General features: G+C 40.5%; 1 protein-coding gene and 1 long non-coding RNA gene across 2 annotated transcripts; one reads left to right on the top strand and one right to left on the bottom strand.

Annotated features, from left to right (window-relative positions):
- Positions 1-2,909: 2,909 nt before the first annotated feature.
- Positions 2,910-24,472, top strand: soul4 (heme-binding protein soul4). The gene is made up of 6 exons (XM_039738848.1): positions 2,910-3,050; positions 8,808-8,961; positions 11,030-11,115; positions 16,061-16,202; positions 18,381-18,564; positions 23,945-24,472. The coding sequence occupies exons 2-6, from the start codon at positions 8,811-8,813 to the stop codon at positions 24,117-24,119; spliced, it is 738 nt and encodes a 245-aa protein (XP_039594782.1). The 5' UTR covers positions 2,910-3,050; positions 8,808-8,810; the 3' UTR covers positions 24,120-24,472.
- Positions 24,473-30,559: 6,087 nt separating this feature from the next.
- On the bottom strand, positions 30,560-48,509 carry LOC120516733. The gene is made up of 3 exons (XR_005630901.1): positions 48,493-48,509; positions 46,483-46,484; positions 30,560-30,846 (listed from the first exon to the last, which is right to left on the bottom strand). It is a non-coding gene; the product is annotated as an uncharacterized LOC120516733 (long non-coding RNA).
- Between the last annotated feature and the right edge of the window lie 23,580 nt (positions 48,510-72,089).

Raw genomic sequence — 72,089 nt, 5'->3', positions numbered from 1 at the left:
AAGCAGTGACCTAATCCTGAGTCCACCAAACCGGACACCCTCAACACCCAGGCTGTGCCTAGAAATTCTTTCCATTGTGACAAATAGAGGGCGCTCTTGTCCTCTTGAACCCTCAGATCAGACACCAGGTAAAAGTCCAATAAGTTGACTTTTTATTAATAAACAGTGCACAAAGCACCCTCCTTTCCACAATACTCATAAATACAATACACAATACTCAATAATCACAATACTCCTACTCCCAGATGCATTGCCACCCTTCCACCCAACTCAGCTCAATTCTGGGATCTCCCAGAGTCCTTTATATAGTCCATGACTAGGTAAGTGCTTCTGAACCCGCAGTCCATGTAACTTCCTAGCACTTCCGGGTCAGATAAAAACTCCTCTTCTTCAACCCGGAAGCACGTCATCCCCTTTGTTCATGCAGCACCTTCTAGCGGCCCCTGTGGTATCCAGCAAGGCTGTGGATAAAACTCCATTGTCCATAATTCCCTGCTAGCATTTGGGGCACCTCCATGCTGTAGGGAGGGCTCCACCTGGCGGCCTGGGGGTATTGACCGGGATGACTAGCTGGCCATATTCCACACCATAAAAGTTAAGAACAGAATTAGTGACAAAGGGCAGCCCTGGCGGAGTCCAACTCTCACTGGTTCAACTTACTGCCGGCAATGTGGACCAAGCTCTGACACCGGTTGTAAAGGGACTGAACAGCCCTTATCAGGGGGTCCAGTACCACATACTCCCGGAGCACCCCCCACAGGATTCCCCGAGGGACACGGTCGAATGCCTTTTCCAAGTCCACAAAACACATGTAGACTGGTTGGGCAAACTCCCATGCACCCTCTAGGACCCTGATAAGGGTGTAGAGCTGGTCCACTGTTCCGCGACCAGGACAAAAACCACACTGTTCTTCCTGAATCCGAGGTTTGACTATCCGATGGATCCTCCTCTCCAGGACCCACGAATAGACTTTTTCAGGAAAGGCTGAGGAGTTTGATCCCTCTGTAGTTGGAACACACCCTCCGGTTCCTCTTCTTAAAGAGGGGGACCACCACCCCGGTCTGCCAATCCAGAGGCACTGTCCCCGATGTCCATGTGATGTTGCAGAGACGTGTCAACCAAGACAGTCCTACAACATGCAAAGCCTTGAGGAACTCCGGGCGTATCTCATCCACCCCCAGGGCCCTGCCACCAAGGAGTTTTTTGACCACCTCGATGACCTCAGTCCCAGAGATGGGGGAGCCCACCTCCGAGTCCCCAGGCTCTGCTTCCTCATAGGAAGGCATGTTACTAGGATTGAGGAGGTCTTCAAAGTACTCCCCCCACCAACCCACAACATCTCGAGTCGAGGTCAGAAACGCACCATCCCCACCGTATAGGGTGTTGACACTGCACAGCTTCCCCTTCCTGAGACGCCGGATGCTGGACCAGAATCTCCTCAAAGCCATCCGAAAGTCGTTCTCCATGGCCTCCCCAAACTCCTCCCATGCCCGAGTTTTTGCCTCAGCAACCACCGAAGCCGCATTCCGCGTGGCCTTATTAGCTCCCTCCAGAGTCCCACAGGACAAAAGGGTCCTGTAGGACTCCTTCTTCAGCTTCATAGCATCCCTCAGCGCTGGTCTCCACCAACAGGTTCGGGGATTGCCGCCACGACAGGCACCGACCACCTTACGGCCACAGCTCCAGTCAGCTGCCTCAACAATAGAGACACGGAACATTCGGACTCAATTTCTCCCACCTCCCTTGGGACGTGGTCGAAGTTCTGCCAGAGGTGGCAGTTGAAGCTACTTCTGACAGGGGACTTTGCCAGACGTTCCCAGCAGACCCTCACAACACGTTTGGGCCTACCAGGCCTGACCGGCATCCTCCCCACCATCGAAGCCTACTCACCACCAGGTGGTGATCAGTTGACAGCTCTGCCCCTCTCTTTACCCGAGTGTCCAAGACATGTGGCCGCAAGTCCGACGACACAACCACAAAGTCGATCATCGAACTGAGGCCTAGGGTGTCCTGGTGCCAAGTGCACATATGAACACCCCTATGCTTGAACATGGTGTTTGTTATGGACAATCCGTGACTAGCACAGAAGTCCAATAACAAAACACCGCTTGGGTTCAGATTTGGGGGGGGGGCATTCCTCCCAATCACGCCCTTGCAGGTCTTACTGTCATTGCCCACGTGAGCATTGAAGTTTCCCAGCAGAACAAGGGAGTCCCCAGAAGGTATACCCTCTAGCATCCCCTCCAGGGACTCCAAAAAGGGTGGATACTCCAAACTGCTGTTCGGTGCATACGCACAAACAACAGTTAGGACCTGCCCCACCCGAAGGCGGAGGGAGGCTACCCTCTCGTCCACCGGGGTAAACCCCAATGAACAGGCTCCAAGTCGGGGGGCAATAAGTATGCCCACACCCGCTCGGCGCCTCTCACCGGGGGCAACTCCAGAGTGGTAGAGAGTCCAGCCTCTCTCAAGGAGATTGGTTCCAGAGTCCAAGCTGTGCGTTTTGCGCTATATCTAGCCGAAACCTCTCAATTCAATCAATAGATCTTATTCGATCTATTCATTATTTATTCAGATAATCAATAAGTGTAGTATAGTGTGGTATAACTTTAGTATAGTACAGTTTCTTACTTGTCCTGCTGTTATCCTGTTTTTTTATGTTATACTGCATGTGTTCTATTTCGTTGGGGATATGTTGCACCGAGGTCCTGGGGAACGTCATTTCGTGCCCCTGTATGCTGTAATACTGTGTGAATGGATTGTTATGACAATCAAGTCCCTCCTACTCGACACTGTAGTCCCTCCTACCCGACATACAGCTTCTGGCTGCAGCAAGTGCATCCCCGGCGAGACCACGTCACGTGACGCACGCGATAACCCCGCCTTCTCACTTGTCCCAGCTGGTCGCTGCAGCGCTCCTTTGGTCGGCCATTGACTCGCAGTCGTCTGTCAATCCGACTCGCCTGTCAGTTTGAGGAGACGACAGCTTTAGCGAGTGGTTTCTGGTTCTGCTTCCTTGTGTGTAATCGAGAGCAGTATCACGAAAACAGGTAAGGGAGGTGGAGAGAACCTTGTGTTCTTAATTGCATGCAGCCTCGGCGAGAGAGTGGGACGGCGCAGCACAGACAAATAAACAAATAATAATAGTAAGCAAAAAAAAATAATAGTAATAAACTTGGACAGTGTTTGCAGGCGAGCGTGTGGAGTCTATTGGCTTTTCAAGGAGGCGACAGGCATGCATTTTACTTCAGACACGCGGTGTTCTTCGATTGCTTGTATCGATACCGTACAGCGTTGCTTGTTTTTAAACAAACCCAAGTCGAGGTACTGGGACGGCGGTCGTAAACATTAGAGTTCGGAGTCGAGCTGTGGCAGGTTCTGCACACCTTCAGTTATTGTTCGTATGTAGGCACCTTTAAAAACGTGACTGATACATTTAGAAGCCTGCTTGCTTAGCTGTTTGTCCCCTAAGATGGAAATCGTGCCTGTCTCCTCTCGTTAGTCGCCGGTGCTCATTGACCTACTTTCTCGAGCTGTGCAAACAAGGCGGCTTTGCGGAATGCAACTTGCACTGGCGCAGTTGGGGCCATCCAGCTTTCAGCCTTGTCAGTTTTCATCCGATGCCCCAACTGTTATTAGACTTAACTTTCATGATGTCAAATTGAATCACACATTCTTTATTTTATACAGCATGCACCATCACACCAGATTTACTGGGCTAATAAGATTACAGTGGAGTATCAGTGCTTACTTTTTGCAGTAAAAGACACAAGAAGTGCACCACAGACAGAGAGCGGAACAACCTTGTATATTTGGCAGATTATAAACCGCCACTGTCAAACAGGGGAATGTAAATCAATGACACCAATAAATTGGGTACATCACAATAGATAGATAGATAGATAGATACTTTATTAATCCCAAGGGGAAATTCAATAGTGGTACAGAAAGTAACAGTAGATAATAGAGATATGTATTAAGACCAAACACGACCAGAATGGAACACAACCATCAGGGCTGTAATGTAACAAAACAGGATAAATTCATTTATTTGCAGCATTTCGACAAGCTAACATTCCCAAACCTGCTTAAAGGAATGCTCTACCCAAAAAGGTACTTAATGTAAGACATTTGACGAATGAGAGCAGACCATTTCATCCATCACGCTTGTTTGTTTAGTTAATAGTTAAGCTGTTCAAAATATCTCATCTAGATAATTTTTGAAGGTTGTCTAGGTTTCTTCTTTAACTATGTGAGTTGGTAGTTTGTTCCAATTTCCCCGCATCTCTTTGTGTAAACAAGTGTTTCCTGGCTTCAGTCGTAACGCCCTTACCCTCAATGTCCACGGGCATCCTTGAGTTTGTAATTCACCCAAGAGAAAACCCTATGCAGATACAGGGGGAATGACAAACTTCACACAGACAACTGCTGCTCAGGGGATTCAAACCCAGGATGCAGGATCTGTAGGTAGTGCTACTGTGCCAAAAGTTTAAAGACAAACTAGTATGCTTGGTGTGTGGGTGTGTTTGTGTGCGTCCTGTGGTGGGTTGGCACCCTGCCCGGGATTGGTTCCTACCTTGTGCCCTGTGATGGCTGGGATTGGCTCCAGCAGACCCCCGTGACCCTGTGTTCGGATTCAGCGGGTTGGCAAATGGATGGATAGTATGCACTGAGTTGTAGTGACAGCATAGTCCCATTAACTATCAGGGACAGAAATTTAAAAAGCCAGAGAAAATGTAGATCTGCAGAGGGAGAGATGCAGCCTCAAGAAGAAGTCTGTTTAGGGAATTTAAACTTAACCTATGTACATTTTGATTTACTTCGATAATGCTTTTTATCCAAAGGGGTTTTACGAATGACAAATACATGAGGTGGTAGTTTTCATATTTTATTAGCTGGAGCACAGATATACTGAGTGGATTGCTTATGGCAAATATTGAACCGTGTGTTTGGATTCAACTAATGAGCTTGTCTTTTGCAGATTGTCCATTGTTTTAGTAATTAGGTCACATATAAGATTTTTTTCCTGCCATAGATTGCAACAGGTTGCGGAAACATGGTTGTAAAAATCTGGATATTTTCATTTCATTTGGGTTTGTACAAGCCAACTCTTGAAATTAATGAAACATGTTATTTGATTAGCTTGGAACATAATATTTAATTAAATATACATCCATATCAAAATTTCCTGTTAATAGAAAAGGTTATCCTAAAGGTAGGTAAACATGGCTGAATGAAAACACATAGCAGGTTTACTTTTTGCATATTTCAGGATATGGCCCAACAGAATTGGGATAAAGGCAGGAATCAGTTCTAGGCATAGAATTTATTATATAAATAATCTTGACTCAAATGAACTGTAATATCCAAAATCAAAATTTGGCACCATACATAGCAATCAAATGCCCTTCTAATTTGTTATTTATGCATATTTTAATTCTTCCACTGTTTTTAAATAAAACCTTGAATGTTTGTGTCTGAAATATTATAGAAGAAACACATTTGTTGAAATTTCAGTTTTAAACGACTGTGCTGGCCTGTTCATTTCATTTTCTCAGAGTTATAAACACACGACTGACCTGATAACCAGTGAGATCCAAGTTCCTTTGACCTTCTAGCTGGTGTCATTGACTCTGCTGTGCAGTTGCTAGGCAGACATCTACTGTACCTGACAGACAAACATCAGCTCGGCAAACAAAAAAAGTAGCTTTTAAAAAAATAAGAGTGGCAGGCGTCACAATATGAATACACAAGCAGCTAATATGCTTAAATATGTCCCAAATACAGCAGAGGCCTTTATTCATGTCAGAAGGCTCTGCATACTTTAAAACCACAAGTTTGAAACCTTGACAATTTATTTATATTTTTCATATGTTTATATTATCTGACAGTCTCTTGCAACAACAAACTTCCAAAACCGAGGTCATTTATATGTGACATCCAGGACAGATGGTGCACTGGAGAATGAGATTAGCAGGATTCACGTACAGATTATAGGATGACAAGCTTTTGAAAGCATGGTCTTTAGATGACCTGACTTTTTTTAATCAGTATATGTACAGTATGTGATTCCCTTTATTTCTTTTTTTTTATTTTAAAAGTTTCATCCTTGTTGGGAGCATGGGAGCAGGAGAGGAGAAATTGAAATTGAGCAAACATTTGGATTCCACCATAGGATAACTATTATTATTCTTTAAAACATTTCAACTCAAATAATTTTCATGTGTAAGGTGAAAACTTGTGAAAAAACGTTACACTTCAGGCACTTGTTATATTGTGCCTGTTTTAGTGATTGTGGACAAATCAATCATCAATCTACATATATTGTCAATATTACTTAAATGTTAACATAGCAATGAATTATGTAGGACTGCACTTTTGAGTTCTTTCACATAATATTGTCCAATGTAGGCAACTGCAGCATAAAAGAATGTACAATGAATTTGTTATTAGTTACACATTCACAAAAATAGTAGTTGACTTGTCCTTAAAAACAAAAACAAGTTTTGAAGAAATGAAACAAATATGCAGTTATTGTTCAAAGTTTTAACTAACTGAGTCACCTCACATTGCCTAAGTCAGAAAGTGGAAAGGAAAAAAGTAATTTCATATATATATATTAGTGAGCCTTATAACTCATTTAGCCTTTATCATTTTAATTGGTGGAGCAGTGTTAAGTAGGACTATCAGGAATTTTATTAAAACCTCTGTGCAGAGCTTTGTCAATATCTGCACGGGAGAGAGCCAATCCAAAGTGGAGCGCCGCACAGAAAGCCACACACACATTCAGCAGTGGATGTATGCGATTCTTAAACGCTTAAACTATCTGTAAAGTATCGTACAGTCCCATTCACATCATCTTTTTATAGTTAATATTCATCCATCCATTATCCAACCCGCTATATCCTAACTACAGGGTCATGGAGGTCCGCTAGAGCCATTCCCAGCTAACACAGGGTGCAAGGCAGGAAACAAACCCCATGCAGGGCGCCAGCCCACCGGGCAAATGAGCAGGGCAATTAATCTGTGCTGATGAGAGTGGGCTTAACTGCAGCCATCTCTGAGAAAAACAAGTCCATGTGTATTGATTATCCAGTAAAATGTAGTGAATCAGGATTGACCTTTTACATAACCTTGCTTGTTGTTTTTTTCTTTTTTTTCAAATCAATGTTTTTCACCCATTGAATCTTTTGAGCATAATGTATCTTTGTTAACTGGTGGAGCCATGCTTATGTAGCCTGAAGTCAGTGACTCCTGCCGTGAGATGAGGTGATCTTCAGCTGATTGGATGTTTGCAGATTAGCTAGCTCTATCTTTACATGCCATGGTGATGGTAAAAAATAAAGGGGATTGTGGGCTTGGAAAGGAGAGCTGATTGCATTGCACAGCTTGCAGAAGGTAACAATGCAGACATTTTAACACATTGTAGCTCTAACACTATTTATTTTTTCTTTCTTTATTTATCTGAAAGCAGAAAAGCAGGCTACCCATTTTTTCTTGTATAATGAAACATTTGTTTTTATTTTTTAAAAAAAGACACTGCTTTTGCATTTTAGCTTAAGTGGGGTTTAACGTGCTGTTTCTCACTTTGTGTCCAATAGAAAGGTAGCCTTAAGTTTTGATTCCATTCAATTTGCATAGTTCTGAACCCATTTCTGTAAGTTATAAGCATTCATTTTTATGTTTTCTTCTATAACTTGCACCATTATAAGGCACAGTATCTCATAGTATGGTTTTTACTTTTTAGGATTAGTCTGAATTTTGACAGGTTAAAAAAAATAGTAGTGACCTTAAAAAAAATTTCAGCGTATAAATAAAATTATGTCAGTCAGTCAGTCATTATCCAACCTGCTATATCCTAATACAGGGTCATGGGGGTGTGCTGGAGCCAATCCCGGCCAACACAGGGTGCAAGTCAGGAACAAATCCCGGGCAGGGCACACACACACACACACACACACATACACCAAACACACCCTGGGGATAATTTAGGATCGCCAATGCACCTAACCTGCATGTCTTTGGACTATGGGAGGAAACCCACGCAGACACAGGGAGAACATACAAACTCCATGCAGGGAGGACCCAAGAAGCGAACCCGGGTCTCCTAACTGCGAGGCAACAGAGCTACCCACTGTGCCGCCCATAAAATTATGTATTTTTCAAAAATTAATTAAACTTACCATACAGTGGGAAACCAGAAGTAAGGAAGCACATAGTTTGACTTATGTGTATTCTTAATTTATTTCTTAAATTTCAGAAAGTAATACCCTTTCTGACATATTTATCAAATCTGAAAATGAAATCATAAATGAGAAAATGTGGTTAAACTTTTTCTTTTTTTAATTTTTATGTAGGATTTGACTCTGTATTACTTAACTTAAAAACTGCAGAGAGACTGATAATAGGACGCTTTTTGTGGAAAATATGAAATGGCAAGCATTTGTTTGAAGTGTGTTATATAGTAAATGGTTAGTATGGTATATGTGTAACAAGTGTGGCTTTGTCAACCAAGAAAAATCTTTTTTATGTAGCACCTTTCATAACACACAACATCAGAAGTCATTTCACAAAGCTGACTATTGAAATTAAACTAAAACAATGACAGTTCAATACCCATTTTTAATTTGCTGTGCATTACTGAGCAGCTGCTGAGTTTGATTATGCTCCCCAGATGTGCTTAGAAAATGCAATTGGTGCTGTTCATTATGAAAATGTGCTTTATAAAGCAGTATGAACAACATCAAATTTTATTTTGTTTTGTTTTTTTGCAGTATCTCATTTTACAATTTTCTTTTTTGGAGCAGAAAATGGCTCGCATTACATTTGAGGATCTTGAAGCACTGGATGATGATGATTTCACAGAGGATAATTCTGAACCAATGGATGAGGAAGAACAGGATAGACTGTTCTCTCATTGGCAGTCGGTGGCCAGTACTCACCAGGTGTCGATTCCTCCAGGTAATCAAACAGCCAAACAGCATCTTCATGTTGAGCATTTCTGTAGTAAACCTCATCCCCAGGCACTTTGCAAGGAAAAAGAAAGCAAAAGGGGTTATTAGCACCCCAACTTAACTTTTTGATGTAAAAGTGGGCTTTGGGACAATTTTCTAATGTGGAGTATCTCTGTATCATTTGAGTCTAACTATGCTTTCATCTGTTTTTGTGAAATACAAAAGCTAAAGGGATATTTCTATCAAGCTGTGTACTGTCAGTACAGTGCAGACTTAGGCCAGGTTTATACTTCACACAACATGACACATGCTGCAGCGGACGCTCCTGCTACACAAGCGTTTTACTGTTTACTTGCGTGTGTTCTTTACGTAAATCTGGAAGAATCCACCAGGTGGCAGTGCAGAATGTTATCACGGTGAGAACAGGTTTGGCTTTGCTGTGTTGCGAATTGCCTGGAACACCCATTAAATTCTGATGATACCTTGCCGCATCATCTCTGAAAAGGATGTTTAATGATTAAATCCATCAATCCAGGGATGTGCCCATTCCAGCTAGCATTGGGCACGAGGCAGAAACAATCCCTAGACAGTGCATCAGCTCATTGCAAGGTGAATACAAGCACTCACATACACTAGCATCATTTTAGTGTCACCAAGTCTGCTTATCTTTGGAAGGAAACCGGAGCTCACTGTGGAAACCCAGTAGGAAAACATGCAAACACCAGGTAGGGAATATCAGCGACGTGACTCCCTGAGAGACAGCAGTGCTACCGCTCCGCCACCGTGTCACCCCCATGTGTGTAATTATTAACAATATTCACTATTTAAATGAAATTAACGATTGATCTGTAAAATGTGACATACATACTTTAATGCATTTCATCATGAAAGTGATATCAACTATAAATCTAAAGATTCTAAATGGGAAGAAAGTTGGAATATCAAACATTTAATGTGTTCTATGTGGTGATCTATTGCTGCTTGCCACCGCTGTCAGGTCAGGAGGAAGTCCCAGAAGCTTGTAGCGATTAAACAACATCGCCCTCTATCCCTGGATGTCGACTTTTGTCGACATCCCTCAGCCCTCCTGTCGACAAAAGTCGACACCCGCCCTAAAAGAGCCGAAATTTCCACTTTAATCACAAAATAGACCTTTTCACCATGTCATTCATTTTTTTTTCTCTGTGGCTGTACATTATGTTGCTGTTGTGAAGTTGCAAAAAAAGACGGCACAAATGATGGTATGCGAGACTTTTAAAATGTATCGTGTCATTATGATGGGGAATATGCAACGCTTAAATATGAAAGCACCACAAATACATCTGTATGTCGGTATTTTCATTTTTTTTTTAATCTTTCTTTTTGTAAAAACTTGATTGCTTTGTATGGAGTGTAATAAAATTAATAAAAAAAAAAAAAAATGTATGTCGGTATTTTCGAACCATGCATTAAACATCGAAGCGCGCACGTCGATCCTGTAGGATCCGCATATCAACTTTCTGTCACCTGTAGAAAGGTAACAGAGACTCTAATGTCACGTTCTAACTTTTATCACACTGCCACCCCCCGACTTTTTGCTGGTACTGTAACTCGCGCATGTGTCATGTTAATTTCTGAGGACCTGCTCAGAGGACACATTGAACATCGTGATGCGTGCGCGTACGTGTTCTGAGCGTGAAGTATAAACGAGCCCTTAGAATCATAGCTATACCCAACCTTATTGATGAACAGTGTGAAACAATATTTTTGTAATAAAATATTTTTCTAGTTGAAAGTGATAGAAGTTTTGCAAGAAATTCTACACATGGTTATTTTTTTTTTTTTACCATACTAGACAACAAAGCACCGTTTTTATTTGTGTGTTACAATGTATATAGATGATATAGAGATTCTATGTTTCAGTTAACTAATAGATAGAAAACATCCCACATATGCAATAAGTAAAGCCTCTATATTAGTATAATGTGATATAAAGAAAACATGCAACCTAACAGTTTGCACATAATTTTCAATAAAGTATATGTATTTTTTTATTTGACTTATGCATTGCATTCTTTTGTGTCATTGTATATCAGAAATGGCAGCACCTATTCAGCAAATGGCTAGGCAAAGCAATGCAAGGGAGCCAGTTCCATTTGTTACATTATCTCGTCATGAAAAGGTAAGTAATTGACACTACTTTTCAGTAGAGTAGTTATTACTGGGCCATGATTTAGGAAACCATCTTTGTTTGCCACAATGAATGTTAAACAGTTTTAACATAAAATGACAGCAAATCAGGGATCTCAGATTCAAGGTAGAAAAGGAACATGATCAGGAGCAAAATTATAGTTTTAAGGCACTGATGAAGTGTATAAAATTTGTTAGTACACCAGTTAAGCAAAATGCAGAGCAGTATGGTCCTTTTTCTAAATGATGGTACAAACTATGATACAAGCCGGCAGCCATACCTCAAAAGAGGTCATCCGCCTGAAGCTAAGCATGTTGGGGCCTGGCCAGTATTTGGATGGGAGACTACCTAGGAAAAGCTTGGGTTGCTGCTGCAAGAGGTGTTGGTGAGGCCAGCAGGGGGTGCTTACCCTGTGGTCTGAATGTGTCCTGACACTCTGTGGTCATTAAAGATCCCTGGGTATCCTTCATAAAGAGCTGGATGTATCCCTATGTCCTGGCTAAATTGCCCTTCATGACCTAGTCATTTTGGCCTCCTAACTATCCCCTGTCTCTAATTGGCTATCCCTCTCACCACATCACCCCCTAATGCTAATGTGTAGTGTAAAAATGGCTACCGTTGTGTTATCCAGGTGGATGCTGCACATTAGTAGTGGTTGAAGTGGCACTTTACTCACTAAGTAAAGTGCTTTCAGTAAGTGGGAAAAGTGCTATATAAATGTAAAGAATTATTCTTATAAAAATAAATACATTAGTAATTATAAAAATGCTGATTGCGAAAGTGAGATGCAAAAAACATGCATAATTTAGAAATATGGTAGCTTATGATGTCTGGAGTAATATGATGCTGAAATTAGTGTTAGTCAAAAAAAGATTTTAGAATCGAATATCTTGCCTTTGAATAACATTTTTTTCACATAGATTTCAATTACAGTGAAATAGAGGTGTTCATTGTGACTGCCTTACTCAGAATTTGTATTTCTGGGTGAAGGATTGACATTAGGGCGGCACGGTGGCGCAGTGGTAGCGCTGCTGCCTCGCAGTTAGGAGACCCGGGTTCGCTTCCGGGTCCTCCCTTCGTGGAGTTTGCATGTTCTCCCGTGTCTGCGTGGGTTTCCTCCGGCGCCCGGTTTCCTCCCACAGTCCAAAGACATGCAGGTTAGGTGGATTGGCGATTCTAAATTGGCCCTAGTGTGTGCTTAGTGTGTGGGGGTGTTTGTGTGTGTCCTGCGGTGGGTTGGCACCCTGCCCAGGATTGGTTCCTGCCTTGTGCCCTGTGTTGGCTGGGATTGGCTTCTGCAGACCCCTGTGACCCTGTATTCGGATTCAGCGGGTTAGAAAATGGATGGATTGACATTAAGGCCATATGGTGTTTTTTCTACTTCTCATTGGACCAATGTTTTGGTGTTTTTTTTTTTTTTATGTGCACAGCTTTACCCCAAAAAACATCCTATGTTCATGTACCACAACCCAACTATAGGATCCTTTTCTGTGACATTACTACCTTAGCTTTATATTGACATTTGCAGTTAAGTAATTTAGAGCTTCTTCTCTACTATCAATTGATGAATTCTTAATTTTTTTATTTTTAATAAATTTGCAAAAACCTTGAATGAATTTAATCCATTTTGGAATAACAATGTAACATAACAAAATGTGGAAAAAGTGATGCGATGTGAATACTTTCCAGATGCACTGTATATATTGTGATATAAAGATGCTATATAGGTGCCTGACCTGACACAGATGGACGTGGAGGCACGCGAAAAATAAAAGACTTTTTAATTTCTCTTCAGCTATGGGGCACGTCTTCCCCGTGAACCCCACAGGCCCAACACAGTCCCAAAAGCACTCCAAGTAAATCACACAGTAGACTTTCTTCTGGCACCACCACTCCTCCTGTCAAGCTTCGTCTTCCATCCTCCTGACTCTGGCTGCTGAGTGGTGGTTGCTGGCCCCTTTTATAGCCCACCCGGATTGTTTCCGATTGCACTTCTGGGCGGGGCTGCAGAGTCGTCCATACAGGCTCAGGGACCCATGCAGCATCCCCTGGTGGCCACCCTAGATCCCAACAGAGCATCTCCCATGGAGCCCTGTGGGAAACTGAGGCACCATTGTCAGCCAGGGAGGCTGCCACCAAGCGTTCTGGGGTAGGTACTGAGTAGCCCATGGTTGCTCCCCCGGAACATATGTTGAAGGGGACCCGTCCACCTGCCACAATATATATATATATATATATATATATATATATATTTCCCTGGGGCTAATAATATTTGTTCATTTGAGCTGCTTACTGTTGAAGATGCCAAATATGTCAACATACAGTCCTTCAAGTTGTTGGTGTGAGAGAGATTGCAGCAGATCTCTATATTAAAGCAGTATTCAGTAGGTTCCAAAGGTGATTTAAAGTTGATAACTGCTACAAATGTCAACACTCCATTAACATCAAAGCCTAAAATTAGTACTGCCATATTATACGGTGAGTTTGAGTAAATGTCTACCAAAAATAAATAAATAAACAGAAGTTACTAATTACTTTTACTCAGTTAAAAGCATGGTCCTGTTCTTATCATATTGTGAAAAACTGCATCTCTATCAAAAAAAAAAAATTCTGCACCCAGCCTGGATTGTAAATCACAGTTTTTATCAATTTGCAACTGAAGCCTCATACAGTCTAAAAATGTGGATTACATCAGGATTAAATTGTGTTGGCACTGGCATGCTTCTGGGTATGAATTAAGTACAAAGGCTATGTCCCATGTGGTTTTTGTCTTATTGCATGTCTTCTTTTTCAGTATTTATTTTTAGCATTGAATAACATGTTGCAGTAACTTGTTACATGCCAGAGCTTGAAATGGATGGGATACAGCATCAGAAAACCACTTAAGGCCCACTCCTGCCAGTTGAGAACAGGAACATTAAGCTTCAGTGGGCATGGGATCAGTACCACTGAGAATCAGCCAGTGTGATGAAATCTGAATTATACTGCAATAAAAAGATGATAGAGTCAGAATTTGGTAAAAATGCTGTGATTGTATGTGTTTATTCCGAGTTGTGTCAGTGGTAAAGGCTTGTGAAATGGTGTTAGAATAGTTTTTGTGACAGACATTATGATTTTAAATAGTAAATGAGTGGCATGTGAATGCTGCTGCGTAACTAAAGCATTATTGCTGGTCATGTACATCCCCTAATGGCCGCACACTATTTTTTTTTTAAATGGCTACTTCCAGCAGGATAATGTATCATGTCAGAAAAAATACATCAGCTTATGCTCATTTCACCAACCTGATGGTCAGGTCAGTTTACTGCAAAGATCTGCTCAATCCCCTGATCTCATTCCAATAGAGTGCTTTTGGGATGAGGAGGTTTGTCCACATGAATGTCCTTAGGAACAGAATAATGCTTTTAAGTAAAAGGCTTGTAGGGAGGTTTTAAGCACTTTATTGAATCCATGTCTTGAAGAATTCAGATTGCTTATGATGCAAGAAGACCCCCTTTGCTGATGCTAGATGAATGTGCATATTTGTACATATGTGTGTATGGTGAAAAAAAAGGAATATCACCAGGTGCCATAGCGCAGACTGTCAAATTAGTTCCAGATGTATTGGTAGAAATGATATCATCTGACATCTGAATGGTTCTTCTTCATAATTGGGATGCCATTTTATGTGTGTGTGTTTGTGTTTGTATGTGTGTGAAATATAAACACATATGTTACTGGCCAAACCTGATTTTAAGAACAAACTAGTTTAGACTAGGCCAAGTCAAAACTTACATTTTGTGCAGTCCCACTTTAATCTATAAGATATAGAGATGAATTAGGGCGAAATGAAAGAAATGTATTTATTTATTTACATTTTAAAGGCAGTGTTGCCTTTCAAACATTATGCAGACATTCAAAGCAATGAATTCAAACAGTCTTCAATACAGCTCACTGTGGAATGGCAGTGGTGCACTGCGGATGATGCAGGGATAGGGGTGGTGCAGGTGGGGATTCCCCAAATTTGTATGACCAGGCATATTTAATGTTTAAAATCGCACAAATCAGTTTTGACTAGGACAAACTGATTTATCCTATAGAGGAAAGTGTGATTGCAGGCCAAACTAGATTAGACTAGGCTCTACGTTGATTTTAGGATAATCTACTGTAGTTTGAACTAGGTCAAACCGATTCCTCCTATTGCACTTTGGACAAACTGGCTTGGCCTAGTCTAAACTACTTTGTCCTAATATCGGGTTTGGACGATAACACACACACACATACACACATATATATATATATATATATATATATATATATATATATATATATATATATAGTAAAAGGATTCAGACTACACAACAAAAAGGTTTTGGGGCAGCTACCCGTATACTTGAATTAGACTGTCAAAAAAGCAAAGAATAGTACAACAGGTCTTAACAGACATTAGTCCAAAACAGAACTGGTGAGACAGACAAAACATGGTGGTTTTAAAGCTGGGCAGAGGAAATTACGTCATCCGGGCATGAACCAGAAGTGATGTCCTCTGGGCCGGAACCGGAAGTGGTATCATTGGGTCCGGAAATTACGTTATCGTGCCCAGACAAAGTTTCCCGTGGTTGGTCTGCAGAGGAAAAAGAGAAAGGATCAGTGCACTCTGCCACCCCCTGGTCCGGCATGGAATTATCCTTTTTTGAGACCTTTAGCTGCCTCCCATGAGCACATGCATGACTATCTATCTATCTATCTATCTATCTATCTATCTATCTATCTATCTATCTATCTATCTATCTATCTATCTATCTATCTATCTATCTATCTATCTATCTATCTATCTATCTATCTATCTATCTATCTATCTATCTATCTATCTATCTATCTATCTATCTATCTATCTATCTATCTATCTATCTATCTATCTACCCCCTGCATTAAGTTGTTTTTTTTTTCTTTCCAGCTGAATGAAACTGCTTATGAGGAGCGCATGTATCCTGCTGGGAAATGGGCATGTATAACCAAGGGTGAGGAATTGTATGAGCAGAGTATCTCTATGGCCTTCATGAAGCTGATGCGTTATATCTGCAAGGAAAATTCTGCAGGTAACCTTTTATTAACAGTTTTCTGTGAACTTTTCATGTCAATAGTTTGAATTTTGGCTCAATGATTACTCTTTTGTTGTCTACCAAACTCATATGTTTAGATACCTTTGAATCTCCTGGGGTATTTTGATTTTAGCATCTTCTTTAACAGTAGTTCTAGTCGATGCAACAGTTCCTATGTTTGGGGTGACTCAAATTTTGCTTATTTCGTAAATAACAGATTACAACTAGGTACAGATCACATTTGCAATACAAACAGCAGGAAATAATTTCAACAAAAATTATACATAGGCTCACATGACAGTTATGTGATGGTATTGCAATTTTTTGCCTAAATGTGCATATAAAAGTAATTGAATGACTTGAACATAATTATCATTTTAAAAAGTTGTTCTTTGTCTTCTGTAAAATTAATAATTTGTGTGAAATTTTCCCAAATTAAATATTGCAGGTTTTTTGAATAGTTTTGCTTGTCCATGTTTTCAAATGTTGTTGTGAGTAATGAACTATATTATGTCAAACATTTCTGTCTGTTCCATGGTTATATATGTAAAACAAAAAAAGAGATGGTCTGCCAATTTATTGTATATTATATGAATAAGAAAAAATAAAATTATTTTGAAGGCTAATTTTAAGAGAGACGTCTGTCTGAAACTATTTTGCTTAGCATTTTGAAAGCAGACCTAAAATCAAGGTGTATTAGCACCCTAGCACTGCACTGCATGATATTTGTTTACACTTTCACAGTGTATGCAAGTTTCTAGAAATAGCACGGTTGCATGTTTGAATATTTATCATTGTATTTAAAATACTGGGAACACATGATTTTTACATTCTTTTATGTATATGTGTATCTACACACACAAGTAATTGTCTCCATCAGTATTTATTTACAGACCTTTTTATTTCAGAGTTGGTTTGTGTTTTGTGAAAATTATTCTTTATAATACAAAAATGTGTTGTGCATTTTTTTTAAATGTTGGCATGTAGTATTAAATTTTATTTCACATGTATTGATTATAACCATTACATTTTTAAATTCTTCTATGCCTTGCATGCATTTATTTTTTTGACTGACACTTTTATCCAAAGCAATTTACAACATTTGAGATACAATTGGTTCCAGTTCTTTTGTTTTTCCAATTGGAGCACATGCGGGTGAAATGACTTTCTCAGGGTCACACAATGTCAGTGGTGGAAATTGAACCCAAAACCTTGTGGTTTGAAATCCAAAGCCTTAACCACTGCGCCACACTGCCTACTGGTAATTGAAACGCGTTGCATATTATTTTGGCAAGTGATGATATCAATTTGTTACATACAGCATACAGGACCTGTGATAAACTACCAGGAATGTGAGATGGATTACTGAATGGCTTGCCTGACATCAGTTAAACTAAGTGTTATGAATTTTCAAATGACATTGGTTTTCCTTTCTTCCACACCTTATATACAGTGGTGTGAAAAACTATTTGCCCCCTTCCTGATTTCTTATTCTTTTGCATGTTTGTCACATAAAATGTTTCTGATCATCAAACACATTTAACCATTAGTCAAATATGACACAAGTAAACACAAAATGCAGTTTTTAATTGATTGTTTTTATTATTTAGGGAGAAAAAAAAATCCAAACCTACATGTATGTTAAACAATCTTTCGTCCTCTGTTAAACACTTGATGAAGGCTATGCAGCCACTAAATTAGAATTAACAGAGTAATCACAAGAAACACTCGCCAGTGCCAGAGCATTGACAACAGACACGAGAGACCATGGGTTTTGCCTCAGCCCAATTAGTGTAGCGGGTACGCCGTCACCGTGGTCAAGTAGCCCCTCCTTTTGGGGACCGCTCACAAAACACGTGATACATAGCAAAAGATGCTTAGATATAGAAAAACTACATAATGGTCAATGTTAACATGAACAATTAACTGAATAGACATAAAAGAGACATTTGAACCCCAGACAGGGGAGACACCCTAGCTTAAATATAACGTTAAGTGTGTTTTACAGGTAAGCTAAACAGGGTGAAGACTGGTTGATATTTTGATATCAAGTCTTCATGATTGATATCTTAATGTTCACTTTATGTTTATGAGTCTCCACATTAAAAGTAAACTAGGTGATTGTTTAGGAACTGGCAGTAATTCAGTTGATATTTCCATCTCCCTCCTACTAAGGTCGTTACCTGGGAATGACAGTACCAGTGCTGAATGAAATCCAGATATCAAAAGATGGGAAAAGCTTTGTCCGGGATATTTTGACAGCGTATTACTTGCCAGCAGAATTTCAGCAGGATCCTCCAGAACCTCTTGATCCAGATATTGTAATAGTGCAGAGGGAACCGGTGAGAGTAGTTACAAGGTGAGCAGTGAACGCTTTCTTTATCAAGACCTTTCTCTGTTTTTATGTAAAACTTAAAAACATATCAGCCTATAATTACTATATCTATTCAAATTATTACCGTAATCTGGTCCTGATAATATAACACAGAAAGACATATTGGGCCCCATAGTAGAGGCAAATATGGCAGGAGAATGATTATTTTAGTATTGTTCTATAAACAATTTGTTTATAACAAAATACACAGTTCTGATATAAAAGTAGAAGAAATTGGATGTGATGATCGGATAAGATTGCTTTTGCTCTTGTAATCATAGATTCAAAAATGGAGAAGTGTGTGTCATTTAGTACAGGCAAATATTAAACTTGAGAGTAAACAAAAAAGAAAAGTCACCAAAGTTAATTTATGATCTTGACAAATTGAAGGAACCACTAGTGAAAAAAACATATGGTAGCAATAAAACTATTATAGTTTATTTGGTCAGCTACCAGAATGGAATGACTAAATGTAGGCATTAGGGATTTAGAAAAAAGTTTTTGGAATGAAAAAAACTGAAAAAAGAACGTATGGATACCCAATTATATCTATTGGCTTACTGAGGAAAAATAGACATTTAGAAAACTCCAGCTTGAAGAAAATCATATGAGATAATATTTAAGAAATTAGCCAAAGATATTGAGAGAGCGTGAGTGAGAATTTTAAGATTTGTATAATCAAAGGTGTTCTGAAGTAGAACAGACAAAGACTAGTAATCAGTCAAAAAACATTTGAGAACTTGCTGGTAATCTTGGTTACTATAGCAAAAATGCTAGTATAGGAGATAAAAATAGTAACAAAATCACAAAGAAAGAACAGCTAAAAGAAATATAATTTGAGTATTTTACTGTTGTAAGTCTAATTTGTAATACAGGCAGTCCCCGGGTTATGTACGAGATAGGGACTGTAGGTTTGTACTTAAGTTGAATTTGTATGTAAGTCGGAACAGGTACATAAATTTAATAAATGCTATTGTTGACCGACTGTAACCAAGTGCTCTGCCAATGAATGATGGAGTTTCACTTCTCTCTGACCTTTTTATTTCTACTTTATTTTCCATGGTGATGGTTTTTCTCTTCTTTACTATATCACCAGCACTTGCATCAGATTTGTGTTTCAGAGACATTGTTGAAGGGTAAAGAAGACAAAAGGTTAAGATGAGCTCTTCTGCACAGCACTGTACACGCTATCACAGCAGGAAGGCACCAGTCGTCAACACGTCTGATGTACTGACAAGAGACAACTTCCTGCTATGTATGTAACAGTACAAGCAGGCTTGCTATTGAGAATGAATGGTGTCATCGACGGGCGGTTCATCACCAGCCCACCTCACAGTCACCTCCACTACAGTATGCTGCCTGCAGCATCCGCCACTGAGAATGAACACGGTGCAGCGAAAGGTGGGTAGTGAATTGCCCCCATTCAAAAGGCAGCCATCCGATGCGCACGACAATGCTATCCCCCGCCACCCTGTTTGCTACCGGGAGCCGCCCGAGGGACACTACACTGCGAGCAGCGAAATCGCCCCCCTCCGGCCTCCGTCCAGCCACCGCTTGCAGCATTACCAGCCGCCCACCGAGAACGAATGGGGCAGCCGTGCGTGGTGGACGGGCAGTGAAACCACTTGCTGCTGGGAGCCGCCTGAGGGACACTACACTGCATGAGCAGTGAAATCGCCCTCTTCCAGCCTCTGTCTAGCCACCACTTGCAGCATTACCAGCCGCCCACCGAGAACGAATGGGGCAGCTGTGTGTGGTGGGCGGGCAGTGAAACCGCTGCCACCGGTGAGCCTCTTCCAGCCTCTGAGGGACACTACACTGCAGCTGGCAGCAGAAATCTTCCCCGGGAGCCAGCCACCGCTTCTTCCCCTCCAGCCACCGCTTGCAGCATCCCCAGGCCAAAGATGACGGAGCAGCAGTTACTGAGGCGCATGTGTCACATCTGAGGCCCCGTTCGTAAGTCGTAGGTCGGATGTCTGTAGCCTGGGGGACTACCTGTATAAGCAAAATATTAATAGAAATTATAAAAAGCATAATTGAAAGCTGAAGAACAAGGAAAAGTTAGAAAGAATAGAGCATATTTTCACTTGAAGATACACAGTTGAGAAATATGTACAGTTTATAAATAAGTCTGCCTTATTTTTATTTAATTTTTAAAAAGTCTGAGTGTTGGAACAGTTGTTTAAGACAAATTCTGAATCATTTTGGAATTCAAAATCAAATAATAAAACTTATATAACTGAAAATGTAGTGCATTTTGTAAATTCAAAAAGAAACAAATTTAGAACAATGGACATTAGATATTGATGTGTGGTGTTTTTCACCCCACAACTTGTTTAATGCGTATCTAGAACACACAATACAACATCCCTAGAAAATAGTGATGTTGAAACAAGAATAAATGATTGGAAAATCAATAATGTGAAATTTGCCAATGATAAATGATTTAATAACAGAAGCAACAGACGAAGGTGACATTTTACCGAATGAAGTGAACCAAGTGACCTCACAATATAGTACTAGAATTAATTAAAAAAAAAAAAACAGAAGGATTGAAGATATTATGAAAAACAATAAATTACTCTAGACAACAAAATGAAAAAAATGTAGTGAATGGTACTGGTTTAAAAATGTAAAAGAATTCCATTTACTTAGGATCGACAATAAATGAAGAAAACAGTTGTTCAAAAAGTACTGAAATCGCAATAACTACATCTCCACAAGCAGCCATTGAATTGAATAGCTTTTGGAAAAGCAATGAATATTTCACTGTATGTCACATGATGGAAATGTGGTATAAGTCAGGTATTCCAGTGTTTCCATCTTTGTTTAGTGTTCAAATGAGCATTGAAGTGACCTAATGACTCTAAAAGTGGTATGAGAGTGTGCAGTAGGCATGTTGGTTCAGGCATCTCTTAAATGGTATATACTTTACACAGTTAAGTGCCAAGAGGATAGCTGTGAATTATACATCGGGGAACCCAAACAACCACTGGTGAAGTGGATGGCACAACACAGAAGAGCTACCTTGTCCTGCCAGGACTCCGCAGTCTATTTACATCTACAGGACAAGGGTCACTCTTTCAGTGATGAAGATGTGCACATCCTGGACAGGGAGGAATGCTGGTTTGAGCGAGAAGTCAAAGAGGCCATTTACGTGAAAAACGAACGACCATCTCTGAACCGAGGAGGGGGCCTAAGGGTACATCTTTCACCATCTTACAATGCGGTGATTGCAGCCATTCCCCAACTCTCTGTGAATGGTGCTCATGGCCATTGATCAATATCATATTGCATGTCATTGATCACACGGCCCATTGTTAGTCAATGGTGCTAGTTCAGTCATTAGGCCAAGGTACTGTTTATAAAGTTGGAGAAACTTGCAGTCAATTGAGACCGAGGAAGTCACTTGGATGAGTGATGAAAAGTATCGGGGGAAAAAAAACTATGTCCAGATGAACAGAATCAACTTTCTAGAATTTCCTTACCTGGATTATTGAGCATGCATCAAGAAATCTCTAAAATGGCTTTGGGCATGAGCTTTATTCACACATAGCTGATTCAAATGTTTACCAAGAATGGTGTGACAAGCGAAAAATTACTAGTAATAGACAATCTTGTGGAAGAAAACATCTTGTATATTAGACAGATTAATGTAGAATGGTGAAATGGTACAAGCTGGGTCATTCTTAGACAAATCACATTCAAATTTAATGTTGGTATGCAGAATGTCATCTCAGAACGCATCACTTATTGGGCTTTTTCTTGAATGGGTCACGCCACCATGCTTAATGTTAGTGATGTGAGCTAAAAACAAGAAGATGCCCCTCCAACGGGTATAGAAATGTCAAAACTAGCCCATTGAGCAGTGGAAAACAGTTGGCTGAACAAATTCAGATTCCTTTAACATTGTGCTGATGGGAGGATCAGAATTTCGCTCTAGCAACCGGAGTCCAAGAAGCCACTTTGTTTGGTGTTAACAGCACAGGCTGTCTAAATATGTGTGCCACTATGTGGCAGTGTAAATTTTTCCTTGGCAAAGATTAGCCCACCCCCCCCACCCCCATGTAGTGGCCTTCACAACAATCTCTGGATCTTGAGTGTTTTTAGGATGATGTGTACAGCAGTAGGAAGGGGTGGAAAGAGTTTGCAGCAACATCCCAACACATTCATTTCGGTGTAGTGCCGGGTGCCTAAAAGATGCATCCGGCATATTGTAGAATCCAAGCCCAGACAAATTCATGCTGTTTTAAAGGTCAAAGGTGGTGTTTTGGGCACAACATGCATAAATCAGTGGACCTAATAAATTGGTAGCTCAGTGTTATTTATTAGTGGAGGATGTTCATGGAAAAATGTCAGCATAGAGATTCTTTATACAGCCTTCATTTCTGATGAGACTGAACTTTTCTTATCAGAAAACCTAAAGTTAATTAGTTCAAAGATACTGTTCTCTACAAACTGGCAAAGTGGCTTGTACAAAGTAAAGGAAATTAAGGTAATGTCATGAAAACTTTAATTAATTAAGATATATTTTTTCCCCCCTAGTAAGAGTTGTTCAACCTTTGAAATATGATATGTCAGTGTCTGTTATGTTTGTTGCCATGATATAACGACCAAAACCAAATACAGTACAGCCTGTTCAGATTGTTTGTCACACGGTGCTTAAGTCTATGACGAAATTGTTTAAAAATGATAACCCGTTTGCATGTACCATTTCTCAGCAGTTGTGTAGCACTTGCAGTATGTTGTAATTACTTTGGGAAATAGTGTGTAGTAATTATAAATACGGTGGTGTTTTTACAGTCATTGCAGTATTGAGAAAAAAATGACAATAGTGGTTCATCAATTTAAAAGTTTTTGAAATATTACAAAGGTAAAAAAAAAAAAAAATGAACGCTTTTTGTTTGTCTTCATTTAGATGTATTTAATTTGATATTTTATTTTACATGCTGACTGTGTGGAGTGCCAAAAGATTTGAAATAAGCTGTTTCCTTTTACCACAAAAATAATATTCTCTGGTGGTGATATTTTACTTTTAATGTGTGCACGTCTTTGACTCTTACCCTGCTCTGTCTAGAAATTCCCCTTTGGTGAACTTTGCTTCAGTGTGATAAATCATGATCATGTCAATTTAAACACACTGTGGTATTAATCGGCAATCTTCCATAAGTTACAAGGAAACGTTTTTAACTTGTCAAAAGTGCAAATATTTTTTATATTGTTTTAAATAAAGACCACACATTTCAGTGTGCTAAAATATTTGTAGAAGTAAAATGTCAATAAATAATACAAATTACAAATAATATCTTCATGGTGGTTTCTACCTTTATTGATTGTTATTGTTTTTTCCTTTTTTTCCCCCCAGGGTGTTTTTTGGTACCACCACAGAGGAGACTATATCCAGGCAGATCAGCTTACTCTGGGAACTATTAGGGTCCACTGAAGACTTCCTTAGAGACACCTACATAGTTGCTGTGTATGAAAACCCAGGAATTCCGTGTCGAAGAAATGAGATCTGGTTTATTAGACGTGATCAGTAGTGCCTCATGCACTGCATTAACTGTTGAGTGTATTAGGCAGATAAATAATTATGTTATAATTATATTATAAATTAAGTCTGCTTGACAAAACACACTAGTTACTATGAAAGAAAGTATTCAGAAGAAATTTGGGTTTACATGTCTGTAAAGAAGTTTCTGCCAGCTTGGGTTAACTTTGCATCACAATGTACTTTTGAGTTTTCAAGCAGCTGATGTGAAAATTGTAACACTAGTACATGTTGATAGATTTTCTTTGTGAGGTGGTGGTTGTTCTTTCTTTAGGCCTTGTTCACACGGGCGTTAAGTTTTTGGATAAACGAACTTGCTCTGAACGTCCTAGACGTTTATGTTGCATTTTGTGGTGGCGATCGATTGACTTCTACACCGGCGTTCGTTTGTCTCTGTCTAACGCCAGCCTGCAGCCCAAATTGTAGTTTGTGTGTTAACCTGTGGAGGCAGTGTCGGGAACTGGATATGAAAGCCCTTGTCGTTTTATTTGAGGTGCCTCCTTTCAATATGGACCATTTTGCTATGTTAGATATTAGTCTTCTTGTTTTAAAAATACTCGTAATTCAAGGACGTAGGGAGAGAAAAAATCGCCACCGCTACTGGGTTCATCCTCTGACTGCACAACGTCGGGTTAAAGGAAGTTTTTTTGTGCTTTACGAAGAAATGTGAAAATTTCCGCGCAAGTTTTTTAATTACTGTCGGATGTCGGTTTCCACTTTTGATTGTCTGCTGCAGCTGGTGCCATGCTACATTGCACGCCGATCAACCAATATGCGACTTGGTGTTAGCCCCGAAGAGAGACTACTTGTCACTTTGAGGTAAGGAAACAGTAGTCGAGTGTGCGCTTACACCGGTGTTATGCACTGAAATGCCCATCCCCACGCTGCTCCGAAGCGTAAAATAAACGCACCGAAAACGAACTAGAAGCGGTTTCCTTGCGTTAGTTGGGTTTTGAACGCCAAAAAAAAGCTGCATGCAACGTTTTTTTGATGCCGTATAAACGCGCAGCCGGACAAACGCCGTCACCAAAGCCCGTGTGAACACTCTCATTGACTCCTACGTGTAGAAAACACTCGGCGCTTGATCCGCTCTCACCGGACGCTACGAACGCAAAAAAAAAAAACGCTCGATTTTAACGCCCGTGTAAACAAGGCCTTAGATAGATAGAACATTTTTTCCTTAGGGGGAAATTTGGCTTTTTAAAGAAGCTTAAAAAATAAATTATTTTATTATTATAATGTGACAAACAATAAACCACTCTTAAATATACACCAGAATGACATAAAAGATAGAAAATTAAAAGTAAGAAAACATCTGACTTGGCAGTTACAGTCTCATTATACTGGCATATTGCTGTTTAGTCATGGTTTTCAAGATGATTTATATTCTTTCTTTGCGTATTTGTCATCTGTTCTGTGGTAAACAAAAAGTACCAATCCTAAGGAATAATTTGATAAGAGATTTTCACCAAGTTACTAATTTTTGATAGTTTGTTTAACTGAATTTTGTCTCAGTCCTCCCAGCTATTAAGTTCAATTTTAAAGAGCTGACAGCAGCGGGAGAAAGGGACACGTTTATAAAACGAATATTATATTTGAACTGACGAAGGAGTAGCATACCACACAAGGCAAGTCTATGTACACACAGTTTGAGCTATAGTAGCTGGGATTATTTTTGATTACTGCTAACTTGTAATTTTATTTTGTTGTGATGCTAATGTTAACTTTCAAATGCCATTCATCATCCATTTAATGAATAGGAAATGTATTTACCAGACGTTACCTGACAATGACTTGGTGAAGCTTGATAGTGATTATACTATCAATTATGCTTCTTATTCTTCTGAATGTTTTAAAGCATGTTTTGTAAAGATGAGAAAATTAATTTTATATCTGCATTCTTTGATCCTTGTAACTTGAGTGACTTGTTCACAGTTTCACCATGACTCCAGATCTCTTCTGGATTTAGACTTTCTTACTAGTATCCATAAGTTTCAGGTGTTTAATTGATTCAGAATAACATTTCCTAGAAAGTCTTGTGACTAAAAAGCATTTCAAAAAGGAAGACCGGATCAGCCAGTCAAAATGCTTAGAAAGGGAAATGCTATTTATTAGAATCAAATATGGGACCAAAGAAAACAAAAAGTAAAAATTGAGTTCAGAAGCAATATCAGAACATCCTCAGATTGTACTGGTAGTTTATGAATATAGTTTATATTTCCTGTTTATTTTTTTTCAATAGTCTTTTTTTGTTCAAGTGTTTGGATTTAAAGCACAGCCTTGTGACACAATGCCATAGTCATATTATTAATTATTAGAAAACCTAGTAATATGTCTAATGATTAAAAAAAAACACTGACCAGCCATATGGTTTTTTGCCTTAGTGTGGCTTTGATAATCTATTTTGAAGAATACGTATTATATATTTTAAAGATGTCAAAAAATAATTTTGATTAAATGAGACCATAAATACTTTGTAAATACTGTATAAATTTAGAAAGGGTATTTATGAATACACATTTTTATTCAAGCAGAATTTAAACTCTGCATTGTTAGCAGAGGATCAATGGAAGGAATCAAAAATACACTTTTAGTAGCAAAAATCTATTCATTAGTCTAACAGACTGCAAACACTACACTGTGGAATATTTTGCCTATTTGTTATTTTTCATATACCTGTACATACCCTTTTATTAAATGTTAAGTGTTCCTTTTACTACCGGATATGTAAATGACATATAAAATTAACAGTGTAAATGCAGATATGTGTAATCGTTGAACAGTCGGGTATTGAACTAAAAGTAATTTAAGAGTCAATCTTATATTAATGTTGCAGCTCTAATCTCGGTTTATATGAGGGTAAATCAAAAAAGGAAAGGCAATTTGAAAATTACACAGTAACTGCTATGCATAGACGCCGACACAGCATGTTTGCAATGGCTAACGGGTAGTTTGAACACACAAAGCACAGCTGTATGCCATAAGTCTAGTTGAAGCCAAGGTCAAATGAATATGGACGCTCCATTGCAGGATTGCAGCATTGTTGCATAACACACCATAGTGAGATTTTTTTGGGCAGAGGGAGTGACACTTGCTGAAATGCACCAAAGTATGTTTGCTTGCGCAGATCAGTAAGCTCTTTGGGTTCCCATCTTGTACAAAATGTATGGTACCCCAAGTCATCTTGCATTATGGCGTGTGCATATCCATAGCTGATATCTAAATGTGCAGCAACAGCAGACAACGTAATCCATTGGTCTTCTCTGATGAAGGCATTCATGATGTTGATGGTCGACCAGATTTAGCTTCTTCAGTCACACTTCGTTCATCCTGCTTTGAAACTTTCTGTCTGTTCATTTCCTGTTCGTTGAGTCATGCTGTTTTCACTTCCTTCCTGAGCCAACATTCTTATGTGAATTTCATTGATTTTGTAGGTCTGTGTAACGAATACCTTCAACAAATACTATGCTGATGTGGTTATTTAATGCTACAGGTGTATGTCACTTTAGTGTCCTTTTAGGCCAGTGGTTTCCAAACTCCACCCTGTGACTGCAGCTTCTGTTTTAAATTGGACTCCTACCCTAATTAAGTGAGCTGCTCTTTCCCAGTTTTTGTGTTTTAGGTGTAAATGTAGAAATTACAAAACTAAGTTTGGTAAATTTTTATTAAATTTGGACTCAGCTGTTCTATGGGGATAATGTAGGTTTGTGTGCATGTTTTAACTTTCTAAGAATATTTTCGTTCTGCCTTTCCAGATATTCTATTTATTTATTCCATTATTTGCCAAGTATTAGGTCTGATGTTGAAGTAGTTGCAGCCTTTCCTCATTCTGTGTTGTTTACCCGGGTGTCTGGTCTTGTTTATTTGTAATTTTCATTATCAGAATACAATGAAGGGAGCAAACTACATAGAAAAAGGCAAAATAAAGGAAAACGGCAAACAGAGAGTTAAGCATTTAAAGCTATAGCAAAAAGTAGAAATATTTGTAAATGTATTATAAATGTAAAAAAACACACTGTGCACTTTTTTGAGTGCAAAATAAGAGAAAAGAAAAAGAGACCAACTAATTAAATGAGATCAGTTCTCGTCGCTGATTGTGAATCTGGTTCAAACAAAAACCTACAGGCACTGTGGGTCTCCAGGACCGAGTGTAGCCTAATGGAGTTATTTTCATTTTAGATAAGATGTTTTCTTATAAGGGCGGCACGGTGGCGCAGTGGTAGCGCTGCTGCCTCGCAGTTAGGAGACCCGGGTTCGCTTGTTTTCCTCGTGTCTGCGTGGGTTTCCTCCGGGCGCTCCGGTTTCCTCCCACAATCCAAAGACATGCAGGTTAGGTGGATTGGCAATTCTAAATTGGCCCTAATGTGTGCTTGGTGTGTGGGGGTGTTTGTGTGTGGCCTGCGGTGGGTTGGCACCCTGCCCTGGATTGGTTCCTGCCTTGTGCCCTGTGTTGGCTGGGTTTGGCTCCTGCAGACCTCCATGACCCTGTATTCGGATTCAGCGGGTTAGAAAATGGATGGATGGATGGATGTTTTCTTATATGAATCCTTCTAAAGCATCTTTAATCACTTGTTCATTTTTCACGGTATTGATATTTATATTCTTATATCTCTTTTACTCCCATTATATAATAAATGTTACATTTTATTGTTGTTTATGTGGAAAATACATCTAGCATTACCATACAAAATATTATATTATAAAATATTTTTCAGTAAATTAGTTGATACATGCTACTGCTGTTACCATATTTTAACTTCTTTAGTGATAGGATAGAAATGTAATGGGGAAATGTTAGAATTGGGTATCACAATCGTTTTGTAATTTCAGCCAAAGACTTAACATGCTATGGATATTACTGTCATTTTGTCACTATTCTGTACCATCTTTAACGCACTCTCTGAGTATTCATATTAAACTTGCACAGGTTCTAGAAACAGTATCTCTTACAGCTGTTAACTGCATATTTTGTATTTTAAAGAGATTTTGCTTGACTTCAGGTTATTAAATTAGACAGTGATAAATATTTTATCAACAGTAGGATAGAAAACAATAATTAGTGAAAGTTGACCCATGAGATTTGAATACAATACTGAAAAAGGTATTAAATAGTTTTTTAAGGAGTCTACATATATACAAATACATTTTTAATTATTTTTTAAAAAGAAAGTGTTTAAAATTATTTTTAAAGAAAAACGTCTATATGTGTAAACATACAATCTTGATATTGAAAATAAGCATAGATAAGGAAGGAGACTATATTTGTACTGTATACAGTAATATCTGCTGTTTTGTGTTTGTGTTTTAGAAATATTGCACAGAGTTCTTTCATTTTGTCTGAAAACATTCCCAAATGGACTTAATCCAATTCGGAGGCCACAGCCTATCCCAGCAGCACCTGTGCCGTTTACTCGTTTGTTACATCAGAAATATGGTTTGTGATTTTCAAAGTACATAAGTTTGCAGAAACTCTGTTTAGATTTAAATCTGTGTACTGTAAGATATGTGTTAAAGTATTATTTTATGAGCTTTATACTGCCTTTTTCAGTTTGATAGTTTAGCCAAAATGTAAGTAGCTTATATGTCGTTTAAATATTTGTAACCAAGCAAGCAAGTTAGGTGAATTGGTGATGTTAAACTGGCCCTAGTGGGTATGTGTGAATGTGTGAGTGTATTCCCTTGTGATGGACTGGTGCCCACTCCAGGGGATTGTTCCTGCTTTGTGCCCAATGCTTGCTGGGATAGCCTCCTGACCTCTGTGATCCTGCTCAGAATAAGCAGGTTTAGAAAACAGCATGATATAGTTAATGTGTTTAGAGTGTCAGAGACCTACCACGTTTCTGTAGAAGCACTGATTGTAGATACTTTCCAACTTTTGTTTTAGCCTGTACTTTGTAAAATAGGTCATGGTTGGATTTCACAGATTGAATGTCACCCGATATTAGGTCTTGATGCAGCTACCAGATTTAGTTCTACATGCTGTGGCATACCTGAACCCATGCTACAGAAAGAGTGTGGTCTCATCCGTTTCATGGCTCTGGAAGAATGTTGCACTTGAGGGGTTATCATTTCATCATGAAACCTTATGCATTGGGGCCTGGCTGTTGTAAGTTAGTGTAGCTTCATTCCCAGCCAAAATTCACTGTAAGGCACTTTATGTGAAAACTACGAAGAGAATAGACTTGCTGAAGGATGTTTCAAAGACATCCAGGCGGTGTGCTTTTATCGATGAAATTGAACATCGGCATGATTGTCAGATTTACCGATGCATTCAGAGTATTGAAATCCTAGATACATATTTTTGATGGTCCAGTAAGAACTCTTACCACTATCAGCAACCTGATTTTAGAATCTGACCTCATTATCTGTGCATGTTCAGAGTTTATTTATGCATGTAGAAGGCTTACACATGAGAAGATGTTTTATTTTTATTATTCCATTTTAGTGGTTATCTATCTGTAGACACTGAAATATTCTGTTTGTTACTACAATCACTAAACAAGCAGTCTTTGTTTTAAATTGTATGTAAGAATCTTCACCTTTTTTGTACATTTGTTTATTTATTAGGAGAATGTGGTTTAGATGTTTATTCCTGTGTACATTTACTTTAAAATGTCAATTTGAATATTTTGATAGTGTATACATATATATTCTGTAACAAATTCTGTTCTGTTCTTGTTTTTCTCATAATAAAATATATACTGTCCTCCTGCTATGTACTAAATGTTTGTGTTGCATTATTATGTTTCCTGTTGTCCTCACTGTTTTTCACTATACATTGTATTTTTGATCTGAAGTGGGAAATTTAACTGTTTTAGAAGCTCAAGAAATATAGAAGTTGAAGTATTTATATAATGGGTTGTGTGGTAAGAAAGCCAACATGTATTTTTTAAAATGTTGACCCTTTTGTCTCTGCTTTCGTGAGTGAAGAATTTGGTCTTTCTGTGTCTGTTTGCATTCCATAATTGACAGAACCACGAAAGATACTTCTTTGAATTTTCTGATATAGTGCAGTATCATTACTAGATGTTTAATCCTACATTAATAAACTTGATGCTTGTTGAACCATTAAATCTATGAACCATGGAAAGCATCTACAATAGGGGAACGGGGTGTAGGTTTGGGTTTGCAGACATTGCTGCAGGTCTCCATATTATTACAGGAGATAGAACCAGTGGTGTCATTCGATGACTTCATAAAGATGACTCGATTCAAAGTTCATTTATTTAAAATTGATTTCAATTGCTACAGATAACCATTTACCAGGGTCATCTTCAACAGAGAAAAAACAACTCCATGACACTGAACTTAAGAGACAGATTTTCAAAGAGAAAGACAAAACTGAAACTGGCAAATAAAAGAAAAGATTAAACTCAGCAAAAGAAAACAGACATTGGACAGATGTGGACTACAAAAGTGTATTATGGTCAGCATCCTGGAGTGATTAGGGCAGGTGCACTGTGAACGGATAGGAAAAAAAAGAGCAAAGCCCACATGCATAACATAGCTCAGATGGTAGTTACCCATGCAGCACTTGGCAAGTTTCATAAAAAGCTCACTGAATATTCAAAATGTGTGAGTATTAATAATGGTGAGGAGCCGTCTACAAGTCAACTGTAAGAAGCATGCCTCCTGCATTTCGCTGAACTGCACCTACAGTCATTAGCATTCCTCAAAAAAGATCTGGACAATGATGTGCTGCTCTAAAGTCTTCTCTTTGGCCTGGATATGTACAGTATGTGTGTGTGTATATATATACTGCTCAAAAAAATTAAAGGAACACTTTTTAATCAGAGTATAGCATCAAGTCAATGAAACTTCTGGGATATTAATCTGGTCAGTTAAGTAGCAGAGGGGGTTGTTAATCAGTTTCAGCTGCTGTGGTGTTAATGAAGTTAACAACAGATGCACTAGAGGGGCAACAATGAGATGACCCCCAAAACAGGAATGGTTTAACAGGTGGAGGCCACTGACATTTTTCCCTCCTCATCTTTTCTGACTGTTTCTTCACTAGTTTTGCATTTGGCTACAGTCAGTGTCACTACTGGTAGCATGAGGCGATACCTGGACCCTACAGAGGTTGACCAGGTAGTCCAACTTCTCCAGGATGGCACATCAATACGTGTCATTGCCAGAAGGTTTGCTGTGTCTCCCTGCACAGTCTCAAGGGCATGGAGGAGATTCTAGGAGACAAGCAGTTACTCTAGGAGAGCTGGAGAGGGCCATAGAAGGTCCATAACCCATCAGCAGGACTGGTATCTGCTCCTTTGGGCAAGGAGGAACAGGATGAGCATTTCCAGAGCTCTACAAAATGACCTCCAGCAGGCCACTGGTGTGAATGTCTCTGACCAAACAATCAGAAACCGACTTCTTGAGGGTGGTCTGAGGGCCCAACGTCCTCTAGTGGGCCCTGTGCTCACAACCCAGCGCAGTGGAGCTCGATCGGCATTTACCATAGAATACCAGAATTGTCAGGTCCACCAATGGCACCCTGTGTTTTTCACAGATGAGAGCAGGTTCACCCTGAGCACATGTGACAGACGTTGAAGGGTCTGCAGAAGCCATGGAGAATGTTATGCTGTCTGTAACATCATTCGGCATGACCAGTTTGGTGGTGGGTCAGTGATGGTCTGGGGAGGCATATCCATGGAGGGACGCACAGACTTCTACAAGCTAGACAAAGACACCTTGACTGCCATTAGGTATCAGGATGAAATCCTTGGACCCATTGTCAGACCCTACGTGCAGTAGGTCCTGGTTTCCTCCTAATGCACGACAATGCCCGGCCTCATGTGGCAAGAGTATGCAGGCAGTACCTGGAGGATGAAGGAATTGAAACAATTGAATGGCCTTCACGATCCCCTGACTTAAACCCAATAGAACATCTGTGGGACATTATGTTTCGCCCATTAGCGCGCCAGGTTGCTCCTCAGACTGTACAACAGCTCAGGGATGCCCTCATACAGATCTGGGAGGAAATGCCACAAGACACCATCCGTCGTCTCATTAGGAGCATGCCCCGATGTTGTCAAGCATGCATACAAGCTCGTGGGGGCCACACAAGATACTGAAAAGCATTTTGAGCAGCAGAAATTAAGTTTTTGAAAAAATGGACTAGCCTGCCACATCTTCATTTCACTCTGCTTTTAGGGTGTCTACACAATTGAGCCCTCTGTAGGAAGAAAACTTTTAGATAGATAGATAGATAGATAGATACTTTATTAATCCCAAGGGGAAATTCACAATTTTATTTCCATTAAAAGACTTGGCATCCTTTTGTTCCTAAGACATTGCCCTGTTGTTATTTGTATAGATATCCAACTTCATATTGAGATCTGATGTATCTAATGTGTTTCTTTAAAGTGTTCCTTTAAGACACTCCCTACTTACAAGCAATATCAACAAATAAGACCACGGGCAGAAAAAACAACTCAGTAGTGGAAAGGCAGTCATGCAGCACACACAGCTCCAGGGCTCTCAGTGCATATAAAGTGTATAAGGTCAATACGGTAGAAATGAAACGTCGACGACTAAACGAAGATGAAAGAAAAGCGCAGAGAAAAGAGACCCATGGCCACAGAGCGTCTCGCCGGGGACCTTAAACATGAGACTTTGTGCCAGGACCGTCTCACGATGACGTGGAACATGAGATTCTTGCAAGACACGCCCTACTTACAGTCAACATCAACTAAGCCAAGAGGCAGCAAAACATTCAGTCGTCTAAAGGACTTGAGCACACACAGATTCAGGGCTCTCAGCGCATATAAAGCGTATAAGGACAGTACGTTATAAAGGAAATGTTGACATCTAAGAAAAGAAGAAAGCAGCACGGAGAAAAGAGACTCCAAAGCATTGGAGAGAAAAAAGAGCAAAAAAGAATAATCAAGGTGCAAATTCAGAAAATAAGGAAAGTAATTATCAGCCCGGAACAAGTGGAATTGGAAAACAAAGCAAATCCAATCCGGCTCAGAATTAAAAGACAAAGTAGAACTTCATAAAGATGTTTACAAATGTTGGCGCTAAACACATGCAGAGCAGGTTAGAGATTATGAAAGCTGTAAAATTCGAAAGGCTCCAAAAAAAACGTCGCTATACACGTGTGGAGAAAGTTAAAGGATATGAAAGTAGGAAAATTAGAAAATATTAAAAAAAGAAAGTAAAGATCGCAGTAGCGCAAACAAACAAACTGCCTCATTTAACTATGCACCTGTCTTAACTTTGGTTTTGCACAATAATGACTACACTATTGCACCTTAACACTTAATTCTACTTTATTCATATAATTTTACTTATTTATTATGTTCTACTATACTGTTATCCTTCAATCTATGACTTTTTGTTAATCTAACTGATATTCTTGTAACTCTGCAGTTTTTGATAAGCGGATCAGGATGCATTTCACTGTGTGTTGTCCTGTATAACTATGCATGTGACAAATAAAGAATCTTGAGAATTTCAAAAACAGAGTTTACCTCATATGCATTTATTGGTTACTTTGTAAAAGAAATTCTTAACTGCTGATGATGAAGATCATTTTGTTTGTGCTGAAATTCGAAACAGAGAAACCTATGCTGAATTATGGTACAAAGTCATTAAACGCACGTCTCACTGACCTCATTAAAAAGATTCAGCATATTGGGACTCGCAAGATTACAAATATTGTTTTTAGAAAAGTTCAAAGAAAAAAAAATCTTAAAAGTATGTATTTGGAAAACCAAGCACAGGGGTTGGCAAGCGAAGCAAGCAGGGGGCAAAGCCCCCTAGTATGTATGTGTATACAGTGGTGTGAAAAACTATTTGCCCCTTCCTGATTTCTTATTCTTTTGCATGTTTGTCACACAAAATGTTTCTGATCATCAAACCCATTTAACCATTAGTCAAATATAACACAAGTAAACACAAAATGCAGTTTTTAAATGATGGTTTTTATTATTTAGGGAGAAAAAAATCCAAACCTACATGGCCCTGTGTGAAAAAGTAATTGCCCCTGTTAAAAAATCACCTAACTGTGGTGTCTCACACCTGAGTTCAATTTCCCGTAGCCACCCCCAGGCCTGATTACTGCCACACCTGTTTCAATCAAGAAATCACTTAAATAGGAGCTGCCTGACACAGAGAAGTAGACCAAAAGCACCTCAAAAGCTAGACATCATGCCAAGATCCAAAGAAATTCAGGAACAAATGAGAACAGACTTAAGTAATTGAGATCTATCAGTCTGGTAAAGGTTATAAAGCCATTTCTAAAGCTTTGGGACTCCAGCAAACCACAGTAAGAGCCATTATCCACAAATGGCAAAAATATGGAACAGTGGTGAACCTTCCCAGGAGTGGCCAGCCGACCAAAATTAACCCAAGAGCGCAGAGACGACTCATCCGAGAGGTCACAAAAGACCCCAGGACAATGTCTAAAGAACTGCAGGCCTCACTTGCCTCAATTAAGGTCAGTGTTCACGACTCCACCATAAGAAAGAGACTGGGCAAAACGGCCTGCATGGCAGATTTCCAAGGCAAAACCACTGTTAAGCAAAAGAACATTAGGGCTCGTCTCAATTTTGCTAAGAAACATCTCAATGATTGCCAAGACTTTTGGGAAAATACCTTGTGGACTGATGAGACAAAAGTTGAACTTTTGGAAGGCAAATGTCCGTTACATCTGGCGTAAAAGGAACACAGCATTTCAGAAAAAGAACATCATACCAACAGTAAAATATGGTGGTGGTAGTGTGATGGTCTGGGGTTGTTTTGCTGCTTCAGGACCTGGAAGGCTTGCTGTGATAGATGGAACCATGAATTCTACTGTCTACCAAAAAATCCTGAAGGAGAATGTCCGGACATCTGTTCGTCAACTCAAGCTGAAGCGATCTTGGGTGCTGCAACAGGACAATGACCCAAAACACACCAGCAAATCCACCTCTGAATGGCTGAAGAAAAACAAAATGAAGACTTTGGAGTGGCCTAGTCAAAGTCCTGACCTGAATCCAATTGAGATGCTATGGCATGACCTTAAAAAGGCGGTTCATGCTAGAAAACCCTCAAATAAAGCTGAATTACAGCAATTCTGCAAAGATGAGTGGGCCAAAATTCCTCCAGAGCGCTGTAAAAGACTCATTGCAAGTTATCATAAGCGCTTGATTGCAGTTATTGCTGCTAAGGGTGGCCCAACCAGTTATTAGGTTCAGGGGGCAATTACTTTTTCACACAGGGCCATGTAGGTTTGGATTTTTTCTCCTAAATAATAAAAACCATCATTTAAAAACTGCATTTTGTGTTTACTTGTGTTATATTTGACTAATGGTTAAATGTGTTTGATGATCAGAAACATTTTGCGTGAGAAACATGCAAAAGAATAAGAAATCAGGGAGGGGGCAAATAGTTTTTCACACCACTGTATATATATATTGTGATAAGGTTTCTTTTTGAAAAGAATAATACTCCAACAAAGAAAAAGGTTTGGGGATCGTCCCCATATATTGTCGTCCAGACAATCAAAGGAAACACGATTCAAAGTCTTAAAAATAAAACAATGAACAATCTTCCTGAGAAAAATGGCGACTTTATAGAGGGAAGGATTATGGGACAGGAAATGGTTGGCAGTAAGTGACGTTTGAAACAGGAACCGGAAGTGACGTCATCAGGATGGGACGGGGGTGATGTGAATTGATGGAACCGGAAGTGACGTCGTCGCGGCCAATTTGGAATCCGGAATTGGAGGAGTTATTTTTCTTCCAGTTTTCTGTCGGGCAAAAGAGATTCAGGTAAGTACCACGTGACAACCCTCTATCTCGTGATGTTTCACTCACCTTTAGGCTCTTTGACTGCCTCCTAATCGCACATGTGTGACAATATATATATATATATATATATATATATATATATATATATTTAAAAATAAATATAATATATATATATATATATAATCTCTTTTACCATATTTCTCTGGTCTGATTATTTCCACTATGTCACCGAAGGGGTATATACAGGTTCAAGTGTGTCCTGCATTTCTATAAAAAACACAATCTCGGGGAGCAAGCACCCCCTGTTGGAGACACAGGTGACCCTGGTGTTTGGTTTCTGTTTAAGGAAAAAGCCAACTGAGGACCTTTTAACGTGTTTCTTTCTCAAACTACAGACTCTGATGTCCTTTTCCTTTTATGCATTTGTGTCTCTGCTTTCCCGTTCTTTTTCTATCCTCATTTGTTCCAGTTTGCCATCTTCTCTCAAGACAGTAATAGACACCCTTGTATGAAATCTTCAGTTTCTTGGCAGTCTGTCACATTGAATAATTTTCATTTTGAAAAAACAAACAAACAAAAAAATAATAGACTGACGTGTTCCTTCAGACAGTTGCTTCATTTTGGCCATTTCTGAACCCAGAACTGAACTTTAGGAACAGAATAAACTTTTCCTACCGTGCTATTGGTTGTACAAAGGTTTCTCTAATAACCAATTAGCTTGTATACAGAACTCTAAACATAAGCTAAGGGGCTTGTCTTTAGGACACTAAAGGAATGACTGGTGGAAATGGGGCTTTGCAGTCGTGTGTGAATAATAAATTAAAAATCGGTCACTTCAAGCACTTACAGACAGTAATAACTCTAGTAATTTCTTCCCCGTATTTTTAAATGAATTTAAGGATATTGTGATGAAATCCATTTCTGTCAAAATCATGAACATTTCGGGATGCGTTCAAACGTTTGACTGGTAGTGTATTTTAATCATATGCCTGTGCTTGAATGTCGGCGTCACTTGAATGCAATGAAGAGCCTACTATAATGTTTTGTAACCTTTAATTTTTTAAAAATCATTTAATTATATTTTGGTTGTATTTTTCAAATACTGTGCAATTTGTAAAAGGAGCAGGAACATCAAATCCAAAATATTAGTGGTGTAAAAGTTCTGCTTTAGTGCTGCTGCCTCATACCTCTAGAGAAGTGGGTCTGAATTGCAGTCACTGTGCATCTTTCTCATTATCCCCCTTTTGCTAGGTGACTTCGTGGAGGTGATCTTCTCAAAATGAGGAACCAAACGACTGCTTATGAAGACACACTGAAGCGATGGAAGGCTGGTAAGTTGTCTGAAGATCTGTAGCATATGATAAGGGAAGCTGAAGTCATGCTGTTCATGTAACAGTGAGTTGTGCGAGGACTTGCCAGGAGGTCCATACTTTTCTAGCTAGACGTTAGGATGGAGGCAGCACACAATTCCTCACCCAGCTCTTAAAGGGCCATGGGGTACAGGAACACCAGAGGAAAGTACTGGGGGTGCTGGCTGAGTAAAGCAACAGACCACTGAATGACTATAGCCAAGGTCAAATCCAAAAATGAGAAGCACACACTCCAAAGCCCAATGAATCCGAATCAAAAAGCATGTGAGGTTCTTCAGCACTGAAAGTATGTTTTAGAAAAACCAAAGCAGGCAAAGGTTTTGTGTGACCTGTCCAGAAACTTGGATATGGAGGAGCGAGTGCCACCATATTGTACAGTGCATAGCTGGTGTAGTGACACCATACATTGAGGTCCGGGAGTCTGCACATCCGGCAGCAGATGACACAAAATGGTGGTGCCTACACCTGAAAAATTAAAAATAAAATGCCATCAAATATAATAAACAAAATGTTAAAACTAATGAACTTGTATCAAAGTAAAGAGCCATAAGTGAGCTATGAGGCGACTTGCGGAAAGGGCTTGGGTGGTAATTGCAAGGCTGACAAGCCCCCAAACCTTTTAGATCAGGATTCCAACTAGTGAGAGCGCAGGTTTAGTTTGTTGAACTTTTCTCTTTGTGTTAAAAACAAAATGTGCTGCTGTTCTAGATGTCGCAACACCATTTTGAAAAAAAAATCCATTCATTTTTATGAAAAGAAGCAAAGATCCCACTATTTTGTGTACTTAGAATCTCTTGAGACTTTACAGCTTGTATATTTTTGCAGACGCCACCCGTATATGTTTTATACAAAGCTGATTTAAGTGCTGTGCTCGGCCATTACCCGGCTGAGACGCCAACTGGATGGAAGGACTGAGGGAGAGCGCATCTGCGGGGCACTACCACCTCAGGGAAGCTAGAAGGAAGCCCTCCTTGGCGGCTGTGGCACCACAGATACCCGCAGGGCACATTGGGACTTGGAGTTTGGTGCAGTTCTGTGGGGGGCCGCCAGGGAGAACTTGCCTCCGCTTAGTTAGCGATACCTGTTTTTTCAGCAGACATTATCATCTAGAGATTGTTTAAAAGTAACGTTTGATGTTTTTGAGAGAGAGATCAGAGCTACGTGTGTTTTGGACATTAGAACATTAGAACACTCTAGACAAGAACAGGCCATTCAGCCCAACAAATCTCGCCAGTCCTATCCACTTATTTCTTCTAAAAATACATTGAGTTGAGTTTTGAAAGTCCCTAACGTCTTACTGTGTACCACACTATTTGGTCGCTTATTCCAAGTGTCTATCGTTCTTTGTGTATAGAAAAAATTCCTAATATTTGTGTAAAATTTACCCTTAACAAGTTTCCAACTGTGTCCCCGTGTTCTTGATGAACTCATTTTAAAATGCAAGTCTCGATCCACTGTACTAATTCCCTTCATAATTTTAAACACGTGAGAGCGTAGGTTTAGTTTGTTGAACTTTTCTCTTTGTGTTAAAAACAAAATGTGCTGCTGTTCTAGATGTCACAACACCTTAAGGGGGTGTCCACCATTTATTTTTGAAAAAAAAAAAACTCCATTCATTTTTATGTAAAGAAGCCAAGATCCCACTATTTTGTGTACTTAGAATCTCTTGAGACTTTACAGCTTGTATATTTTTGCAGACGCCACCCGTATATGTTTTATGCAAAGCTGATTTAAGTGCTGTGATGATGGCCTCGGCCATTACCCGGCTGAGACGCCAACTGGATGGAAGGACTGAGGGAGAGCGCATCTGCAGGGCACTACCACCTCAGGGAAGCTAGAAGGAAGCCCTCCTTGGCGGCTGTGGCACCACAGATACCCGCAGGGCACATTGGGACTTGGAGTTTGGTGCAGTTCTGTGGGGGGCCGCCAGGGAGAACTGCAGTGTCCTACAATCGACTTCCACCAGGTAATACTGATGAACCAACTGGAGCACTCCTAGGAGTAGAATAAAAGGAGCCGCCTCACTCCATTCGAGGAGCCACAGTCGGGAGGAAGTGGATGAAGCTTGCCAGGAGAGGAGGCGAATGAAAGAAAGAAAGAAACTCTGCTTTTGTCTTGTGGAAGTTGTGCTCTTGTGAGGAGCCTAGAAAGTGCATCCCCACCTATAAATATTTTTATAAATATAAAGGTGTGCTGAGTGTCAATTAGTGTCCGTCCTGTCTGTGTCACACCCCGGTGGTCCACAGCGCCTATATTTAATATTAGAGAAATTGGATTTGACGGGTTCATAAAGGTAATAATAAAACAGAGTCAGGAACTTGAATGTTAGTTTTTTTAATATGTTGCTTATCCTATGTGTTTTATAGTAACAACCAAACAAAACTTTTATTCTCTTGTTTTAATGGAGAACGAAGTTAATAAAGAATACAAGCCAATGGTGACCAATGCTATATAACAGCAAGCAATATGAGAAACGAATCTCATGGTACCTGTGTCACGTAATCTCATGTCAGCTATCTGGTTATGTACCCACAATGTGCAAAACACGTACATTTTTTGCAAACTCAAATTGTTAAATAGGTACATCTGGGAAGGACAAAACTGTTAACCAATGTAAGTGGGATTTATCACAGATCTTTGGACTGAGTATCCTGTTTATGATGTGTGCTGACTTTTCTGAAGTGTTTTTTTTAATAATATTTTAGCTAAAAATGCACAAATTGTGGATGATGTGAGAGGACAGCTGGATAACGACATGTGGATTATGCAATGTGAGTAACTAGAGGTTCATTTTTCACTTTGCTTACCATAGTAAAGCATTGGTCACAATTGGCTTATATTCTTTATTTTCTTTGTTCTCCATGAAAACATGACATTAAAAAATTGTATAAGGCATCACTACAAGACATGGAGTAAGTAACACATGATAAAAAATCATTTTTGGGTGAAGTAATCTTTTAAAACTATGGCAAAATACAAATATTTTAAAATTTCTTATGAATCTAAATCTCTCGCTACTGCTGTTTTGTAAATGCAGGCTAAGAGGAAAAAAAAAAAAAGGTTGAGGGGTCAGCTAGAGAGAAAATCACCGCAGCCACAGTGGACCCCTGGACTGAGTCTGGACATTTCACCCCAGGTAAAAGTAAAATGTATTAAATATACTTTAATATCAGACAGTATATTTCTGAAACATTGTTTTTGTGCGCTAAAAATAAGTACAACTAAAACATAAATATATACATTTGTACCTCAGTAGTATTTCAGTGTTCAAAATCTAATACACTAATTTGCACTAATGCTTACATTGATATTAAGTGTACTCAGACAAAGTATACTAGCTGTGAAATGGATAGAAATGTGTTATTAGTGCGTTACTGTACTATGTATGCTTTAAAGTTCAAGTTTGGTGTACTTTCATACACAAGTATCAACTTCATTTTAGTGGATTGTCAAGAAAATGCTGTAGAAGTGCACTCGTTACAAATATATTTTTACCTGAGTAGGTCTTTAGTTTACTTACAGTACTAACACTTACGTGGATATTTAGCACATTCTGATATGCCCCAAAAATAAACAGAAGTGTATCGTTAGAGTTACTTAATATTGCGCTTTAAAAGCTTTACTTTGAAGTTCAGTTTTAGTGGATTTTTCAAACAGTCAGTTAGCCTTTTTCATCCTTAGCAGATAACCTTTGATTTTTTTTTTTTTTGTGACAATGTTTGTCACCATCTGCTTGAATGCATGAAATGTAATTTACTGTAAATCCCAATGAAGTGTTATGGCAGTATAACTGTCCGCTTTGTTAATTGGCCCTTATAAACTGCAAAGCACTTTGCTCTACTTACTTACACTTATTTGCAGTGACCCTGGGAAAAAAAAAAGTACACTGACGTACACTTAATTTAAGTACACTAAATGTTCTTCTATAATATACCAAAAGTGTGCTTTTATTGAGTTGTAAATACATCTCTCTCTCTCTCTCTCTCTATATATATATATATATATATATATATATATATATATATATATATATATATATATATATATATATATATATATATATATATTATAAACAAGGCGCTTTATAGCGCCCGACCCGGCACAGAATACGCAGAGGCACGTGTTCACACTCAAGGTCGTTTATTTTTCCTCTTCAGCCGTGGGCACACATCTTCCCGTGTCCCACCGGCCCAACACAGTCCAAAGCACAAACACACAAAGAAACCAACACAAACCCACACTTTCCTGCTCCACCACTCCTCCCAGGCAACCTCGTCCTCTTCCTCCCGATTCTGGCTTCGATTGCTGGGAGGCAGGCCCTTTATACCCCACCCGGAAGTGATCCAGGTGCCTGACCAGCTGGTCTTAATTGCACCTCCGGGTGGGGCTGATAAACCGTCCAGTGTGGTGGCTGGCTCTCTGCAGCACCCCCTAGCGGCCACCCCATCTCCCAACCGGGCTGCTGTGGTGGACTCCATGTCCCATGGAGCCACAGGGGCGATTGAGGAGGAATCAATTGCCAGGGAGAGTGCCCCCAAGCGCCCCGGGGGAGGTATTGCAAAGTCCATGATGGCTCCCCCGGGACGTATGCATCAGAGGCGTCCCGGCCGGGCATGGGACCCGGCTCTCCATCACATATATATATATATATATATATATATATATATATATATACACATATATACATATACATATATAAAATCTGTCTGTGTGTCTGTCTGCATGAGAGAACAATTTAACGGATTTAGATCGGGTTTTATTTTCTGTCATTTGCTTGAACATTCCGGTTGATATTGTGATTTCTGTCATGCTAAGTATTATAGTTCAGTTGTAGCACCAATTTATTTGTGTGAATCTGAGAGAAGGGAGAGGGAGGCAGGACCACAGGAGTAGGGAGCCAGGCAAGGCCCTCCTCATTCACACGTCAGCCTCTGTTCGAGTCGCTCTACCTCGTGTTGGAGTGCACCTTGCCTCTGCTTAGTTAGCGATACCTGTTTTTTCAGCAGACATTATCATCTAGAGATTGTTTAAAAGTAACGTTTGATGTTTTCGAGAGAGAGATCAGAGCTACGTGTGTTTTGGACATTAGAACATTAGAACACTCTAGACAAGAACAGGCCATTCAGCCCAACAAATCTCGCCAGTCCTATCCACTTATTTCTTCTAAAAATACATTGAGTCGAGTTTTAAGGGTCCCTAACGTCTTACTGTGTACCACACTATTTGGTCGCTTATTCCAAGTGTCTATCGTTCTTTGTGTATAGAAAAAATTCCTAATATTTGTGTAAAATTTACCCTTAACAAGTTTCCAACTGTGTCCCCGTGTTCTTGATGAACTCATTTTAAAATGCAAGTCTCGATCCACTGTACTAATTCCCTTCATAATTTTAAACACTTCACTCATGTCACCTCTTAATCTTCTTTTGCTTAAACTGTAAAGGCTCAGCTCTTTTAATCTTTCCTCCTAACTCATCCTTTGTAGCCCTGGAATCAGCCTAGTCGCTCTTCTCTGGACCTTTTCTTGTGCTGCTATGTCCTTTTTGTAGCCTGGAGACCAAAACTGCACACAGGACTCCAGATGAGGCCTCACCAGTGTGTTATAAAGCTTGAGCAGAACCTCCTGTGACTTGTACTCCACACATCAAGGCGCTATATAACCTGACATTCTGTTTGCCTTCTTAATGGCTTCTGAACACTGTCGGGAAGTCGATAGCTTAGAGTCCACTATGACTCCTAAATCCTTCTCATATGGTGTACTCTCGATTTTCTGACCACCCAATGTGTATTCAAATGTCTCATTTTTACTTCCTATGTGTAATACTTTACATTTACTGACATTAAATTTCATCTGCCACAAATCTGCCCAAGCCTGTATGCTATCCAAGTCCTTCTGTGATGATATAACGGATTCCAAATTATCTGCTAATCCACCTATCTTGGTATCATCTGCAAACTTAACCAGCTTGTTACTTATATTCCTATCTAAATCATTTATATATATTAAAAATAGCAGCGGCCCCAGCACTGACCCCTGACGGTCACCACTCTTAACATTGGCCAGTTCTGATGAGGTTCCTCACACCATCACCCTCTGCTTCCTGTGTCTGAGCCAATTCTGCACCCATCTAAAAACATCACCCTGAACTCCCACTTCTTTTAACTTGATGCCCAACCTCACATGTGGGACCTTATCAAATGCTTTCTGAAAGTCCAGATAAATAATATCATAAGCTCCACTTTGATCGTATCCTTTTGTTGCCTCCTCATAGAATTCCAGCATGTTAGTAAAACACAACCTCCCTCTTCTGAATCTATGCTGACTGTTCCTAATAACTCCTGTCCATGCCAGATGTCGCTCAATCTTATCCTTAATAATTCCTTCCATTAATTTTCCTGTGATGCCCATTAAGCTTACTGGCCTATAGTTGCTTGGATCTGCCCTGTCACCCTTTTTATAATACGGGATGATATTTGCCATTTTGCAGTCCTTCTGAATCTCTCCAGTGAACAGTGACTTACTAAAAATGTGTGTCAAGGGTTTATATTTGTACTCACTAGCCTCCTTAAGAACTCGAGGGTAAATATTATCTGGTCCTGGTGTTTATGGAGGGTGTTTTAGAGGGTGGCTGCTGATTGCCAGAGATATCACGGCCATGTGCTTTTCTCCCCATGCTCTCCCGTCAGAGCTGAACACGATCAGATACAGTGCCAACGTTTGACATTGGAGTGTACCTACCTTCCGCTTGGCCAGAGATAGCATGCCAACTTTTTACATTTTTGGCAAAGAGATCATAGCTACATTCTCGCCCCGATGGCAAAACCCAAAATATTGCATATCAAGAGGCCCTTGGATACGAAAGCTATCAATATAAATTCTTCTCAATACATATCATTAGTTTTTTTTTGTTTTAATTGATTTTTTTTAAGTTTGTCCTAGCAGGGAGCCGCAGGGGAGAACTAGTTTGAAATATATTACTAAATATATTAGAAATATGCTTTCAATGTATTAGCCTTGCATTTTCATTGAAATATAAATCTTTCTCCTATGTAAGTGTATTAACAAGTATCTGAAAGAAGGATTCAAATATCCTCCAAGTGGAAACAAAGTACAATTATGAAAGTATGGAAATAGTAAAAGTGTACTTAAGCATATTTAACCACATCTTAATGGTGTCCCAAAATAACACTTCAAGTACATTTAGTTGTTTTAAAGTAAATATTTAGTTACACTAATGATATATCATTAACACACTGAGTACAAAATAGGTGCTTAAAAAAGCACACTTTTGGTACAATATGGTAGTATACTAACTGCACTTTAATTAAGTGTATTTTAGTGCACATTTTCTAACCTGACTGTGTTTGGTGTGAAGTCTTCCTGCAGAGCTTGGAGAATTCCGCAGATGTACTCCAGATGGCAGACTGTGACTAGAAGTATCAAACGGCAGGCCGTCACAAGAGTGTCTGTAGCTTTACATTAGGACGCCAAGTCTGGGTGAGTGGCTCCTTCTGTACACTTTTACCTTTCCTAATGTAAAGGCAGAGTGCAGCGTCATTGCTTGTTAATAACACATAAAGGAAGAGAAGAGCAGAAAGAGGTGCTGTAACTCGGTGTGGTGCAGCAGGTCGTCTGTTTCCAGATCAGCACACACCAGTGGTCATCTGCTTCTTGTCACTCTGACTTTAGCTGGACTGTTGCCTTTTGTAGTCTAAGCTTAATTCTGTCAAAATAGCCAGGGCCTATCCTAACAAGATGAAAAAAGAGATTCGATTAGAGTAGGTCTCTATTCTCGCATAAACGTCAAACGCGTAGTGACATTCTTGTACCACATATGCAGAGAGGATGGGTGTGGGCAGTGAAGTAAATATAGGCAATAAGATGATTTGAATTAAATAAGTGCAATAAATACAAGTAGGAGACGAATGGCTTAAAGTTTTCTCAATTCATTTTCTGACCAGCTTAATCCAGATCAGGATCACGGGTTTTGGGACTGGAGCCTATCCCAGCTAGCATAGTGCACAAAGCAGGTAGAAACCCTTGGACAAGGGTGCTAGTCCATCACAGGGTGAACACAAACATAAACCAAATGCACACTAGGGCCAATTCTACAGTAGCCAATTACCTAACCAGCATGTCTTGGGAGGAGAATGGGAGGAAACCTTAGGACAACCACGCAGAGGGGAGAACATGAAAACTCCACACAGGGAAGGCCGGAAATGTGAACCCTAGTTTGCGAGGCAGAAATGCTACAACTGCGCCACCGTGACACCCATGGCCTAATTTACATAGTGCAAAATGAAACTGTACAAACATATATAGATTGTGAATGACTGTGCTGTTGCACAGTTTTTAGAAAACTGGGAACAAAATTTGTTTTGTTCATTTTCTCTTGTAAGAGGAGAATGGACATCCTGGCTGGGAAGGAGAAAGATTTATTACCTGGACAGGAGGCCAAAGAACAACGAAGGATGGATTGGCCAGGAGGATGAAAAGATAACTTTGTGCCAAGCCAGAATAAAATAATGGACCAATGGAAGCAGGAACTTGGGAGCAGTTCCATACCCAATATGGCAGGTGGCAGTGGTCCTGGCATGGCAGCCCAGTTGGGACGCACGCGGGGTGCTTGGAAGTTGGAGTCCAGAAGTGCATCTCTGTCAAGGTCCCTGGGTGTCAATAGAGGGTGCTGTCAGGAATGGACCTGCTTGCTCTCTTTATGGCGGCCCAGAAGTGCTTCCTGGAAGACATGGCGTGACACCGGAAGCATTCCTGGGTCTGGCAAAAACAGAAGCCCACTTCCTCACATTGATAAGTCAGAGTCAGGAGGTAGCAGGCAACTCTCAACAGAGGTAGAGAAGGAGGAATAATTGTCCATTCATTATCCAACCTGCTAAATCCTAACTACAGGGTCACGAGATCTGCTGGAGCCAATCCCAGCCAACACAGGGCGCAAAGCAGGAACAAACACCGGGCACGGCGCCAGCCCACCACAGGGCACGCACACACACACCAAGCACACAGTAGGGACAATTTAGGATCACCAATGCACCTAACCTGCATGTCTTTGGACTGTGTGAGGAAACCGGAGCACCCGAAGGAAACCCACACAGAGAGAACAGGCAAATTCCACGTAGGGAGGACCTGGGAAGTGAACCCAGGTCTCCTTACTGTGATGCAGCATTGCTACTGCAGCACCACCATATATATATATATATATATATATATATATATATATATATATATATATTGTGGAGCCGACCCGGACACAGACAGGCGGACATGTTGTTTTTCACCACCACACGTATTTATTATATACACTATATACAATATGAGTGTCACTCAGACACAATCACGAACCCCAACACACAGTCCTGGCCACACAAATGCCTTTTCTTCGGGCCGCCTCCACACTCCTCACGTGCCTTGTCCTTCTTCCACCCGACTCCAGCCCTGAATGAAGGGAGACGGCCCCTTTTATATCCTCCCGGATGAGCTCCAGGTGATTCCCGACACTCCTTCGTTGGCCATGCCCCAGCGTGGCGGAAGTGCCGGCTGTTCTCCTGGCAGCTCTCCGGGTGTCCTCTTAAATTTTCCCCCCAGCACTTCCTGGTGTGGCGGAAGTGCTGAGGTCACAAGTCCCCAAGGTATTGGGGCGCCTCCTGGTGGTGACCACGGGCCCCTACAGGGTGGGGCTTCCATGCCCTGAACCCGTGGCCCCCAAAACAACCAGGAAGGCGGCCCCCACGTGATCCCAGATGGGCGCACGCCCACTTCCGGTCCTTCAAGGCATCCCAGCCAGGTTGTCGCCCCTGGCATCCTCGACAATATATATATATGTATATATATATATATATATATATATATATATATATATATATATATACATACATACTGTACATATCCAGGCCAAAGAGAAGACTTTAGAGCAGCACATCATTGTCCAGATCTTTTTTGAGGAATTCTAATGACTGTAGGTGCGGTTCAGCGAAATGCAGGAGGCATGTTTCTTACAGATGGCTTGTAGACGGTGAAAAACAGTGAAGATAACTAAAAACATAATAATGCAACACAAACATTTAGTACATAGCAGGAGGACAGTATATATTTTATTATGAGAAAAACAAGAACAGAACAGAATTTGTTACAGTACAGAATATATATATGTATACATTGTCACTATCAAAATATTCAAATTGACATTTAAAAGTAAATGTACACAGGAATAAGCATCTAAACCACATTCTCCTAATAAATAAACTGTACAAAAAAGGTGAAGATTCAAACAGAATATTTCAGTGTCTACAAATAGATAACCACTAAAATGGAATAATAAAAATAAAACATCTTCTCACGTGTAAGCCTTCTACATGCATAAATAAACTCTGAACATGCACAGATAATGAGGTCAGATTCTAAAATCAGGTTACTGATAGTGGTAAGAGTTCTTACTGGACCATCAAAAATATTTATCTAGGATTTCAATACTCGTAATGTATTGGTAAATCTGACCATCATGCCGATGTTCAATTTAATGCCGGGGAAACTGTTTTATAAAAACAAATTGAAACCTTTGCAATTAGAGCTGGCCATTCAGCTCAGCAAGCCCGTCCAAGATAACTTCAAGTCGGTAATACATTTAGACTGAACCCCCACACACAGAGGTGGACTAGGCAGGTCAGAAAATGGATAATCTTTCTTACTTTATACAGTATATAATAAATCCTGACAACATGCTGCCTGCTCAGTGAAATCTTAAACTGCTGTTCCAAATGTAAAGAGGCTTTGTGGTCTCAGTCAACACTCATAAGGCCAGGGATATACTTAACACAACACGACAGGTGCGCTTGAGGACGCTGTTGCTATACAAGCAGTGTACTAACAGCACTTTGCGCGCATACTTTAAGTAAATTTGGAGGGTTTCACCAGGTGGCAGTGTGAGAAATCATCACGGTGAGAAAACAACGTCCTGATTCACTGTGCTGTCAGTTGATGGGAGAAAGATATGAAAAATAAAAATTCTTTACATTCTGATACTGTTGTGAAGGTGAGACCTTTAAATATATTGCCTCATTACAATGGGGAATATGCAAAGCTTGTATTGCCTATGTGAGGAATGGAAGCAGAAAAGCACCATAAAGACAGTCGCATGTCAGCATTTAAATTTAATGATTTGCTTCACCACATCAAGCCATTCGTCAAACATCGAAGTATGCACATCGATCCTGTTGGAGCTGCAAGCCTGCTGTCACATGTTGATAGTAAGCAACAATGCTGATGTCACATACCAAAACCTGAACACACACGCCCTCCATATTTTTTCTGGTACTGCAACTTGTGCACATGTCATGTTAATTTCTGACGACAAACTCAGAGGACGCGTGTAAAGAATGCTGGGAACGCATGGCAACCATGATGTGTGTGCATATGTGTTCTGAATGTGAAGTATAAACCAACCCTTAAGGCCCTATTTACACCTAAACATTTAAGCATTTTTTGAAGCATTTTAGAGCTAAACCTGAACACTCCTAAACCGCTTGAACAATTATCTCTCATTATTTTTCAATGACATTATTCACGCCTAAGCGTTTTACCAGCGAGAGGTTTAGAAAACTCCTGCATGCAGCACTCTCAGCCAAAATGCTCGCCTACAAAGTCAATCCAATGCAATCAAGTCCAAATCATAAACCAAGGGGAAAAATTCAATAAACAAAATCAAGAAACCCCCCGCCCACCCAAATAAAAAAACAAAAATCCAAAACAAAACTCTTCTTTACACCACAACTTCAATGAACCTCACTCCATCCATCCATCCATTTTCTAACCCGCTGAATCCGAATACAGGGTCACGGGGGTCCGCTGGAGCCAATCCCAGCCAACACAGGGCACAAAGCAGGAACCAATCCTGGGCAGGGTGCCAACCCACCGCAGGACACACACAAACACACCCACACACCAAGGCCAATTTAGAATCACCAATCCACCTAACCTGCATGTGGGAGGAAACCAGAGCGCCCGGAGGAAACCCACGCAGACACGGGGAGAACATGCAAACTCCACGCAGGGAGGACCCGGGAAGCGAACCCGGGTCTCCTAACTGCGAGGCAGCAGCGCTACCACTGCGCCACCGTGCCGCCCTATGAACCTCACTCCCTAGCATAAAATATAACAACCAGGGGATGGTCCCTTACCAATGATGTAATGGTGACCCCAATTCTTGATATTCCTCCTGCAAAAATGTTATTTTAAAGGCCAAATGCACAATATTTTACACTTATGGTTACAATTTGTATTTATGAACTAAACTAAAAGAGACGTCTTCAGTACATTTATGAACTGTTTTAGTGTTGATGGATGATTAAAAATAAATTGTTCTCAAATTTGGAAAACAAAAAAACAAAAACAAAACAAATTCATATAGGGCACACTGATATTGCTGAGCTTCATCCACAACTAAAAGTGTGACATTGTGCTTGTGTAGTCCATCTAGAGGAGGCCTCTCGGTGAGAATAGTCCTTGAGGACCTCAAAAAGTCAGTTGACGCACGGTTTAAATGCTGCATTTGTGTCTTTGCTGTTATGTCAATGAGTGTAAAGTCAATGAAGAGACTGTCTTTGATCCCCTGCTCCAGTTGCCGTTTGTGTGGAGTGTAGATGTTCTCCCATGTCTGGGTGGGATTTTCAACCATTACTCCAGTTTCCTTCATTCATCCCATAGATCAGAGATCCTCAAGTTTGGACCTGGAGGACCACAGTGGTTGCAGGTTTTTTTTCCAACCAAATTGCTTAATTAGAAGCCCATTACAGCTGCTGAAGCCAATCATTACTCAAAGAACATTTTTGTGGTTCATTTTAGTTAACTTGCCTTTTAAGATTCCCTTAATTGCTTTCTTCAGTCTTAAACGGCTGCATTCTGTTTTAATTGCTTCTTGTTTTCCTAACCAGCTGCCAATTAACAATCTGATGAAAGTGGCAATGCAGCCAGCAGCTCGCCACAGAGTGGATTAAGAAAAGTCTTCAGACCTCCTCACTATTTCACATTTGGTTATCTGGCAGCCTTGTGCTAAAATCATTTATACTGTATTTGTTTTTTTCCCCATGTCAAGCAACACTCAATATCCCAGACGGACAAAGTGAAAGAGGATTTTTGCAAATATATTAAAAATAAAAGCTGAAATATCACATTGACACAAGTATTGAGATCACCAGACACCAGGCACATACAAGCAGTACCATACAATGAAGCACAAATACAGTCCCCTGTATTCTGTGTCTCCTTCTCCTTGGTTTTCTTTCTCTCTCTCCCTCTCCCTCTCTCTCTCCTCCATCAAGCATCCCTCTGGCTTCTGAAACGAAGGCAGGCGGCTCCTCTTATGCTGCACCTGGAAGTGCTCCAGGGGGCTCATTACCGAGGTCTGGAATCACTCCCAGGTGTGGTAAAAGCCCAAAGTAAAGCTCTGTGGTTTCCACATCTCCCCCTTGTGGTATCCACAGAATCCAACAGAAATACAGAAAACTCCAACTCCCAGAATGGCCTGTGAGAACTTCTGGTGCTACAGCAGCCCAGGGGGGCTGCCCTCTAGTGACCTGGAGAAGATAATGCCCTGACCACACTTTCTCCCCCAGTCCTTCCACAATATTGGTGTCCCAGGCGGGCAGGGCCCTTGGCAGTTCACGACAGCATAATAAATACCTCTGGTGAAACATTAGATCAAACATATTAGACATAAGAAAAAAGACACAGACTCGAGTGTTGATTGATGGAAATGCTTCTTGTTTGTCCTGTGACTTAAGCCTGTGGATGTTTATTAAAGTTGATCTTATTTAGAACGTTAATAGCAGTTGGGATGAAGGAGTACTAGTTAGTTGCTTTTCAACCTTGGATTGTTGAATCTGTGACCTGATGGCAACAACCGGAACTAAGAATGTAGTGGATGAGTCCTGTTTCCTTTCTGTGACACTTGCTTCTTAAACAGGTTTGTCAGATTGAATTGTTGACACCCTGTGATTTTACTGCTCCGTCATTAAGATGTTTTTGCACCATCTTTGGAGTTCACATGTGCTCAGTTCAGTTGATTGGGCATGAATAGGAAAGGCAGTTACCTGTCTACAGAAGGTCTCACAGTTGAGCAAAAACCAAGCCATGAGGTCAAAGGAACTGCCTGCAAAGCTTAGAGACAGGATTTTGGCTGCAGTGAAGGTTTCCAGGAGCACATTTGCCTTCATTATTCTTAAGTAGAACTTGGGATCAACTGCAGCTCTACCTAGAGCTGTCCACCTGGCCAAACTGAGCAATTGGGGGAGAAAGGCCATGGTAAGAGAGGTGACCAAGAACCATATGGTCACCCTGGCTGAGCACCACTGTATCTGTGTGGAGATAAGAGAAACTTTCAGAAGGATATCCATCAGTGCAACATTCCATCTATCTGGACTTTTTGATAGAATGGCCAGAAAAAGCCACTCCCCAGAGAAAAAACACATAAAGGCCTGCTTGGATGACACCTAAGGACTCTGACTGTGAGAATTGAGATTCTCTGGTCTGATCAAACCATGATTAGTGTCGTGTCTGGAGGAAACCAAGCTCTGTTCATCACCTGTGTAATACTGAAACATGGCAGTAGCATCATGTGATGGGATTGTTTTTGACAGCAGGGACTGGGAGATTAGACTGGGTTGAGGGATTCAGCAGCGCCTGCAATGTCTGCACTATGCACAGCACAATCTGTTGCTCAGAAATGGCTCTGGTCAATGTAACATTTTTTTTTAAACAATACATACCTTTCCCAGTTAATTCTGGGGTTCGTCAGGGGTGTGTTCTGCTCCTACTCTGTTCAATGCTTGTATGGATTGGGTGTTGGGCAAGGTCGTGGGGTCCAGCGGCTGTGGGGTATCTGTTGGTGAAGAAAGATTCATGGATCTTGACTTTGCTGACAATGCTGTGATCTTCACAGAGATTCTGATTGGGGCGCACGATAAACTGAGCGAGAAGTCTGAGTGTCTGGGCTTGCGAGTGTCCTGGATAAAAACCAAGAGCCAAGTATTTAATGACCTCTTAGATACAGCCATCAGCAGTGTGTCTGTTTGTGGAGAGAGTGTCGAAGTCATCGAGAGGTTTACTTACCTTGGCAGTGACATTCACGTCTCTAGTGACTCTTCCTATGAAGTCAGTAGACGGATTGGGAGAGCATGGGAGGGTCATGAGGTCGCTGGAATGGAGCGTGTGGCGCTCCCAATATCTATGAAAAAGGATGAAGGTTCAAGTCTTTAGAGTCCTGGTGCTTCCTGTCTTGCTATATGGTTGCGAGACATGGACGCTATGCAGTGACCAGAGATGAAGACTGGACTCCTTCGGTACTGTGTCTCTTCAGAGAATCCTTGGGTACTGTTGGTTTGACTTCATTTCGAATGATCGGTTGCTCATGGTGTTCCGAATGAGGCACATTACCTGCGTTATGAGGGAGGGTCAGTTACGACACTACGGCCATGTAGCACGCTTCTCCGAGGATGATCCAGCTCGTAGGATCCTTACTGTTGGGGACCTGAGTGGCTGAACCAGGCCAAGGGGCCGCCTGTGTAACACCTGGCTGTGGCAGGTAGAGTGCCATTTCTGGAGGGCGGGACTGAACCGCGTGTCTGCCTGGGGAGTTGCCAACCAGGATTCCGAGTTGTTTCGTTGTGTGGTGGGTGCGGCAACGCACTGCACCAGTGTATGGTCCCCAAGTTGACTTGACTTGATACCTACTAACACTCTTACTCAAAGCGAATGTCCCATTATATTGTTGTATATTATTTTTGCATACAAGCGATGTTCGATCTTGAGATCTGATGACCTACATAGTCCAACAATAACACGAACAACAACAACGATAATGATGCCAATCATAATAATCCTTAAACAGTAGCATAGAAGGGACAGACTTGGCAAGATAAAATTAAATGATCAAAACGGCAACAGGACTGTAGCTCTTGAGTGATTGCTAAAAGTTGGTATAACCCAAACTATGATGGTCTCCCAAATGGACATACATTAACATTTGTGTTAAAACATAGCTAATATTGTCCTCTGTTGCTCACCACCATTTTGTTACATTCGTTGTAGGCACGCTAAAGCAGTTGTGTGTTTTTTAGATAGGTAGATTGCATTATTTGCATACACAAGCATACGGTAAATAGGAATTGTGGGTAAAGATTCCTATTTAAAAATAATCATTATAGTCTCAATTTCACTGAAAGTTTTCATTAAGCTAAGTTTTCAATTTATGTTATTAATTTAAATGACATGTATATGTTATGGTAATGGCTTAGTTTAAAAAAAATGAATATGGGGAATGTTACCATCATCAAAAGGCACACATTAACTGGCAGTTTAAATAGATAACAACAGAAGTTAAATCATAGTTTTAGCAATAATCTGAGTGTTATTTTCTTAATTTTCCTTAGAGAAACGTTAAAAGCAATAAAATAAAGACTACTAATACAGCCTGATTCCTACTTATTTTCTGAAATGGCACCCCTTGATAGTGTATTTTTCTGAGACAGACTTGTAAACAGATGTTGCTATAACTCAACATTCTCAAATTGTGAATTTGAGGTTCTAAATACTTTGCTGTCTCCAGTTCTGACTCCAGGTCTCAAGTTTTATAACACACTGGTGAGGCCTCATCTGGAGTCCTGTGCGCAGATTTGGTCTCCAAGCTACAAAAAGAACATAACAGCACTAGAAAAGGTCCAGAGAAGAGCGACTAGGCTGATTCAGGGGCTACAAGTGATGAGTTATTGAGGAAAGATTAGAAGAGCTGAGCTTTCAAAAGAGATTAAGAGGAGACCTGATTGAGTGGTTAAAATGATGAAGGGAATTAGTCTAGTGGATCGAGACAGTGACTTTAAAATGAGTTCATCAAGAGCAAGGGGACACAGTTGGAAACTTGTTAAGGGTAAATTTCACAGAAACATTAGGAAGTTTTTCTTTACACAAAGAACGATAGACACTTGGAATAAACTACCAAGTAGTGTGGTAGACAGTAAGACTGTAGTGTGTTTCAAATCTTGACTTGGATGTTATTTTTCAAAGAATGAAATGGGTAGAACTGGTGAGCTTTGTTGGGCTGAATGGCTTATTCTCATCTAGATTGTTCTCATGTTCTACTATTCAGGTCTGGTGATTCCTCTCAAAGCAAAGGGGGTGGTGGGATGCCATTTACCATTTCACCCAGGGCAGCAAAAATCCTAGAACCAGCTCTGTGTGTGTATATGCGTTCATCGTGAAGAATGTATTTGAATAAAATATTTAGAAAGAACTAGAAGAGAAAAGTGAGCGGCTCAGATTAAATACATTTACATTTATTTGCTTAGCAGACACTTTTATCCAAAGTGACTTACGAAAGTGGTCAATATAATCGAGTAAACGTCAGTCTGGTAGACTGTCTAAGAGCAGGAGCGGCAGGATGATGTTACAAAATTGATCACTGCAAGTGAAAGATTTAGAACAAAACTCAAGCGAGTTGCACTTCCTAAATTACAAAACCTAATGGTCAGTTAGACACAAGTTCACCAAACAAGAAAGGGAGTCAGAATTTCTTATGGAGGTAGGCAACTCATTCCAACAGCTTGTAGCTACACATGAAGAGAGTCTGGATTGAGATTTGAGACAATTCAGAGGTGGCATCTACCAGACACCTTTCATCAGCAGAGCGGATTGGTAGAGAAGGTGCATTGGGCATGCTGATTTGCTCAGGGCCACAAGTCACTTGGAAGGTATTCACACAAAGGAAAAATCTACAATCTAAGAATGACTTGGCAGAGCAGACTAAAAACCATAGAAATGAATTATATGTTCCATTATTAGCCATGATTGGCCCCTAATTAAGAAATTGGATCGGCACAAAAACCTCCAGTCTCTTTGGCCCTCCATGACCGCACTTGAGGTTCTCCGCCATAGATGTTGATGCTGGATGATTGCGGACTCTGAATTCACCCCGTATGAGTCTGTCTGTCAGTGACTGGCACCCACACTGGGTTTCTGAAGCTGCCCTATTATTAGGCCTTTAGTCCCAGGGGCCGAGAGTCTATACAAATAATAAATGGGCAACTGAATGCCATTATTTGTTTTTGATTGTGACTCTTTACACCATTTTATGTGTATTAGAGTGCCAAGTGCCTAATGTTTGTGTTGATGAATTCTTATGGAACTGTTTTTTCTTTTTGTGTTGTACAATAAAGGCACTGAATGGCACGTTTCCAGTTTTCAGAGGTTTTAGCAGCACTGGTAGAAGCTCAGTATCGTGACTTAGGTGAAAACAGCTCTAATCCATTTCAGTGTAAACATTATTTTTATAGGATTAAATTTGAAACCCTTTTCTTTTTTTTCTTTTTTTCCTTTCTGTAATGTGAATTTTTCCTAAGACGAACATAAGCCGCTAAGTACTACACCTGTTTGGCTTAATCACGCTGGGTTAATCTCAGTTTTGTGCTCTGCGTCCTGCTCTTATATCCTATGTCATTTAATGAAGATTTACCTTCTGGAAGGTTTTGAATGGATCAAGAAACTTTAACTTGTTTTCATCAAACATGTCAATGCAGGAGTGAAGAAAACCCAATTTTCGTTTTAGAAATCCTCCTTTAGGCTCTTGTCCACCAGCCATGTTTTATAGCTGTGTTTCCACAATGGCCTGGCAGATTGCCTGCAAAAGTGTCATTATATAAATGAATATCCTTGTCAGCTAACTTGTATTGCGTGAGAAGAGTATTATGTGCAATTCATGCTGTTTGTGCCTTAATGTCATAATTGTCACTTAAACTAAGAAACTGGCTTTGGTCTCCTATACAGTGTGCCCCCTAGTGGTTAAGGTATTGACATTTTGTTAACCTGCAGGTTCCTGGTTCAGTCCCGGCTTCTGACTTGTTCTGTGGCAAAAATCACATAACTTGCATGTTATCCGTTTATAGAAATAAGGAAACAATGCTGTGTCTGGGATGGCGGTCACTATGAAAGACACCATATAAAATCACAGTACTGCTGGGTCAAGTCAATCCTCACTTCTACCTTGTTGTCTCACCCTAGATGAACATCTTATGCTACATCTTTTACAGCTGTAGACATACAGTGCCCTCTGTAATGTTTGGGACAAAGACATTTTTCCTTTATTTACCCCACAGTTTAAAATTACAAATCAAACAAATCAGACATGATTAAAGTACACATTGCAGACTTTCATTTAAGGGGATTTGCATACATTGTGGTCACAGTATGTAGAGTTGACAACACTTTTTCTACACAGTCCGCCCATTTTAAGGCACCATCATGTTTGTCACACAGTAATGGCAGGTCTATTAAAGCAGTTATAGTTAGGACTTTAATAATTCATTACATTTATATAGCGCTTTTCTCAGTACTCAAAGCGCTTTCCACACAGGGAGGAACCGGGAAGCGAACCCACAATCTTCCACAGTCTCCTTACTGCTTTGTTACATGTTCCTGACTTCTGGGAGTCTGTGATTTATAGACATCAGCAGGTGCTGAGGATCTTCTCTGGTGATGTTCTGCCAAGCCTCTAATGCAGCCGTCTTCAGTCCCTGCTTTTTTCGGGGGCTTTCTCTTCAGCATATGGAAGGCCTGCTCAATTGGATTTAAATCAGGTGACTGACTTGGCCATTTAGAAATTTTCCAATTCTTAGTATTAAAAAACTCTTGTGTTGCCTTAAAACAAGATCTTGTGGTAGGGCGAAGCACTGTCCAGTGTGTTTGGAGGCCTTTAGTAGAACTTGAGCAAACCGGATGTTTCTGAACACCTCAGAATTCATTGTGCTGCTGCCATCAGCAGTTCCACCATCAATGAAGAGAAGTGTGCCAGGACCTGTGGCAGCCGTACATGCCCAAGCCATAAGACCCCCACCACCATGTTTAACAGATGAGGTGGTCTGCTTTGGATCTCAGGCAGTTCTTTTTTATCTCCACACTCTGCTCTTGCCATCACTCTCATGAGGTTCATCTTTGAACTTGTCAGTTCATAAGACCTTTTACCAGAATTCTGCAGGCTCTTTGAAGTCCTTTTTCTCAAACTGTAGTCTGCCCATCCTGTTTTGTGGCTAACTAGTAGTCTGCATCTTGCAGTGTGGCCTCTGTGTTTTTGGTCATGAAGTCCTCTGCTAATAGTCATCTCTGACACGTCCACATCTGCCCCCTGAAGACTGTTTCTGATCTGTCACACAGGCATTGGGGGCTTTTTCTTTACCATTGGATTCTTCTGTCATCAGCAGTGAAGGTCTTCCTTGGCCTACCAGTTTCTTTGTGATTACTGAGCTCAGCAGTTGTGTTCTTTCTTCTTCACGATATTCCAGACAGTTGATTTAGGTCATCCTCAGGTTTTACTGATGTCTCAATTGGTTTTATTCTTTTTTTTTTCCAACCTCATAATGGTTTCTTTGACTTTCATTGGCACAGCTCTTGCCCTAATTTTGAAAAATGGCAACTACAAACTCCAAAGGGTAGAAGCAAGCAGGAGTATCTTATGAAGCAATGAAACCCACCTGAAGAATCACAAACCTTATGGTGCCCTGAAATAGGTGGACCATGAGTAAAACATGTTTTCATTTCTACATAATGTGACCAAAATATATGTAAATCCCCTTTATTGAAAGCATGTAGTGTGTACTTTAATCACGATGTTTGAATTGTTTGATTTTGTAATTTTAAACTGTAGAGCAGAGGGGGGAAATCAAGGAAAAATGGGTCTTTGTCCCAAACAGTACGAAGGGCGCTGTACATAAACTTCAGAATGCAATCACTGTGCTGTACGGTGCCTATAATGAGTACTAATCCCTTGGTTGTTTTCATATTTTACTATTATACAACATGGCATCACAATTGATTGAATTTGGTTTTTTGCCATTGATCAACAGAAAAAGACTTGTTAATGTCAAAGTGAAAACAGACCTCTCAGAGTGGTCTAAATTAATTACAAGAAGCCCACTCTTGTCCCATCTCAAGTAGTATATACTTGCATATAAGTTCTCCCGTGGATCAGGCCCGTCGCGACAAGGCAGGCAAACCAAGCAATTGCTTGGGGCCTCGAGCTGGCCTGGGGCCCCAAGACAACGACTGGTTAAGAATAAAATGCAGCGACAAACTGTGTGAGCGCCCCATTGATAGTGAATGCAGTAAAGTGCAATGACACTGTTATCGGGATCCCCCTCAAGGGGGCCCCCCTCGCTGACAGCAGCCAGCCAACCACGCGATCTCTGCTGCCGGCAAAATACAAAACTTCCTCAGCAGTCATGAAGCGGAATTATGCTTCAGGAAGCCAAAAAAAGAAAGAAGAGAAAGGAAGAGGAGGATAAGAAAAAACAAGACAGTGGTAAGTGATAAATTACACACATAAAATAGCTCTACTTGTCTTGTACAAATGGTGCAATTTTGCAGCAGGTAGGCTAGCAGAAATATGTACAGTATGGCTATGCTGTGGTTCCTTTGCGTGCGTGCGTGCGTGCGGGGGGCCTCCATGTCCATTTTGCTTGGGGCCCCCAAATTCCTTCAAACGGCCCTGCCGTGGATGAGTCAGAGCGTGATTTTACCGTATAATTTCTTGTATTTTATAATGTTGGTCAAATAAGTCGAATATGGAAAACTCACGCTATTGGTCCAAGAGATTATGATATGCTAACACCCACCTGAGAGAGTAACCACGAAGCACACAGCCTTTATTTTCCTATGTATTGTGCCTACGTGACCACAGGGTAATACCCAAACTATTTCGAAGAGACGTTTGCACTGTTTTGTGTTTTTTGTATCTCAAACCCTCATACACCTTTATCGTAAGCGCATCCCTTATCTGCGATGGAGCGTACGATCAGAAGAAAATATGAAGCTGGTTTTAAATTAAATGTTGCTGAAGTGGCAAAAGAAAATTGGTAACTGCGCTGCTGCAACAAAATTCGATGTGTCTGAGAAGCTGGTGTGAGATTGGAGGAGGCAAGAAGATGTAAAAAAAAAAAAAAATGAAGTGTCGCCTTTTTGAACGGGGTCTGATTTTATGATCGATTTTTTCGGGTTTCAGGACCCGAATTGTATGTGAGTATATACGGTAATTACAGACCAGTGTCGCTCCTCACATTCCTCCCTGAAACACTGGAACGTGCCGTCTCTAAACAAGTGCCTTCCTTTTGTGTACAGAATAGACTGTCTCGTATAGAGTCCTTTTCTGTTAGTCAGAGTCAATAAAGCCAAATTACATCCACTGTGATTCCCTGTTTGTAACAATAAAATGTGGGCAAACACTTTTTTTATATGCCCTGTACAGAAACCATTAAATTACTGGTTCAATCAGTGTTGATTTTAGGAAACAATAGTGCAAAGTGTTGATCTTGTGTGAAAGGAGTCCTGTTAAGGCACCACATTGCTGGTTCATTCTACATTTCTTGACCCTTCGATTAGCCAGTTTGTACTCCAGCCATAGTAGTAAATAAACAGTAGAAATAAATGAAGATGATTACTGTAAAAGGCGCCATGAAAATGTTAAGGTAGCTAGACTGGAAAATAATCGTAGTCAGAAACAAGCCAAGTTGTCAAACGTCTATCACTAACCAACACTCGAAGAACTATAAGAAGTGCAAGGGAAAGTGCATTTAGAACTGAAGCCTGGAAGGACTTCCTTACAAAAAGAGTTGTGGGAATCTGAAACAAACTACCAAGTCGTGAAGTTGAAGCAAAACCCTGACAACCTTTAATAAGCACCTGGATGAGCTACTGGGACAGTTTAGCTAATAGCTGAAGTAACAAGTGTGATGGACTGAAAGGTCTCTTCTCATTTGTTAAATTTCTTATGTTCTGGAAAGACATAACAGGGGATATCCATCAATCTCTGATAGTGATGCCATGTCTGGATTGTCCTTTTATCCTATTGCTCTGATGATATAACAAGTGTTACACATCCATCCATCCATTCATTATCCAACCTGCTATATCCTAACTACTGGGTCATCGGGGTCTGCTGGAGCCAATCCCAGCCAACAGTATGAGGAATTCTTGGAACAATTGCCTTAGAAGTACTTGACACTTAGCTCTAAAATGACAGCCTCTGTGACAAAACAAAAGTGGTTTTGCAGCACAGCATTAAATATATACAGTACAACCTCTTCAGACTATTATAACAAAATTATTTGGAATCCTTGAGTTCTAAAACCTCCAATAAGACTTGTACATCTTCAGTATTTCAGTATACACTCACCAGCCACTTTATTAGGTACATCTTGCTAGCACCAAAGTGAACCCCATTTTGACTTCAAAACTGCAGTAATTCTTCGTGGCATAGAGTCAACAAGGTGCCGGAAACATTACTCTGGGATTTTGGTCCATATTGACATGATAGCATCACGTTGTTGGCTGCACATCCATGATGCAAATCTCCCCATACAACACATCCCAAAGGTGCTCTACTGAATTGAGATCTGCTCACTGTAGAGGCCATCTGAGTACAATGAACTCATCGTCATGTTCCAGAAACCAGTTTGAGGTGATCTGAGCTTTGTGACATGGTGCGTTATCCTGCTGGATGTAACCATCAGAAGAGGGGTACACTGCGGTCATAAAGGGATGGACAACAACAATCAGGTAGGATGTGGCCTTTAAACAATGCTCGGTTGGTACTGAGGGGCCCAAAGTGTGCCAAGAAAGTATCCCCAACACCATTACACCACCAAAAACAGCCTGAAACATTGATACAAGGCAGGATGGATTCATGTTTTCATGTTGTTGACACCAAATTCTGAGCCTATCATCCGAATGTTGCAGCATAAATTGAGACTCATCAGACTAGGCATTTTTCCAATCTTCTGTTGTCCAATTTTGGTGAGCCTGTGTGAATTGTAGCCTCAGTTGCCTGTTCCTATCTGACAAGAGTGTCACCCAGTGTGGTCTCCTGCTGCTGTAGCCCATCTGCTTCAAGGTTTGATGTGTTTTGTGCTCAGAGATGCTCTTCTGTGAACCTCAGTTGTAATGAGTGCTTATTTATGGTACTGTTGCCTTTCTATTAGCTCAAACCAGTCTGGCTATTCTCCTCTGACTGCTGGTATCAATGAGGCATTTTTGCCCAAAGCACTACCGCTCACTGGATTTTTTCCCTTTTTCAGACCATTCTCTGTAAACCCTAGAGATGGTTGTGTATGAAAATACCAGTAGATCAGCAGTTTCTGAAATACTCAGACCAGCACGTCTGGCACCAACAACCATGTCACATTCAGAGTCACTTCAGTCGCCTTTCTTCTCTATTCTGATGCTCAGTTTGAACTTCAGCAAGTCATCTTGACAATGTCTACAAGCTGAAATGCATTGAGTTTCTGGCTTGTAATTGGCTGATTAGATATTAACAAGCAATTGAACAGATGTACCTAATAAAGTGGCCAGTGGGTGTATTTGTCAATTCTGCAGGTAGTAGTGGGGTGCCAGCTGTCTTGGGGTGAACCTAATCTGAACAGGCTTTAAGAGCTCCTGGCCTGCTTTGTGGTTCTTTTGGAGACCTCACTCCATTTTCGACATGTTCAGAACGTTGAATCACGACACTTTAGGAAGAGGTGGAAAGGTCTGTTTGTGGAAACACCGTGTAGCTGTCTAAATTGCTGAAACCACTCAACATAGTCATTTCCTGAACAATCTATCTGACATCTTGTAGACTCCACTCCAGACAAATTCATGCCATTCTGAAGGCCACGTAGGTGGGTCTAATAAAGTGGCATCTCAGTGTTCATGTAATTATCTGTTTTGCTACTTGTGCTATCCATTGAAAACTGGTTGAAGTCTTAAGTAATCAACATGACCTCCTGTTTTTCATTTGAAACATGGGTTGTCCATTTGGTCTGGTATAATAATACTGAATATCACAGACATCCTTAGTTTTCCTTTCAAAGTGTTCCTCAGGTGTTTTACCATCGCCACATTCACTGTGGCTTGCAAATTCCTCCATTTCCTCTACTCCCACTTCTCCGTGGTTAGTACCACCAGCACCACTGCCTGTGCACATGCATACTTATTTAGTCCTTCTGGGAATTCCTCACACGTGGTTTGGTGAATCACATCCCCATTTCTTTTATGGTGACTTCCTTAGCTTAGCTTTGGGTGTTTTGCGCTGTTTCATTGTATGCTTTGTAACCACAAGGGGGCACCAGAGACCCCCAAACCACAGACACAGCAATAGAGCCCACAATCTATGAATAAAATAAAAGGTTTTTAGCACCTTGCATTGTCCACTTTTCCAACATTTAGCCACAATTATACAATAAACCAACAATTCTTCCTCCTTCTCTCCTCCGCTGAGTGTTGCCTGCTGCCTCCCAACTCTGACTCATCCATGTATGGCAGTGGGCTCCCTTTTATACCAGACCTGGGAATGCTTCTGGGGCCACGCCACATCTTCCAGGAAGCACTTCCGGGCCATATTGAAACTAGGGAGGACTTCCCCCAACAGCACCCTCTATTGGAACGTAGGAACCCCGACAGGGCTGCACTTCTGGACTCCATATCCCAAGCACCCCTGTGGGTATCCTGACTGGGTCCCCATGTGAGGACCACTGTCACCAGATATATGGAGAATGGAACTGCTCCCAAGTTCTGGCTTCTGCTGGTCCATCCATTCTTTTATACAAGCTGGGCACAAAGTTATCGTCCAGCCAGCCAATCACCCATCGTTCCTCTCAGGCCTCCAATTCAAATAATGAACTCTGCTCCTCCCTGGTTGGGATTCCTGTTCTTATCCTACAGCTTACACAACCGATCCCATTCCCTCGTGGCGGCCTCTTCCTCTTCGGATAGAGCCATCCGTTTTCACCGCTTCCTCTCAGTGTCACTCATATAAGTATCAACGCAAGTATTTCAAACAGCCTCTGAAATACAGTGGTACCTCTGGTCACGACCATAATTCATTCCAAAACTCTAGACGCAATCCGATTTGGTCATGACCCGAACTTAATTTCCCCATAAGATTATATGTAAATACAATTAATCCATTCCAGACCGTATGAACTGTACGTAAATATATTTTTTAAGATTTTTAAGCACAAAAATAGTTAATTATACCATAGCATGCACAGTGTAATAGTAAACTAAATGTAAAAACATTTAGAACAACAGAGAAAACTAACATTGCAAGAGTTCGTGCTAGACCCTTATGTACTGTTCATACAAGATCCTTACGAACCACCCATTGTAAAAACTTTTTTTATGAGTTTTAAGCACAGGGAAAAAAATGAAAGTTTGAAAAATCCTTAATTTATACAAAATCTAACCCAAAACAACCAAGAAAACTAACCTAGATTTCAACTTCTTGTACTCGGCGGCAAGATCGGTAACACGAACGCCACGCGCATACTTTTGATGATTTCTTTCTTTAATTGGATTTCAGTTTTCTTCGAACCTTTCTTCTCACCAACACTACCACTCTTCACTTGCTTAGAGGCTGTGGTTAATTACAAAATTAATGCAAAAGTACATGAAATAGAGCACAAAGAGTTCACAGCGAATGAACGCATGTCTGACTGAGAACGATGTACAGGGAGAGGCTGAACACGTGCGTCGTCTTTCTTAGGCCCTGTATACGCAAACAAGTCACATTTAATATCCAAAGCGAGCTTTAACTGAGGAGAAGCCTTTCGTACTTTTGACTTTGTGCGCTCCCGTTCTTGCAATTGCCTCTCTTCGAATTGATTAACTAGCTGTTCGTCAGATGAGTGTGTTAACAGGCTATTTGTATCTTTCAGAAAGGGGAACCGGAAAATGGGAAATCATTGGCGCATACGAACCGGAAGGGAAACTGGCTGCCATTGTTTTTGTTTGCCACCAGAGTGTGTGGTCGTGAACAGATGCGAAATTTTGGCAAACTTTTTGATCGTAACCCGATTTGTACGTGTTTGGAAACATTCATGACCAGAGGTTCTACTGTATAGGGAGGGGACTTTGAAAAGCCAGTGTTGGTATCATTTGGTATTTTTATCATCATCTTTTATTTTTTGACCCTTCTTCTACTATTTTTAAATATTTCTTCCTAACCCTAGCAACCAGACAGACAGACCCACAGGCACTTTTCTGTTAATTAAGTTAGATAATTGCTTTTTATTCATTTAATCTTGCACAAATGATATTCCACACAAGGTGACTTATCAGGACACAGTACAATTGCCTTTCACATTTACAGCACAGGTGAGTTAAGTGACTTGTTCAGGATCGCAAACGGGGTTTGAATGTGCAGCTCTGTGGCTCAAAGCTGCTGCCCCAGGGTGTGTACGTAGAAACCCAAAACTAACAACATTGAGCTTAATACAGTTAAATCTACAGATAAGGTCTGAAATTTGGATCTGTACACGTGCACTGCGTCTAGCCGAGGCCAAGGGAGACGCTCGGCTGGCCTTTATCTTTTTTAAACAATGCCGGGCTAGACGGGCTGTTTGTTTTGCATGTTTAAGTTCAATCAAATTGTCGGCTGTAGAGTCTTTCATGAAGCCGCCATAGAGTCATGTAAAGTAATAAAATAAAAAAAGTGCTAGTGTCATTGAACTGCAATCTGAGAATCTCCTGTTTCCAGACATATGGCACAGTAGTGATGAGGTCGAAAGTTCAGTCTAATGCTTATTTCGGTTTTATCAAAGAGAATAATGAAGGTAAACAGCAAATTATCTAAGCCATTCTTGTTAGCATTTACTCTTTGAAAATTGACATTTATTCAAAAATATTTCACTTAACTGAACTATAGAGCTCTTCTGTGTACTGCCCCCCACCCACGCTGTTTCTTGCCTGCTTATTTAATCTGGTAAAGAATGGAGGCCATTCACTTTTTCTTTGCAATCAATTTTTTCTTTTAGAGCACTTTAAACAGCGCCTCATATGATGAGACATTGTGCTGACTTTCAAGTTTTCCTTCTGCTTAGTCTCATTCAGGATTCACACATTACTGTAACACGTACCGCACATTATCAAAAGCACGTCATCCCCACCACGAAGTATGGGAATGTTACTCTTCGGCAGGCCCTGAATGACTTGTGAAGGTAGTGGGGGAAAATGAAGGGAGCACAATGGAGGGAGACCCTGAAGGGAAACCTGAAACCTGACTTTCACAAAGCCTTTGATAAGATGCGACATGATAGGTCGGGCATCAAAGTAAAAGAAGCGGGAGTTTAGGGTGTTGTGTATAGATGGGTGCCAAATTGGCTCAGACACAGGAAGCAGAAGGTGATGGTATGAAGAACCTTATCAGAATTGGCTGACATTAAGTGTGGTGTTCCACAGGGGGTTAGTGCTGGGGCACTGCTATTTTTAATTTATATAAATGATTTGGATGGGGTGCGGCATGGTGGCACAGTGGGTAGTGCTACTGCCTCACAGTTAGGAGACCCGGGTTCGCTGCCCGGGTCCTCCCTGTGTGGTTTTCCTCCAGGTGCTCCGGTTTCTTCCCACAGTCCAAAGACATGCAGGTTAGGTGCATTGGTGATTCTAAATTGTGCTTGGTGTGTGTGTGCCCTGCAGTGGGCTGGCGCCCTGCCTGGGGTTTGTTTCCTGCCTTGCACCCTGTGTTGGCTGGGATTGGCTCCAGCAGACCCCATGACCCTGTAGTTAGGATATCGAGGTTGGATAATGGATCAGTTTGGATGGCAATATAAGTAACAAGCCTGTTAAGTTGGCAGATGATATCACGCTAGGAGGACTGGCAGATAATTTAGAATCCATTGAATCTTTACAGAGGGACTTGGAGAGCATACTAGCCTGGGCAGATGAAATTTAATGTCAGTAAATGTAAAGTATTACATGAAGTAAAAACGTTAGCTTTGAATAATCTGAAAATCGAAAGTACTTCTTATTAGAAGGATTTAGGGGTCATAATGGACTTGACACTATCAACTGCAAGACAGTGTTTACAAGCCATTAAGAAGGCTAACAGAATGTCAGGTTATATAGCACCTTGATGTGTGGAGTACAAGTCACAGGAGAGTCTGTTCAAACTTAATAACACACTGGTGAGGCCTCATCTAGAGTCCTGCGTGCAGTTTGGGTCTCCAGGCTACAAAAAGGACATAGCAGCGCTAGAAAAGGTCCAGAGAAGAGCGGCTAGGGTGATTCCAGGGCTACAGGGGATGAGTTCTGGGGAAAGTTTAAAAGAGCTGAGCCTTTAAAGGAGATGAAAAGGAGACCTGACTGAAGTATTTAAAATTATGAAGGGAATTAGTCCAGTGGATCAAGACTGTGACTTTAAAGTGGATTTCAGCAAGAACATAGGGACACAGTGGCAAATTGGTTATGGGTAAATTTTGCGCAAACATTAGGACATTTTTTCTTTACATAGAGAGCCATAAACACATGGAATAAGTGACCAAGTAGTGTGGTAGACAGAACGACTTTAAGGACCTTCTAAACTCAACTTGAATTAAGTGGATAGGACTGGCGAGCTTTTTTGGGCTGATTGATTGTTTGGCTGGCCTGTTCTTGTCTAAATTGTTCTAATGTTCTGATGTAGTCTGCAAAACACCTGCATCATGGGAGAAGATTTGTTTTCCAGTAAGTTAAAGATAAAGCTGTATTAGAATGGTTTAAAAACAACATTAATATTCTTGTTGTGAATGGGAGTCCCAGAGCATGTTAAGTTCCAAAAGCACTTCCAAAAAATGCCAACTAGAGGGTAAAATCCCATCAAAAACCCTGGCTAGATGCAAAAAGGGACACAAACAATATTTATAAAATAACAGATTTATTATCACAAAAATGCTCTGTAAGCACATGAAGTTCCATAGAGCACACAAGGCAAAAAGAGTTGCCAAGGGCAGTCCAAAGCGAACAAGGCCCAATACACAATCCAGAAACAAAAAACAGAGCAAAATGGTCAGTCATCCAGACAAAATCGCAAAGCACAGTAGGACACAAGGACACTTACCAACACAATTCTCTAGTGCGTTCGAAATGAACTGCTAGGAACAGCGGGAGATCCTCTGGATTTATAGGGCTGAGGACCGTGTTTGGCAGGGGGAACCACCGACAAAACACACACATCAGAAAGCAAGGCGCACAGATATGTCAAAACTAAATGACCGACAATTTTAACATAAACTTCTGAATTAAAAATTGAGCAAAACACACATAAAAATGGCCTTTGAACCCCTGCCAGAAGAATAACCCTGGCAAAAACGTGACTCTCTCAGAGCCATTAATGTTTTGTAAGCAGCGTGACAATAAAACAAATAAACTTGAAGCTTCATCTTTGTTCCTCCATCTGGTTTCTGCAGCCGGCCTGCTAGTTTCCGACAGGCGTAGGTTACTGAAAAGTTGTGAGAGCTTTTAAGAAAAAAGTCACTGTAAGTGTCTGAGATAAGCACTGGAATGTGTGATGGAGTGAAATGGCATTCATCTCATGCTTGAGATATCAGTAGACGTATAATTGCAGGGACTGGAAACAAGGCTCCCTGACAAAGTGCCGTTTTAGGGCAAAGCAGGATTTTATTTGCTTAAAGAAAATTCTCATATGCTGTTTCCTCGCACTGTAGAAGTTGTGACCCCGAAATGAAGATTAAGTGGGCTCTGAAAGTGGATGGATGAGAAGTATTTGCTATTAAATGGCAGTTTTTTTTTTCCTGATGGCTGTATTCTTCCAAATGATTTTTCAGCGCATAGAAGAAATTGACAGAATAAAGACTAATGGAGGCAGTCACACAATTCATCAAATCCTTCGCAATTACTTTCTCCTGTTTTATTCTCCAGGGCGATCTTTGGGCAGGGGCACTCAATCTCAGTCCTGCCGAGGTGCAGCTTTGCATCCTTTATTGAATGTTTGGTTTAATTTACTGCATGATGACAACTCTTTATGTTGCTAGTAAGTTGAAACTGTCAATGGCAGACTAATTGGTAGCTCTAAATTGGCCCAGAATGAGTGAGAGAGAGTGAAATGCATCACATTGCCATCCCACCCAAGTTCAGTTAAAAAAAAATTTAAACATGAAAACTGGCCGCCTGGAGGCCTCAGTGTTTAAATCTGCTGCCTTACAGTTGCCAGGGCCAATTCATCAATTGTCAATGTAGTGTTTCAATGCTCTCCCAATGTCCTTGTGGAATTTTTCCCACATCCCAAAGACATACAGGTTAGGAAGGCGATTGCTGGGGACTCTAAGTGATTCGATATAAGTGTGTGTGCCCTGCAGAGCACTGGCATCCCATCAACAGGAAAGCAGACAGTTCTGGTGGCACCATAGTTAATGGTGTTGTCCTACAGCTCTAGAAACCTGATTTTGTCTTCTGGCTCGGTTATTCCCTGTGGGGATCTTTCCCTAAACTTGCTGCTTTCTCAAACTCAAATTTCAGCCAATTCTTATGTGTTTGGTTAAACAGTCAGTGACTGTAATTTATTCCGTATGTGGATGTCAGATGCTGTCCCACCCAGCTTGGTTTCTGAGTTGCATGGAGACCTGGAGTCTCATGTACAAAGCTTGGGTGTGCGCAAAAAAAGAGGGTCGAAATGTGCATACGGAGCTTCTGACACAAACTTCTGGTATTATAACAAAAAACTTAACAGGGGGAATGTGTATACTTACGGCAACTCTGACCTTTGCATACGCAACCTTTTAGAGAAACTGGGAAATGACAATCCCCTTGAATCAAGTAGGGAAAGGCAGGCCAAATCAGGTAAATGACGACTCGCATGCATAATAATTCATATCACTGAGCTATTATTATAAAGTGTATTGATGCAACAAATATATTACACCTCAAAAACTATAAATATGATGCACAGAAAGTAGTTCCCTTTTTAGAGGGCTGCATATTTGCACTGAAAAACCTCTTTGTTTTTTTGCCAGTTTATTTTTTGCTTATTTCGGTTTATTTTGTCACTTCAGGGAACTGGCTGACAGGTCAGGAATGTCTCAGCCACGCTTCACTTAAATCACTCCTGATGTGCTGGAAGCCATTAACTGATCGACAAGGCGCTACATCCAGTTTTCGTATGGTGTGGGTGTACATACATAAAACATAACAGGTTTTTTCCCAGTTCTCTAAACATAATCAGACCACTTGACTGCATTTATATTGCAATAAGGGCACCTAACGAGAATGAACCGAGAGCAGTGACATTCTATTAACGCACAAGTCTTCTGGGATGCCAAGATGAGACTGACAAACGTTGTGGCTCGGTGGCCTGGCTCAGCCCGTGCTTCGTTTACTTTAAAGCAAAGTAGCTTTGATAGACGTGATGGTGGTGTATATGATGGCTGGCTTGTTGGTATAAAGTACCTGGCTGAACCTGCAGTGTTTCATGTGGCCTGCACTGTTCAATGTAACAGCAATCATGGCATTACATGTGCCAGGTTATACTGGCTACCTTCTCAGATACTGGCACCTTCAGCCTTTTCCTGGACCCCCAGAGCACAGAGGAGGGGCGCTGTAATGCTGCATATAATGTTGCGCTCTCAGTTGTGGAGATACTCTTGAATGCATGTGGCGGGGTCTTGACGTGTCAGGTGGGGAGGCTGTTCTGCGGCATCGTGATTGCATATGTATGAGGTTGATTAGCATGCTCCATATATGGATGTTTCAAGGCACGTTCGCATGCGCATATTTACGAGGTGATTTGGATTTGTAAATGGTAAATTGCCTAGAAATGTTTGTATGTCAGGTTTTATAAATCTGATTTTTTTTTGTGCATATGCATTTCTCGTTTTTTTTTTGGCACGCTTGAATCTGCACAAAGGTTTATAAATGAGACCACTGGCCTGCACTGGATAAAGCTGGTTTTGAAGATGGATGGATGGATAAATCGGATGTATATAAGGTTGTCCTTTCTATCAAAACACCATTATATTAACACAAAGAATACATAATCAGATGAAATTTCCAGCGATACTCCATAAAATGAACTCTTTTTGTCCTGAGGTTTCATTGAGCCTATAATTCACTTAAATGTGTAGCAGAATGACGACCTATGGGACGATCAATATGAAATCTGATGTGTATCCTACAGTGGATTCAGAAAGTAATCAGGCCCCTTCACTTTCTGCATGCTTTATTATGCTGTAGAATTCATTTTAAATGCATATATTTGCTATTTTTGCCCATCGATTTACGCTGAATACTCGTGTCAATGTAAAATTTCGATTTTATATTTTTAATCTATTTGCAAAAATTCCTAAAGTCCTGTTTTCACTTTTTCATTCTGGGGTATCGAGTGATGTTTGAATAGGGAAAAATGAATTTAAACGATTTCAGCACAAGGCTGCAACACAGTAAATTGTGTAAAAAAAGTGAAGTGGTCTGAATAACTTCTGAAGGTGCTGCACATCTAAACGTAACTGGTGTTGTCTTACTCTGTGTAAAGCACCTTGAGCTGAATTCATTGTATGAATTGTTCTATAGAAATGAATGTATTATTATAACAGGGTAAGAAAGAAGCACATTAGATAATGAGATGTGTGTTTCCTGTTGATTAAATTAAGTTATGTATTCTAGTATATGCCTGTTTATCATGGTGACCGAGTGGGCAGCGTGTTACATGTTGGTCAGACGTGCAAGTAGGAATTTCACGTGACAATATGACTGCAACGTCTATGATTAGACAAACAAATGACGCAGTATTGTGTCCCGATTTGGCAGAGCTTTACATACAGTACCTCATATCCACTCAGATGCTGAAATACTATAATGAGAGCAAGTTCATGAGCCCTTTGCATGAGCTGCATTCCCACATGAATGCTATCTGAAATGTGATCAGTCCAGTCAAGCATCTGTAGGATGAGCTGGAGCAAACTATTCAAAGCGGACAGCCAGAGATCCAAGTCATTTTTCCCAGTCTGGAACCTTTTGAACCTGACGTGGGTTAGGCATGCCTGCGCTGCCCTTTGACACCACGTCAAAAA

The sequence above is a fragment of the Polypterus senegalus genome, chromosome 16, assembly GCF_016835505.1.
Source record: "Polypterus senegalus isolate Bchr_013 chromosome 16, ASM1683550v1, whole genome shotgun sequence".
NCBI classification, from domain to species: domain Eukaryota; kingdom Metazoa; phylum Chordata; class Cladistia; order Polypteriformes; family Polypteridae; genus Polypterus; species Polypterus senegalus.
The sequence above is the reverse complement of the archived record's forward strand: the minus strand, read 5'-3'. Positions and strand labels throughout refer to the sequence as shown.

Excerpts from the sequence above, each read along its gene's own strand:
- soul4 (XM_039738848.1), top strand. The coding sequence starts at position 8,811 with ATGGCTCGCATTACATTTGAGGATCTTGAAGCACTGGATGATGATGAT. Across the intron at positions 11,116-16,060 it reads CATTATCTCGTCATGAAAAG|CTGAATGAAACTGCTTATGA; the intron begins GTAAGTAATTGA and ends TTTTCTTTCCAG. Across the intron at positions 16,203-18,380 it reads CTGCAAGGAAAATTCTGCAG|GTCGTTACCTGGGAATGACA; the intron begins GTAACCTTTTAT and ends CCTCCTACTAAG.